Source organism: Podarcis bocagei (assembly GCF_964188305.1).
Source record: "Podarcis bocagei genome assembly, chromosome: 7".
Lineage (NCBI taxonomy): Eukaryota > Metazoa > Chordata > Lepidosauria > Squamata > Lacertidae > Podarcis > Podarcis bocagei.
This window is the reverse complement of record NC_138132.1, coordinates 3,705,505-3,773,815: the sequence shown is the minus strand read 5'-3', so window position 1 is coordinate 3,773,815 and position 68,311 is coordinate 3,705,505. Positions and strand designations below refer to the sequence as shown.

The 68,311-nt window shown below is 49.7% G+C and overlaps 1 protein-coding gene across 5 annotated transcripts; it reads right to left on the bottom strand.

The window, feature by feature from the left end:
* Positions 1-20,032: 20,032 nt before the first annotated feature.
* Positions 20,033-67,463, bottom strand: EML2 (EMAP like 2). Of its 5 annotated transcripts, none has more exons than XM_081200264.1 (22): positions 67,327-67,463; positions 59,327-59,509; positions 55,791-55,911; positions 53,897-54,010; positions 48,732-48,760; positions 47,641-47,770; positions 47,350-47,499; positions 47,048-47,117; positions 46,236-46,346; positions 44,243-44,338; positions 43,297-43,431; positions 39,148-39,247; positions 38,267-38,421; positions 35,415-35,540; positions 31,789-31,920; positions 31,222-31,289; positions 30,027-30,115; positions 27,488-27,585; positions 25,015-25,102; positions 24,707-24,802; positions 22,918-23,048; positions 20,033-21,380 (listed from the first exon to the last, which is right to left on the bottom strand). In XM_081200264.1, exons 1-22 carry the CDS (start codon positions 67,337-67,339, stop codon positions 21,255-21,257), a joined length of 2,361 nt encoding a protein of 786 aa, XP_081056390.1. In that variant the 5' UTR covers positions 67,340-67,463; the 3' UTR covers positions 20,033-21,254. The 5 variants fall into 5 exon arrangements, with proteins under 5 accessions (XP_081056390.1, XP_081056389.1, XP_081056391.1 ...); XM_081200263.1 differs by lacking the exon at positions 67,327-67,463 and adding an exon at positions 67,073-67,186; XM_081200265.1 differs by lacking the exon at positions 67,327-67,463 and adding an exon at positions 65,384-65,510.
* Between the last annotated feature and the right edge of the window lie 848 nt (positions 67,464-68,311).

The following is a 68,311-nucleotide window of genomic DNA, read 5'->3' as shown; positions in this document are numbered from 1 at the left end:
AGGTGACCTGTTAATGCTCACTTGATTGGATACCCTGGGGAGCCTGGCCAGTCTTTTGTAATGATAAATACTTAGTTCCTGAGCCAGGTCACAGCCTCACACCCTATTCATATCTTAAATGCGCCCTTAAGACAGGATTTGTGAAGGAAAAGACAATGGGGAGGCTTTTCTATTTTTCTTTGACTTTGCAGAGAAAACATTTGGTCAGTTTGGGAGCCATGGCTGTTTTCCTGTGCTGCTTCAGACATGTGGTTTATATATTTATGTACATGTTTGCTTGGTACATTTATGAACATTTATTACATATCTAAGAGATTAGGCATCATTCAACCGTCATAGGGATTTGTGTAGCCGGCCAGCCGAAGCTGTTTCCCGGGATTGTGGCTGCAGTTGCTGTAGTGGAAATGCGGAAGACAATTGTATTTTGAGGAGTTAGGTGGCATGTCCCTTTCCCTTTAACATCTCCAGTTTGAGGTCTGCTGGATTCCTGTGTTTCACACACCTGTTGGGAGTTTCCTGGGTTCTTCTGTATCCTGTATACCTGAAGGAGCATCTCCACCCCCATCGTTCAGCCCTGATACGGAACGGAAGGGGGGGGGCTCCTTTCCCCCTTCTTTCTAGGAACATCCGAGGCGATGACCTCGAGGGTGCCCACCACACACTCACCCTCAGCCCCCCTCACCGTTACATAAGCACCACACTTCTCCCAGACCCCAGTAGAACTCTCCTTTCCCTTTCTTCCCACGAGCGAAATAAGCTCATATATATATATCCCTATCTCTTGCTATGCCTATTCGCGCTCCATACTTAGAACGAGTAGACCGGGTGTTCCTATTTCCCCGCTTATTCCTATGGCCGCGCTTTAGCCAATCACAGCCATGCATTCGTCCTGCAGAAGCTAGCTCAGGGAGCTCCTGCACGCCTCATTTCACCCCTGACAAGCTGCTGACGGCCCCCCACGGCGAGAACAATGGATCCGAAACCAGGGACCTCGTAAAACTGTCAAAATCCTGTTACAATGTGTCCATTCTGTTTCCGCTTGTCAAAATCTTGTTACAATGTATCCATTCTGTTTCTGCTTTTGCCCTATAGTACAGAATGGGTTTTAAATCATTGAAATCTTTAGAAATTGATATAAAATCAACCGTAACTCCGATTTCTTCGCTCTCGGTGTCATCCAACTTAGTTCCCCGTGGACTCCATGATGCTATCCCTACTTCCATAATCCCCGAAGCGGCAGGTCACGTACGCAGGAACTTCTTAATCCTGTCAGATCGTTTCGCCAAACCTTTCCTCTAGGCAATATTAGGTGGCAGACGATGCATATCTCTGACCCATTGTCTTGCCACCACCGGTACTCAATAAATGTGTATCTATGTATATTTCCCGCTCCGCGTGTCCCCCCTCCCTCATCCGAAATGCTAATTAATGTAATCCCACCCTTTTCATAATGTATTCATGATGTGTAAAGTATATTCATGATGTAACTTGCGAAACCCAACCCTCCCATAATGTATTCGTGACGTTTCATGCACTGTATTCTGGGACACGGAGGGAACTTTTAAAAGTTCATGTCACCCCTTTCTCGGGGTTCAATGCCATTTTGAACCTGTTGCGCAATAAACTCGGATCTTCGTATTTTGCTCCTGTGTCCGGCTGAGCTCCTTTCTTCTCCGCAAGGACCCGCGGACTCTGTCCGACGAGCTGGGTGGCCATGTAGTCACGCACCCAGATTTTGCCGTAACAGCCCAGACACTGAGATCCAGTGCCAAGGGCCTTCTGGCAGTTCCCTCGCTGCGAGAAGCCAAGTTACAGGGAAGCAGGCAGAGGGCCTTCTCGGTAGTGGCACCCACCCTGTGGAACGCCCTCCCACCAGATGTCAAAGAGAACAACAACTACCAGACTTTTCAAAGACATCTGAAGGCAGCCCTGTTTAGGGAAGTTTTTAATGTTTAATGCTGCATTGTGTTTTTAATATTCAGTTGGGAGCTGCCCAGAGTGGCTGGGGAAACTCAGCCAGATGGGCAGGGTATAAATAATAAATTATTATTATTATTATTATTATTATTATTATTATTATTGCAAGTACTGGCTGGATGCCCAGCTGCAGGTAGTGGGAGACTCTCAGCCGCTCTGCATTAATTCCATCTCAGGGTCCTGGGCTAATCATGAGTGCACTGGATGACATCAAGGCAGCTATAAAAGCCACAGGTGGAAGAGCTTCTACCCAGGTCAAAGGACCTGATGCTGGGAGACTGATGGTGGGGGGTCTTTCTCCTGCTGGTCTACTTGGGGCTCTGGGCAGCGGAAGGGGAGACTGGGTAGCCCCTGTCGGGTATGTTTTATTTTATGCTTTGCATGCCTGCTGTTTATTTGTTAATAAAAACTGTTTTGGTTCCCCTTCCACCTCCTCATTCCTTTTGTCCTGATATCCTTGGAAAGAACTGCTGTATTTGGCAGCACAGTTGCCTGCCGGCAGCTTCCAGGAGCCACAGGTGAGAACTGAGTTCAGGGTGGGGGACGAAAGGTGTGCAAGTTGCCCCAGAAGGAGCACGACGTGGCCCCCACCATAAGTACTACCCCGCCCCTAACACCAGAGAGAGAGAGAGAGAGAGAGAGAGAGAGAATGAAAGAGAAAAGGAAAGAAAGAAAGGGAAAAGAAAGAAAGAAAGAGAGAGAGAGAGAGAGAGAGAGAGAGAAGGAAAGAAAGAAAGAGAGAGAGAAGGCAAGAGAGAGAGAGAGAGAGAGAGAGAGAGGGAAAGAAAGAAAGAGAAAAGGAAAGAAAGAAATAAAGAGAGAGAGAGAGAGAGAAAAGGAAAGAAAGAAAGAAAGAAAGAAAGAAAGAAAGAAAGAGAGAGAGAGAGAGAGAGAGAGAGAGAGAGAGAAGGAAAGAAAGAAAGAGAAAAGGAAAGAAATAAAGAGAGAGAGAGAAAAGGAAAGAAAGAAAGAAAGAAAGAGAGAGAGAGAGAGAGAAGGAAAGAAAGAAAGAGAAAGAGAAAAGGAAAGAAAGAAAGAGAGAGAGAGAAGGAAAGAAAGAAAGAGAAAGAGAAAAGGAAAGAAAGAAAGAGAGAGAGAGAGAAGGAAAGAAAGAAAGAGAAAGGGAAAAGAAAGAAAGAGAGAGAGAGAGAAGGAAAGAAAGAAAGAGAAAGAGAGAAAAGGAAAGAGAGAAAGAGAGAGAGAGAAGGAAAGAAAGAAAGAAAGAAAGAAAGAAAGAAAGAAAGAAAGAGAAAGAGAGAAAAGAGAGAGAGAGAGAGAGAGAGAGAGAGAGAGAGAGAGAGAGAGAGAGAGAGAAGGAAAGAAAGAAAGAGAAAGGGAAAAGAGAGAGAGAGAGAGAGAGAGAGAAGGAAAGAAAGAGAAAGAGAGAAAAGGAAAGAAAGAAAGAGAAAGAGAGAAAAGGAAAGAAAGAGAAAGAGAGAAAAGGAAAGAAAGGAAGGAAGGAAGGAAGGAAGGAAGGAAGGAAGGAAGGAAGGAAGGAAGGAAGGAAGGAAGGAAGGAAGGAAGGAAGGAAGGAAGGAAGGAAGGGCTGAGTTGTCCATAAGAGGCAAGAGGCGACTGGAGGGTTTCGCAAACCTGCCCCTGTGGCTTGTTTCGCACATGCAAAAGCCATTTGCTTGAACCCGCAGCCGCTAAGTGCGCAATGGGCTGTGGGATCAAACGGCGGGGGCAGCCCAGAACGATCCGTGGTGCAAAGAGCCTTCCTTTTCGCTTCCGATGATGTTTGCCCTGCAGATACAGCTTTGTTCTGCCAAGTCATTGCTCTGCACAGGATGAGGCCTGGCTTCCTTTTGCAACTGAGTTCTGCGTCCTCCAATCTGCTCCTCCTCGAAGGGGGCAGCCCCACCTCTGCTGGCCAGCTGCCCCCCTCGCCTCCTTCCCAAGACAAGGTCGTTTCCAAGACCCAGTTCCTTCCTCCTTTCCTATCCAGCAGCTGAATCAGCCAAGCTCTTCTTAACGCTCCTATGGAACCTCCAGCGTCAGGGGCAGTCTATCCAGATCCCTGCATACCAGTTGTTGGAAACCGGAGAAGGGGGTGGGTGGGTCTTGGCCTCGGATCCTGCAATGCTATTCTTACCTTCTAGTGGGTGTGAGCGTTGAGCCCAGGGCAGGTACCCTGTGATGGCAGAGGCAGCTGCCGGGAGCCGCAGGGTCTGGCAGAAGCCACCAAAGCCGTCTCAAAGCTGCGGCCCTAATCCTGTTTGGGTGCTGTGCCTGCTGGACGCTAATATTTTAATAGCACACGAGCGCTGTTGTTCTTGTGGGTTATTTAAAGATGTTATTATGATTCAACTCCCCCATGCCCTCTTAAGCACTTTGTGAGTCAGTGGCAAAAGGAAAAGGAAAAAAGTCAAATAGGGAGAAAACAAGCCGGCCACATATCTTAGAATCCAGTACAGTGGTACCTCGGATTACAGACGCTTCAGGTTACAGACTCCGCTAACCCAGATTTAGTACCTCGGGTTAAGAACTTTGCTTCAGGATGAGAACAGAAATCGTGCTCCGGCGGCACAGCAGCAGCAGGAGGCCCCATTAGCTAAAGTGGTGCTTCAGGTTAAGAGCAGTTTCAGGTTAAGAACGGACCTCCGGAACAAATTAAGTTCTTAACCTGAGGTACCACCTTATATCTGAAGGAGCGTCTCCACCCCCATCGTTCTGCCCGGACACTGAGGTCCAGCTCCGAGGGCCTTCTGGTAGTTCCCTCACTGCGAGAAGCCAAGTTACAGGGAACCAGTCAGAGGGCCTTCTTGGTGGTGGCGCCCGCCCTGTGGAACGCCCTCCCACCAGATGTCAAAGAGATAAACAACTACCTGACATTCAGAAGACATCTGAAGGCAGCCCTGTTTAGGGAAGCTTTTAATGTTTAATAGACTATTGTATTTTAATATTTTATTGGAAGCTGCCCAGAGTGGCTGGGGAAGCCCAGCCAGATGTAAAGGTAAAGGTAAAGGGACCCCTGACCATTAGGTCCAGTCGTGGCCGACTCTGGGGTTGCGGCGCTTATCTTGCTTTATTGGCCGAGGGAGCCAGCGTACAGCTTCCGGGTCATGTGGCCAGCATGACTAAGCCGCTTCTGGCGAACCAGAGCAGCACATGGAAAAGCCGTTGACCTTCCCGGTGGAGTGGTACCTATTTATCTACTTGCACTTTGACGTGCTTTCGAACTGCTAGGTTGGCAGGAGCAGGGACCGAGCAACGGGAGCTCACCCCGTCACGGGGATTTGAACCGCCGACCTTCTGATCGGCAAGTCCTAGGCTCGGTGGTTTAATCCACAGCGCCACCCACGTCCCTTCCAGCCAGATGGGCGGGGTATGAATATATTATTATTATTATTATTATTATTATTATTATTATTATTATTATCATCATCATCATAGGATTGCAGGGTTGGAAGAAACCACAAAGGATCGCCCAGCCCAACCCTCATCTCACTTCCGTTGTTTAAAATATTGCAGTTTTATTACACCGATACCTACAAATTTCCTACAAATAGTTCAAGGTGGTCTATAGGGTTCTCCCCACCACACCTTTTACCTTCACAACAACCCTGTGATGTAGATCAGCTTGGGAAGGGATGGCAGGCCCCAAATCAGGACAGGACAGGCTCTCTCCGCAGGCTGGGAGAGCAGCTTTTACCCTCCACTCACCAAGAGCCGCACAGACTGCAAAGAGGGGACCAGAGCGAAAGGTGGACCCAGGGGAAGCCTGCTTTTAACAAGAACAAGGGCTGATCTCCAGGAGGAACACCAGACCCCAGTGCAGGATTTAATGTGAACAGGGCCTCGCAAAGTCTCTGCCCCAGAGATCTTCCTATGCCAAATCCTTGAACCGTTAATCTGTGGAATTCCCTCCCCCAGTGATGCTCGCCGATCGAGGTAGCTTTAAAAGAGGATCGGACAGATTCATGGAAGAGAGGGCCGGGCAAGGTGGGCCCTTGGCCTGATCCAGAAGGCTCTTCTGAGGTTTTTAGGTTATCATAAAGTCATAGAATCCTAGAGTTGGGAGGCTCCCCCAAGGTCATCTAGTCCAACCCCCGCAACAACGCAGGATTCTTTTGTCCAACACAGCATTCGAACCCGTGACCCTGAGATTCAGAGCCTCCTGCTCTGCTGGCAGTTCTTACGAACTGAAGCACGTCACAGCTGTGACTTGGAAGCAAGGGTTGCAGCAACTTTGCTTAAGCAAAGTAGATCTGGATCCGGCCCGTGGGTCCGGACAGAACCCCGGCTTGCCGGGAAGCCCCGGTGTTATGTACTGAGTTGAATAGGATCCAGAATGCAGCAGTCTGATTGGTCCTAGAACAAGAGGATCCAGAATGCAGCAGTCTGATTGGTCCTAGAACAATAGGGTACAGAAGGCAGCAGTCTGATTGGTCCTAGAACAATAGGGTCCAGAATGCAGCAGTCTGATTGGTCCTAGAACAATAGGGTGCAGAAGGCAGCAGTCTGATTGGTCCTAGAACAATGGGATCCAGAATGCAGCAGTCTGATTGGTCCTAGAACAATAGGGTCCAGAAGGCAGCAGTCTGATTGGTCCTAGAACAATGGGATCCAGAATGCAGCAGTCTGATTGGTCCTAGAACAATAGGGTCCAGAAGGCAGCAGTCTGATTGGTCCTAGAACAATGGGATCCAGAATGCAGCAGTCTGATTGGTCCTAGAACAATAGGATCCAGAATGCAGCAGTCTGATTGGTCCTAGAACAACAGGATCCAGAATGCAGCAGTCTGATTGGTCCTAGAACAACAGGATCCAGAATGCAGCAGTCTGATTGGTCCTAGAATAGGATCCAGAAGGCAGCAGTCTGATTGGTCCACAGGAGCCACCCAATCCAGCTCCAGGTGGAAGTGAATCCGCAACCTGATTTGCCTACAGGTGAATCCCGGAATTAGCCAATCATGTGGGGGCCATTGCGTTAAATAATGTATATAAAGCAGACATTCTGGGGGAACTTCCATTCCTCCTCACCACTATGAGCTGAATAAAGAGCATGAAATCCACTCTCGACTCTGAGTATATTTCACCAGTGGCGTAGCATGGGGGGTGCAGGGGGGGCCGGCCGCACCGGATGCAACATCTGGGGGTTAGGGTTAGGGGGCGCAAATCCATGGGTTAGGGGGCGCAAATCCACGGGTTAGGGGGCGCAAATTACTTGCCTTGTCCCGGGTGCTGACAACCCACGCTACGCCACTGTATTTCACCCACACACACCGCCTTGAAGTGGCCCTGAAGAAAGGGAGAGCATAATAAGCAAGCAAGCAAAGAAAAAAGGAAAAACCGGGTCTGTAAAATTAGAAAAGAATGAGGCTTCTGAACATGCGCAGAGTGCGCAGCCTTCCTCAGGCCCCCGAGCCATTGCTGCTCGCCTTAGCTGGGGCTGGAGACTCCTCAGTCAGATGATGGGCAGTGCATTTGTGTGGGAGAGAGAAAGGGAGCCAGATCGGGAGCTAAGGGCTTCTGTTGCTTTGCTTTCTCCTTGCGGTCTCTTCTAGAAGGAAGCAACATGATATCAACACAGCCACATGGAACGGGGCCAGCATGACTTAAGGACGATGCGCTCGATAAGTAAGGGGGGGCACAAGAAGAGGGCAGGCGGGGAGCTGAAAGCTTCCTCAAAATCGAATTTGGCACCGTTGTAGCAGAAGACAACTGGGGACTGGAGGTGGGGTGAGGGAGGCGAGGGAAAACAGGGGTCTCATCCTTTGCCAACATTAGTGCCCTGCCAATATTTTGGACCACAACTCCTATAAATTGCTGGGCTGCCTGGGGGCTGCAGGGAGTTTAGTCCAGGACAGGGGTCAGCAAACCTTTTCAGCAGGGGGCCGGTCCACTGTCCCTCAGACCTTGTGGGGGCCGGACTATATTTTGAAAAAAATATATGAACGAATTCCTATGCCCCACAAATAACCCAGAGATGCATTTTAAATAAAAGCAGACATCCTACTCATGTAAAAACAAGCTGATTCCCAGACCGTCCACAGGCCGGATTTAGAAGGCGATTGGGCCGGATCCGGCCCCCGGGCCTTAGTTTGCCTACCCATGGTCCAGGACAACTGGAGGTTGGCAGAGCCTGGACTAGATGAGCAGCTTCTGAGAGGCTGCCGGGATGTTCAGATGTCCTGAGGCCCCCAAGGCAGGAAAAATTCAGGGGGTGCCTCCACGCTTTCCACTCAGCCACGTGGCTCATTGCACCCTGTGGGTAGTTCTCCGGCGATGAGACTTCTTCTGGTACCTACGGGACCCCCTCTCCTGGTATGCCCCGCGGAGGACCTTAAGGTCTACAAATGACAACACTTTGGAGGTCCCAAGTCGCAAGGTGGTTAGACTGGTCTCAACTAGGGCCAGGGCCTTTTCAGTGCTGGCCCCAACGTGGTGGAACGCTCTCTCACAAGAGACTAAGGCCCTGCAGGACTTGACATCTTTCCGCAGGGCCTGCAAGACAGAGCTGTTCCACCAGGCCTTTGGTTTGGACTCAGCCTGACCCTTATGCTTCCCTCCCCTTATGGTTTTGACTTTTAAAATGAAGCCGCATTTTAATTTGCATTTTAACCTTTATTTTAAATTGGTTTTTTCCCCCCTATTATGTTTTTACTGTAATTTTACTGGTGTTAGCCACCCTGATCCCAGCTCTGGCTGGGGAGGGCAGGGTATAAATAAAATTTATTATTATTTTTATTTTATTAAATGGACCACCTAGCGCACCACCCTGTTCTTGCAGAGGACAACCAGCTGCCCATATGGGAAACCTGCAAGCCCTCTTCTAGAATCGTAGAGTTGGAAGGGACCCCCAAAGGTCATCCAGTCCAGCCCCCTTTCAATGCAGGAATCTCAGCTGAAGCATCCATGACAGATGCCCATCCAAGCTCTGCTTAAGAACCTCCAAGAAAGGAGAGTTCACCACCTCTCAAGGTTCCCCTGTCAAACAGCTCTTATTGTCAGAAAGTTTTCCCATACGTTTAGTCGGAATCTCCTTTCTTGTGACTTGAAGCCACGGGTTCGAGTCCTGCCCTTGGGAGCAGCAGGAAACAAGCTTGCCCCATCTTCTGTGACATAGCCCTCACAGCCCTATCTCCTCTCAGTCTCCTCTGTTGGTTCCTAGCATCTGGTCCTGCTCTAAGGTCCACTGCCTCTGAATGTGGAGGGTCCGTTTTTAGCTGGTGGGGCTAAGTCCTACCAGCCTACCCAGCTGTAAAGAACAGATGGATCTGCCTTACGCAGAGCCAGACCATTGGCCAAGCGGTGTCTACTCTCAGCGCAGCTCCCCAAGGCCTGGATCAGAGATAAGCCGTTCCCACGACTATCACTAGAGGCCCTGTTAAATGGAGATGTCAGAAGCTGGCTATTTGCAAAGCGCGCTGTCGTCGCGGCTGAGCTTTGGCCCCAATAAAATGGCCTGCAATGCTCTTTAAAAGCCAAGTCAGCCAGTAGCCGTAAACGATGAATCTTCTAAGTTGTTGCTTTTCCTGCCTTTTAAGATGCATCTTTCTCTGCCCTGGTCCTACCGCCAATTACGGCGAGGGTGGGTGGGTGGGGAATCCAGATTCAGTGCCTCAAAAGAGGGGGTGTTAGCAGGGAAAGCCGCGGAGGAGAAGAGAGAGATTCGGAGGCGGAAGCACAAAAGGCCACAAAGCTCTCCCACGCCCGGATCCTAGAACCAACACATGCCTTCTCAGATAAATCTACGAAGGACTGAAGGCTCCATCTCCTTTAGAGGACCCCACCTCCTGGGTTTCTACACTGGAGCCGTTGATCTGGGGCTGCCTCCCAGTTGCCAGGGCGCAGAGCAGCAACTCATCCAGAGAGACAGCAGGCAGCTCCCTCTGTAGTTCAGCAGAGCTTTTGATTGGTTGGTTGGTTTCAGCGATAACTCACACAGCGTCAGCGCAGTTAACTCTTTATCCCAAGAAACAACACGAGGCCAGGCCTAGTGAGCACAGCAACTCTTCCCCATAGATCCTGCCCCAATGAAGCAGTTGTGGGGGGCTGAAAGTCCCCACGTTCCCACAGCTCCCTAAGTCTCCTCCTCCACTGGGTCCCTCCCTAGCAATCTGAGACTATGCCGACTGGCCTATCTCTACTCCACCCTCTTCATACCTCCAGTTACTGGGAGTTTAGTGGAAAGTATAGAGGGACGCGGGTGGCACTGTGGGTAAAACCTCAGCGCCTAGGACTTGCCAATCGTCAGGTCGGCGGTTCGAATCCCCGCGGCGGGGTGAGCTCCCGTTGCTCGGTCCCAGCACCTGCCAACCTAGCAGTTCGAAAGCACGTCAAAGTGCAAGTAGATAAATAGGTACCGCTTACTAGCAGGAAGGTAAACGGCGTTTCTGTGTGCTGCGCTGGCTCGCCAGATGCAGCTTGTCACGCTGGCCACGTGACCCGGAAGTGTCTGCGGACAGCGCTGGCCCCCGGCTTATAGAGTGAGATGAGCGCACAACCCTAGAGTCTGTCAAGACTGGCCCGTACGGGCAGGGGTACCTTTACCTTTAGGGAAAAGTATGGAAGTGAGAACTGGACCATAAAGAAGGCTGATTGCTGAAGAATGGGTGCTTTTGAATTCTGGTGCTGGAGGAGACTCTTGAGAGTCCCATGGACTGCAAGAAGATCCAACCTATCCATTCTGAAGGAAATCAGCCCTGAGTGCTCACTGGAAGGACAGATCCTGAAGCTGAGGCTCCAAGACTTTGGCCACCTCGTGAGAAGAGAAGACTCCCTGGAAAAGACCCTGATGTTGGGAAAGTGCCTGGTGTGCTCTGGTCCAGGGGGTCACGGAGAGTCAGACACGACTAAACGACTCAACAACAACAAGGGGAAAGGGGAGCCGGAGGGGGAGACTGCCTGGCTTCTTCCCCAGTCTGCCTTCACTCTGCCTCTTGGACCTTCTCCTCTCCAGCCTCCTCTCCTGCCTCTGGGTCTGGACTGCTCTCTGCCACAGACTCTTCCCGCTCACCAAACCCTGTTGCCCCTTCAGCTTCCAGCTCCCCCCAGTCTGCTCCTCCTTCTCCACCTGACCACGTTCAACCACCAATCCCCTGGCTCTGAGCTTTCTTCCCTTGGGGGGTCCCCAAGTGGTGACCCCCCCACTCCTGTACCCTGCCCGTCCATGACAGCACTTGCGTGTTAACAGCAGAATTGCCAATGGTGCTGGCAGACACCTTGACCTGCCTTCCAGGGCCCCGCAGGGTGGCACAAAGACCCCTGTATGTTCCCGTGCGCCAACCCCGGTGCCAGGCCGTGGTTACGTAACGGTGCTGAGCAGGGAGGTTGCAGGCAGAGAGGTGGGCAAACTGCAGTGCCAGGCGTTTGCACGCCAAAGCAAGGATTCATGGCAAGAGGGCAGGTGAGGAGAAGGGTGTTCCTGCTGCCTCGGCCAACTCAGCCTGAAGGAGCACCCAGTCAGTGCCAGCTGTGAGGGGTCATTTGCAAACAGGACAAGAGGCCTGGCAGAACAGTATCAACCTGGGAGCCGGAACACCTGAGAAATTAATTTCACATGACTTTGGCTGGTTCAAAAGGCTGCAAGGTGATGAGATATTATACAACGCTCAACAGACTTAGATACAATCAAACATGGACAAACAAAACCAATTTGTTTTTTTAAAAAAAGAGCGTCAGGAATCACGCTGACAGACAGCTTCCCATGCAGGTGTGCAGGTCTTGCAAAGCTTCCAGACAGGACTCGGGTCCAGAGGTTGTCAGGTCTTTCCTGGAGCAGGGCAGTGAGGCTGCTGTGGGGCAGCCCCCGAGAATGCCCTTCTAACTACAGGGAGGGGGGGGGAGTATATGATCCCCTGCTAAATTTGCCCGTTTGCCTTCTGACGAAGGAATGACCAGTCCATAATTGTAATGGTAAGTTTATTGTATCTGTGAGAGACAGAATAACAACAGGAAAACCCCCCAGAAACCCTGAAGACAAAAGTCAGAGATTGACGTGCATTATAATGAGTGAAATAAGTATTTGACCCCTTTGCAAAACATGACTTAGTACTTGGTGGCAAAACCCTTGTTGGCAATTACAGAGGTCAGACGTTTCTTGTAGGTGGCCACCAGGTTAGCACACATCTCAGGAGGTATTTTGTCCCACTCCTCTTTACAGATCCTCTCCAAGTCAGTAAGATTTTGAGGCTGATGTGTAGCTACTCGAACCTTCAGCTCCCTCCACAGATTTTTGATGCCACTCCTTTGTTCCCTTGGCCTTTGTGTGTTTTGGGTCATTGTCATGCTGGAATACCCATCCTTGACCCATTTTCGATGCCCTGGCTGAGGGAAGGAGGTGCTCACCCAAGATTTGACGATACATGGTCCCGTCCATCGTCCCTTCGATGCGGTGAAGGTGTCCTGTCCCCTTAGCAGAAAAAACACCCCAAAGCATAATATGTCCCCCTCCATGTTTGACGGTGGGGATGGTGTTCTTGGGGTCGTAGGCAGTATTCCTGCTCCTCCAAACACGGCGAGTTGAGTTGATGCCAAAGAGCTCAATTTTGGTCTCATCTGACCACAACACTTTCACCCTCTCAGTCCTTCACGGCGTAGAGTGTTACCAACTGTTTTCATGGTGACTATGGTCCCAGCTGCCCTGAGATCATTGACAAGTTCCCCCCGTGTAATTCTGGGCTGCTTAATCACCGTTCTCCTGATCAACTTCACGAGATGAGATCTTGCATGGAGCCCCAGACCAGTGGCGTAGCGTGGGTTGTCAGCACCCGGGGCAAGGCAAGTAATTTGCGCCCCCTAACCCGTGGATTTGCGCCCCCTAACCCTAACCCCCAGATGTTGCGCCCGGTGCGGCCGGCCCCCCCTGCACCCCCCACGCTACGCCACTGCCCCAGACTGAGGGAGGTTGACGGTTATTTTGTGTTTCTTCCATTTGCGAATTATTACACCAACTGTTGTCACCTTCTCACCAAGCTGCTTAGCAATAGTCTTGTAGCCCAGCCCAGCCTTGTGCAGGTCTACAATCTTGTCCCTGACATCCTTCGACAGATCTTTAGTCTTGGTCATGGTGGCTAATTTGGAATCTGCTGGATTGATTGCTTCTGTCAACAGGTGTCTTTTGTACAGGTACTGCAATGAGCTGGGATTACAGGTAAGATCTCTCCCTTACAGCAGGTGCTTCTAATCTCAGCTCGTTACATACAGTGAAGATTCCAGGTAGATCAAATACTTATTTCACTCATTATAATGCACAACAATCTCTGACTTTTGTCTTCTGGGTTTCTGGGGGTTTTCCTGTTATTGTTCTGTCTCTCGCAGCTGCAATAAACCTACCATTACAATTATGAACTGGTCATTTCTTTGTCAGAGGGCAAACGGGCAAATTTAGCAGGGGATCATATACTTTCCCCTTCACTGTATTTCAGTTCATAAAATGAATCCATGGCTTGATTGAAAAAGAAGAAGTCTCAAAGCGGTTTACAAAGAGAACGGTGCCATAAAAGCTCAAGTAAAGACAACTCTTTAAAACATTCGGAAGATAAAACCAGCAATAAACTAAAGACAGTTTAAAACACACATCCGCATTCTTGGTAACTAGGTAGGCCTGTCTAAACAAGTGTTTTCAGCAGGCTCCAAAAGGGGTACAGTGAAGGCACCTGCCTGGCGTCAAGAGGCAGGGAGTTCCAGAGGACAGGTGCCGCCACACTAAAAAATTGATTTCTTACACACGCAGAAGCAGTATTATGGGTCACCTGTAGCAGCGCTAACTCTATGCACATTTTCTGCCTGCGTATTTTATACGTTGGGCTGTGTCTCTGTTGATCTTACAGATCACTGAGGGAAGGAGCCCCCATACCTCATGCTCAAGATGTTAAGGGATGGAGAGGTCAGGGACAGCTGGCGTCATGCGCTTAGCCATGCGCCATGCGCCATCCCCTTTCCCCACTGAAACATTTCGGGATGGCTTCCCTCCTAGATCTTCCAACAGTCTTACATTTTTCTTCGCTGACGCTAAGCTGGGTGGCTTCCAAGGGAATGCTCAGCTACTTCAAGGCTTTTTGAACTCTAAATCCCATCCTTCAAAATATTTGCAGTTCCTGCCAGTTGTGTGTTGTCTCCACTGTAAAATAAAAAATTGTATCCCTCCCTTCCTACCACAAACCCAGAGGCGTCTCTCGCTCCTCCTGCTGAACACTTCATCCTCATAAAACAGCGGTGGGATGAGGTGGCTGAATGTGGCCCCAAACCTCTCAATCTGGCCCCTGGGATTCAACCCCCTCCCCAAACACACCATCGGATTTTCCCCAGCTGGAATGCAACCTTGCCATCGGTTATTGCCTCTTCCTTCTTTGCACAGAGGTTACTGAGGGCTGCAGAAAGCAGTCTACAGTACTATCCCTGAGAAACGTAGAAAATAACAGGATATATTTATCCGAGTCTTCAAACTTACACAACCCTTTAAAAATTAGATAAGGAACCAAATGGTATATAATACTGTTTTATAATTTATGATTGTTATTTATAATAATTTAGAATCTAAATGTATTTTCATGTAATATTTGATGCTTCCAGCTGATGAAGGTGAATACATCGAAACAGGGCCCTGTCCTGGTTTCTAACCCTGTTCTAATCTAAACAGATTGAGGTTGAATCCTGACAAGACAAAAGTACTGTTTTGGGGGGACAGGGAGCGGGTTGGTGTGGAGGACTCCCTGGTCCTGAATGGGGTAACTGTGTCCCTGAAGGACCAGGTGCGCAGCCTGGGAGTCATTTTGGACTCACAGCTGTCCATGGAGGCACAGGTTAATTCTGTGTCCAGGGCAGCTGTCTACCAGCTCCACCTGGTACGCAGGATGAGACCCTACCTGCCCACAGACTGTCTCGCCAGAGTGGTGCGTGCTCTGGTTATCTCCCGCTTGGACTACTGCAATGCGCTCTACGTGGGGCTACCTTTGAAGGTGACCCGGAAACTACAACTAATTCAGAACGCGGCAGCTAGACTGGTGACTGGGAGCGGCCGCTGAGACCATATAACACCTGTCCTGAAAGACCTACATTGGCTCCCAGGACGTTTCCAGACACAACTCCAAGCGTTGGTGCTGACCTTGAAAGCCCTAAACGGCCTTGGTCCAGTATATCTGAAGGAGCGTCTCCACCCCCATCGTTCTGCCCAGACACTGAGGTCCAGCGCCGAGGGCCTTCTGGCGGTTCCCTCATTGCGAGAAGTGAGGCTACAGGGAACCAGGCAGAGGGCCTTCTCGGTAGTGGCGCCCGCCCTGTGGAATGCCCTCCCACCAGATGTCAAAGAGATAAATAATTACCTGACATTCAGAAGACATCTTAAGGCAGCCCTGTTCAGGGAAGTTTTTAATATGTAACGCTGTACTGTTTTTAACACTGATTGGGAGCCGCCCAGAGTGGCTGGGGAAACTCAGCCAGATGGGCGGGGTATAAATAATAAATTATTATTATTATTATTATTATTATTATTATTATTATTATTATTATTATTATTATTATATAATCCATAACTGACTTCTGTCTCCTGCTCTATGATTGAAACTGAGTCTCCGTCTGCAAGCTGATCAGTTATAAGGATCAACATTATTGTTGAGTGAAAAAGAGAAAATCTTTGTAACATATTATTGTGTTATACATATCTTTATGAGTTTGAGTTTGTCATCCATATTTGAGTTTGTAATTCTTGTCAGAATACATACTTTTGAGTGGATTAGTTTTTGTTACTATTGACTATTGACTTGTGAGTAGAGACCACTCCCACTATTGAAACTTACATTGGCCAGAGTTCTTGGTGTGCTTTTTTTCTTGGCATATTTAATAACAAGAACTCCAACTTATTTAATGTACAGTATGAAGAGAGCATTTAGGTTCATTATTCTGCTCACTTTCACCTCTGGCCCTGCCCAGGATGGGTATGTTGTCCCCCAGACTGAAAAAAGTTCCCTATTTCTATCATAAAGCTCCCCGGAGATTGGAAATGGTCTTTGCCTTTATCATTATTGCTATTAGATGATGCCAATTTTGGCAAATCCAGAGGGTAACGTGCTTGAGGAAACCCATCAGCCGCTGTTACTTTTCATGTTGGCCATAACCATGCAAGGAGTTCCATGGAAACAGCCGTTAACTGGCAGGGAAATCTCCACCTTCCTTCCTTCCCAGAAGCTGGTGGTGGTGGAAATTAATCATAGAAGGTCCTTGTTGTTTAGTCGTTTAGTCGTGTCCGACTCTTCGTGACCCCATGGACCAGAGCACTCCAGGCACTCCTGTCTTTGTGCATGGAGTTTTCTTGGCAGGGATACTGGAGTGACTTGCCGGTTCCTGCTCCAGGTGGATCACGTTTGGTCAAAACTCTCCACTATGACCTGTCCATCTTGGGTGGCCCTGCACGGCAGAGCTCACAGCTTCTCTGAGTTATTCAAGCCCTTTCACCACGGCAAGGCAGTGATCCCTAGAAGGTCAGTTGAGGTTTACTGACCCTTCCCTATCCCTCCACCCCCACTCTAGACTTTTATGCACCTATTCTCTCCCCTCCCCCAATTGCTAGTGAACATAGTTAGCACTCCTGCCAACGAGAGCAAATTTTTTTTACCTAGGGCAACAGAGAAAGAGAATGATTTTCTCCTTTTAATAAACCGGCACAATGTACCCAGGCAACTGCAGCAGCGTAAATTGCCTGACATTTGTCAGCAAAGGTTTTATGCTGGATTCCACCTCACTGGGGGGGAGGGGCAGGAGATGAAGTGGGGCTGAGAATTTTCCTCCTCCTCCTCCTCTTCTTCTTCTTCAGCGATCCCTCGTAGCCAAGTAAGATTGTCTTCCATAAACATGGTTTTAACATTGAGTCCGTAAGTGACTGTGGAGGCCAATTCTGGATCCACATGTCCTTCCACAGGGGGGACATTGGTTTCCGGGCAGGAGTTGATCACGGTGTGGATTTGCCAAGCGTGCCTTCCTCTTAGCACGTTTCTCCCTTCCGTCCTGAGTTCAAGCGTCTACAAAGCCGAGGACACCTTTGGTAAAGGCTGTTCTCCAACTGGAGCGCTCGCAGGGTGCAGAATGGGCAAGGTGTCTGGCTAAGATTGTTTCTACGCAAGGGCCCTTAAGTGCTGTCAAAGGTTTGCTTTTCCATACCCAAGTGGAAGTCTTCAAGTTACAGGGAACCAGGCACTCGAGAAGTGGCGCCCTCCCTGTGGAACGCCCTCCCACCAGATGTCAAAGAGAACAACAACTACCAGACTTTTAGAAGACATCTGAAGGCAGCCCTGTTTAGGGAAGCTTTTTAATGTTTGATGCATTATGGTATTTTAATATGGAATATGTCCAGAGTGGCTGGGAAAGCCCAGCCAGATTGGCGGGGTATAAAGATTAAATTATAATTATAATTATAATTATTATTATTTTATTCCAAAAGGAACTACTCTATTCCCAGCTTAAGAATGGAAAGCACAATGCCGGTGGACAACAGAAGAGGTTTAAAGACGCTCTCAAGGCAAATCTAGGAAAAAATGTACAGTGGTACCTTGGGTTACAGACACTTCAGGTTATAGACGCTTGAGGCTACAGACTCTGCTAACCCAGAAATAGTACCTCGGGTTAAGAACTTTGCTTCAGGATGAGAACAGAAATCGCGCAGTAGCGGTGTGGCGGCAGCGGGAGGCACCATTACCTAAAGTGAAATATCAGGTTAAGAACAGTTTCAGGTTAAGAATGGACCTCCAGAACGAATTAAGTTCTTAACCTGAGGTACCACTGAGGTACCAACTGGGCAACGCTGGCCTGCGAGCGCTCCAGTTAGAGAATAGCCTTTACCAAAGGTGTCATGGACTTTGGTAGTCAGGAAAAGAGAAATGAACTAAGAGGAAGGCATGTTTGGCACATCTTCATTGTGATTAACTCCCACGCAGAAACCAATGTCCCCACTGTGGAAGGACGTGTGGATCCAGAACTGGTCTCCACAGTCACCTTACGGACACAGCACTAAGACTGCGTTCAATCTTACTCGGCCACGAGTGATCGCCGGGAGAGGAATTAAAACAGCAGCTCCACCTCTTCCTTGGGATGACCCCATGTCACCCAGAAATGTCCCTCTCAGAATAGCTCCCCTTCAGCAGACGCCCTTTCCTACGCTGAATTAGTAGCTTCCTCTGGGCAGCTACTGCCCCTTTAATAATGTTTCCTGTTCAGCACGGTGGTGGCAAATATCCTTTAATTTCCTGCCACTTAGTCAGCTCCTGTTCCCCACCAGAGCTTTAATTAATTTTTTCCTCTATTAAAATAAATCTGCAAAATAGCTTTGCTTCTCTTTCTGGTCTGTGCCAGTTTCTCTTCTAGACTTTGGACGGCTGTTTTATTGAACATCGGGATCAGTTCTCTGTGCTGAAAGGGAGAATAAGGACGACGCTTTTAATTCTGCATGTGAGGCTTCAAACCAGCTTAGATCTCGAACATCACATTTAACACCAAAATTCAAGCGCTTAGCATTTGCTGGAGGCAGGGGGATCCCTCTGAATATTTTGAAACTGGCAGTCCCGAAATCTCGTAAACCGTCGGCTCCAAGAATTGTACATTAACAGAATACTGTATGATAAAATCCTAAATATTATGATGTGTTGTCTGGCAAATATACCATCACGTAGCAAATACAGTGGTACCTCGGGTTAAGTACTTAATTCGTTCGGGAGGTCCGTACTTAACCTGAAACTGTTCTTAACCTGAAGCACCACTTTAGGTAATGGGGCCTCCTGCTGCTGCCGCGCCACCGGATCACGATTTCTGTTCTCATCCTGAAGCAAAGTTCTTAACCTGAAGCACTATTTCTGGGTTAGTGGGAAACCCAGTCAGAAGGGCGGGGTATAAATAATACAGTCATACCTCATGTTACGTCCGCTTCAAGTTACATTCTTTTAGGTTACGTCCCGCGGTGACCCAAAAGTACCGGAAAGGGTTACTTCCGGGTTTCGCCGCTCGCGCATGTGCAGAAGCGCAAAATGACATCATGCGCAGAACCCGCGAATTGCAACCCACAGGTGCGCAGATGCGCCACTGCGGGTTGCGCTCTTTTCATGTTGCAAATGGGTCTCTGGAATGGATCCTGTTCGCAACCAGAGGTACCACTGTACAGTATATTATTATTATTATTATTATTATTATTATTATTAATAATAATAATAATAATAATATATTCTGCTCGGATCCTGCTCACTGGTATCCCATAATGAGCATATGGTCGGCCACTGTGAGAACAGGATGCCGGACTAGAAGGGCCATTGGGCCTGATCCAGCGGGTGCTCCTCTGCTATTGAAAAGAGACCGGTAGTCACATTGCAACTCCAGGTGTGATTTCTTCAGCTGGAATTCCAGCTAGTTTCTGGTCTCATCTTTACAATCCCACACACACACAAAAAAAGTCCTGTGTCGCCTGATCGCCGAATTACATAATCCTAGATGAGCTTGCCCCCCCTTCCCTGCTCTCCCTTCCCCGCCCGCTTTCTTAAATCCTCTTTTTTTGAGAGAGAAGCAGAGATGAGAGAAACTAATCCAGTAGCAGCAGCAGCAGCTGCAGATGTTGATAATGATAAGGAGCTGGCGAGGCTTCACTGCACCCTGGGACTCATCAGTCAGCAACATAGAGGAGGGTGGAAGTTTGGCATTTCTATAGAAGGGCTTTCCAAAATCCTCTGGCCCCAACCCCAGGCTATGCTCAAGGGGCTTAGCTCTGGGACCGCTTCTGTTCCTCCGAGCAAAGAGGCCGCACGTTAAAAAGCCCCAGGCAGAGGGTGATGGAATCATGGAAGGTGCACCCCGAGGTCATCCATCCCAACCCACCCCCTGCAAGGCAGGAATATGCAGCTGTCCCATATGGCGATCCAACCTACGCCATGCTGTCACCAGCTGAGCTACCCCAGGCTCCTTTTGCTCCAGGCAGCATGACATTCATTGGGCAAACAAATTCGCCGCGAGCGCATTCGACCGTATACCTGACCTCGGAAAACGCTGCTTGTTTAGGCTCGCCCTGTGAGGTCTGTTTAAGGTTCAGGAGTTGCCCCTGACAATGACATTTACACACAGGAAGGCGTGTGTGTGTGTGTTTGTGTGCGCGTTGTTAGGTCTCTTTTTATTGTCGTATTCTTATTAAACAGCTTTCTAAGCTCTGCCACATTTTCTTTGGAAAATACAGAAGACAGACAGACAGACATGCTTTGCCCCTCCCCTTCCACCTTCTTGCTCCTCGTCGGGCCCTGAAATTGCCAAAAACGCGTGCCACCCCTCCCCATCCCCAAACCATCAATATGTCCAGTGCAAAATACCGCCAACCTGGGCTGAAAATGTGACTCTGTTGGGAGTTTTAAAAAAAGGAGACTATGTTGTCTCCATGCCCTCCGATTTAGCTCCCCAGGACGCCTCTCCTTTTCCTCTGATTCAGACAGCGACAAGGGATTCCTCTGCTCCCAATATTGCTATTCACCCATCTCCAACCTGACGCCCTCCGTCACTTAAGGAATATACAATTTCCCACCATCCCCCAGCCAGTTAGGGAAGCCTGGCCAAGTCTGATGTCGTGGCGTGAAAGGGCAGCCGTCTTAATTCATGGCTGCACGCATAAAGTGGGGGGCAAGGCCCATTTTGCATGAAAACCCAGGGCAGGTGAGAGAAAGCCCTTCTCCAAAGCACTGATTCGGGGAATGTGATGGAGGGATACAGGTGGCTTCAAAGGAAGATGAGCAAATTCATGGAGGAGGAGAAGGATGTCCGGAAAAGCAAAAAAAAGGACTCTTGGCTCCCTCACTCAATGCCTCTTTGCAAAGCTCTGGGTGGGATAGGGAATGGGGGAGATTGCGGGAGCAGGAATATAAAGCCTCGCCGGTCAAAGCAGGTCTCAAACTGCTTGACATCCATAGTCTGGGGAGGAGAGCGAAATCTGCGGGCGGCAGCTTCTCCCTCCGTGATTTCTTTAAGGAGGGGAGCAGGGGCTGCCTCACAATTTGGGAATAAGCCCCCCCACCCCCGCCAACACCGTCACATTCTCAGCCTGTGCAACCTTCAGCCTTTAAATATAGATATATAGAGATAGATCTGGATATATATTATCATTATTCATATAGAGATGTCTGTAAAATATAGCTCCGCCGTATCCTCTCTTTAAATCTTCCTCTTTCCACAATTCCCCCCCCCCACGACACATTGCTGTCACTCCCAACCTCAAAAAGTGTTTAATAGGATCCAACCCCACCCCCAACCCTACTCGTTGCCCCATTCCCTCCCCCTGGGAGGGGAAAAGCCCCGCTTGCCCCCCGCCCTGCCATTCCCCTAAACGAGTCGCCACTGGAGGACGCTGGTGTCGGTCCCACCGGTGGAGAGCAGCAGGCTGTCATCGTGGAGGAAGGCAATGTTGGTGACATGGCTGCTGTGGCCGTTGTACGTGTGGCTGGGGGCCTGGAGCAAGAGAGAGGAAAGGGGTCTCAGGAGAGGGCAGGAGAAACCCCACACACAAAGGCCGGCTGCCCCACTTGTCAAAAGCCTTCCCGAAATCAAGATACACTATGTCCACAGCGTTCCCCTGATCCACCAAGCTTGTAACTCCAAGGATGGCAAGTGGGGCTGGGGGGGAGATTCCAAGACAAACAAATACTGCAATTAATCCAGAATGCGGCAGCTAGACTGGTGACTGGGAGTAGCTGCCGGGACCACATAACACCGGTCCTGAGAGATCTGCATGGGCTCCCAGTACGTTTCCGAGCATAATTCATAGTGTTGGTGCTGACCTTGAAAGCCCTAAACGGCCTCAAAGGCCCAGTATACCTGAAGGAGCGTCTCCATACCCATCGTTCAGCCCGGACACTGAGATCCAGCTCCGAGGGCCTTCTGGCGGTTCCCTCCCTGCGAGAAGTGAGGTTACAGGGAACCAGGCAGGGGGCCTTCTCGGTGGTGGCGCCCGCCCTGTGGAACGCCCTCCCTTCAGATGTGAAGGAAATAAGCAGCTATCTTCTTTTTTAAAGACATCTGAAGGCAGCCCTATTTAGGGAAGTTTTTAATATTTAATGCTGTATTGTTTTTAACACTTGATTGGGAGCCACCCAGAGTGGCTGGGGAGACTCAGCCAGATGGGCGGGGTATAAATAATAAATTATTATTATTATTAAACATTTAAACATTTCAGTGTAATACAGTATAGTATCCTCTGCAGAATATGGATAGATGTCTTTTCAAAACGAGAGCAAGAGCATTGAGTGATACTGAGGACAATCTCATCCTATAAATGAGATCACCCAGCAAAAGCGAGCTCATACTTCCCCTTGAGTTTGCCTACATACTTAAGGTACATATAGGCTTGTTTATAATTGTATTTGGGGAATGATTCACGTTCTTAGGTAGCTGCACGCTTCTCTATTTGCGGTGTGTCCCGTGATAACATTATAAAGCAGTCGTGCTCTATGTTATAATTCAACGAGTTGTTTCTTTTTGTCCTCCAACATATTTCTTATATTTAAAAAATCGGTGTGCTGCGAGCAATTTTTTATTCTGAAGGTGTGGCCCAGAGAAATCTTTTTGAGAACCACTGGGCTAAGGATGGGGGGGCAACCCAGATATGCAGGCACTGCGGAAACCAGGGGGGAATGGGGTTGAGTGGCGGATGCCGCGAGCAACTGGGAAAGAGACGAGCCAAGAGAGGTTGTTGCGGAAGTCTCAGAACGCCCCTTGCCCACTTTCAGGTTAACGTATTTTTTGCTCTATAAGACTCACTTTTCCCCTCCTAAAAAGGGGAAATGTGTGTGCGTCTTATGGAGCGAATGCAGGCTGCGCAGCTATCCCAGAAGCCAGAGCAGCAAGAGGGATTGCTGCTTTCACTGCGCAGCGATCCCTCTTGCTGTTCTGGCTTCTGGGATTGGGTACTTAGAATGAGAGCAGAAGGAAAGGATCGGGGCAAGACGAGAGGGTAAGAGACCCTGGGGAGGTGGGGCGAGAGGCTCACCCGTGGCTGGCAGCAAGGGTAGGAGAACAAGTGCACTTTGCCAAAGTCGTCGGCAGATGCCAGGAGCTTCCCGTCGTGGGAGCGGCAGACGGCGTTGATGTCGGTGCCGTCCGCACCCTCCGGCCAGATCCCTAACAGGGCAGAGAAAAAGTCAGTGGCGGAAATAACAGTAATAATAATACAGTAGTGCCTTGGAAGTCCCCTTCATGGATCACAGCCTTGCCGTGATCCAGGGGCTTGAATAACTGAGAGAAGCTCAATGTGGTGCCTTCCATGGTTCCAGTTACAGATAGGTAGCCGTGTTGGTCTGCCATAGTCAAAATAAAAAAATTCCTTCCAGTAGCACCTTAATGACCAACTAAGTTAGTTCTTGGTATGAGCTTTCGTGTGCATGCACACTTCTTCAGATACACTTCTTCTGAAGAAGTGTGCATGCACACGAAAGCTCATACCAAGAACTAACTTAGTTGGTCTTTAAGGTGCTACTGGAAGGAATTTTTTTATTTTGACTATGGCAGACCAACACGGCTACCTATCTACTACTGAGTCACAAGGTGTTCGACAACCAAGGTACGACTGTAATAATTTTCTTATTTGTACGCCACCCATCTGACTGGGTTGCGCCAGCCAACATATATAGAAACAAAGCGAAACACCAAACATTAAAAAGCTTCCCTTTAAAGCCCTATACTGCCTAGGACCCTCGTACCTACGGGACCGCCTCTCCCGGTATGCCCCACGGAGGACCTTACGGTCTTCAAATAAAAACATCTTGGAGGTCCCAGGCCACAGGGAGGTTAGGCTGGCCTCAACCAGAGCCAGGGCTTTTTCGGCTCTGGCTCTGATCTGGTAGAACGCTCTGTCCCAAGAAACCAGGGCCTTGCGGGACTTGACATCTTTCCGCAGGGCCTGCAAGACAGAGCTGTTCCACCAGGCCTTTGGCCAAGGCACAGTCTGACCCCCTCCTTTCGTAATCCTAATAGAACTCTAGCCCAATGGTTGCCATCAATTTGATTTTGAATTGATTTTAGAATGAATTGATTTCAGAATGCTGTGTTACTTTTATTGCTGTTAGCCGCTCTGAGCCCGGCTTCGGCTGGGGAGGGTGGGATATAAATAAAATTTTATTATTATTATTATTATTATTATTATTATTATTATTATTATTATACAGGAGAAAGAAGTTGTAACATCCCGCCAACCCATCCCGTTTTCCCGTTTTGTGCATCGTAATCTGCAATGCCCAAACGAAAACCCTCTGTTGCTTGCTGGGCCAACCACTCGCATGGCCGAAAGGACTGGCAGGAGTTGCGCAGGCGATCTGTAAGGGACATTTGCCATATCCTATTCTGCCTGGTTTAGCAGTAACCAGGGGGTTTGCTTGCCGACATTTTCACTGTTTGAAAATAAAAGAAATCATTTATTAAGAAGAGGAAGTGGGGTAGCTCTGACCACCACCCCCGGCCAGCCAGACGGGTGGGGTATAAATAATTATTGTTGTTATTATTTCTTCCATTCGTGCTTCTGGGCGGAGCCAAGGGCATCATCCTGTCTGAGGGGGTTAAAGGTTAAAGTGTGTGCCTCGGTTTTGGGAGCCCCGCAGAGCCTTTCTGAAGGCAGCCCTGTTTAGGGAAGCTTTTAATGTTTGATGCATTACTGCATTTTAATATTTTGCTGGAAGCCGCCCAGAGTGGCTGGGGAAGCCCAGCCAGATGGGCAGGGTATAAAAAATAAATTATTATTATTATATTTCTTGCTCACACCACCCGCCCAGCCAGGAGGCACTCACCAAAGACCCCAAAGCCCAGGACGCAGGTGGCCGTGGCCCAGTCCATGTTGCGGACGGCCTCAGCGCTGGTGATCTGGCGGCAGGTGGAGGGGTCCCCTGTGGGGAGAGAGCAGGAGGAGGAAGGAGACACAGACAAGAAAATGTAAAGCACGTAATGCCATCAGAACCCGGGCTGTTCCTTCTGCAGAGATCGCAGATTGTGGAAACAGACTCTGAAGGAGAAGGTGGTCTGATAAGGAGGACTCCTCCTAGTCCCACTCCCAGCGCAAAGGTGGCGCTAAGAACAAGAACCCAAACTCTATACTCACAGTAAAGGATTTCGTAATCGCCAGAATTGGTGACCAAACAGCTGCTGTCAAAGGCCCAGTCCAGATGGGTGATGAAACTGGAGTGGCCCTATAGCAAAGGGGAGATTTTAGATTGATTGATTGATTGATTGATTGATTGACAGACAGACACACACAAACCTGCAAGGGGAACACTTCCTGGTACACACATAACCCCGAGGCTCTTCACGGGGTCCCTGCCAAGAAAGCATATTCACCCAGTGCTTTACCAGTCGCACTGGCTCCTGCTGGAGTATAGGGTCAGGTTCAAGATGCCCGTCTTGACCTTTAAAGCCCTTTGTGGCCTAGGGCCCTCATATTTACGGGACCGCCTCTCCTGGTCTGCCCCGCAGAGGACTTTAAGGTCCATGAATAATCACAGTTTAGAGGTCCCGGGCGCTAAGGAAGTCAGACTGGCAGGGCCAGGGCCTTTTCAGTGATGGCTCCGACCTGGTGGAATGCTCTGTCCCATGAGACCAGCACCCTGCAGGATTTAACCTCCTTCCGCTGGGCCTGTAAGACAGAGCTATTCCACCTGGCCTTTAATTTGAATTCAGCCTGATCTTTTATTTCCCTTCTCTTCCCTCCCCCTCTCCTTTTATGAAGACCCTGCTCTGAGACCCCACAGCTCATTCTCTCCTGGCCTCCTCGCTGGCCCAAGTAGGACCAATTCAGCCAGCTAGCCCTGGGGATTACCTAATTGATTTTTGAATTTTATTGTTATTCATGTTTTTATACTGTATTTTATGCTGCTTTTATAATTAAGTGTTTTAAATTTGTTGTTAGCCGCCCTGAGCCTGGTTTTTGAGCCAGGAAGGGCGGGGTATAAATAAAAATTTATTGTTATTATTATTATTGATGCTCTACAACCCCTTAGAAACCACAGAATTGTTGACTTGGAAGGGACCTCCAAGGATCATCTAGTCCAACCCCCCTGCAATGCGAGATTATGCAGTTGTCCCATAAAGGGATCAAACCTGCCACGTTGGCACTATCAGCCCCACGCTCTAGCCAACCGAGCCCAGAGCGCTTTATTTCCCTTCAAGGCAAATGACCCTGGCGCTCACGGCCACCGTGTGCCCTGCTAATCTCCTCGCTGCGCCCAATGAGGTGGACACTCTGCGCATGGCCAGAGGCTCCTGTTGTTCAGCATCTTCTGGGGCCAAGTCAAAAAAAGCCCAGGAAATCAGGCTGTTGTGGACCGCCGTACCTTCCCAGAGGAGCGAAGTACCACAAACCATTATCCATTTTTTAAAAGGATATTTTTATTTTTATTTTAAAGACATACCCGTCATTCATTTATGCACGGCTGGCTGGACCCCTAAATCTAACAAAGCAGCTCCCTCTGCTGGCCACTTGCAATATTACAGTGTTTCACTACCTTAATATGGCAGCCTTTGTCAAACTGGTACCCTTGATATGTTTTGAACTACAATTCCCATCAGCCCCCAAGCCAGCACCATCGCTGAGGCTGATGAGAGTTGCGGTCCAAAACATAATGGAGGTCACCAGGTTGCTGAAGACCGCCTTACAAGGATGCAACAGCAGGTGCCTGAAACAGAAGAGGCCCGGAAAGGCTGTAAATACTTCCTAGCTGAGCATCAGACCCAACTGCCCATGTTCAGCCATGTTGCCACAGGGACGTTTCTGCTTCTGAAACTAGATTTGGGTGTTTCTTTTGCGATGCGTAAGTTTTTGGCAGCTGCTTTGGAGAGTGTGGGCTAGAGAAAAGAGGGATGTAAATATTCTACCCTCTGGAGACGCAACTCTTTACCCTGTTTTCAGCACTTGAGGTATACAGTCATACCTCGGATTACAGACGCTTCAGGTTGCGTGTTTTTGGGATACAGTGGTACCTCAGGTTACATAAGCCTCAGGTTACATACGCTTCAGGTTACAGACTCAGCTAACCCAGAAATAGTACCTCAGGTTAAGAACTTTGCTTCAGGATGAGAACAGAAATCGTGCTCCGGCGGCGCAGCAGCAGCAGGAAGCCCCATTAGCTAAAGTGGTGCTTCAGGTTAAGAACAGTTTCAGGTTAAGAACGGACCTCCGGAACGAATTAAGTACTTAACCCGAGGTACCACTGTACAGATGCGCTGAAACCCGGATGTACTGGAATGGGTTACTTCTGGGTTACTTTTGTGCATGCGCAGATGCACTCAATCGTGCTATGCGCAGAAACACCAAATCGCAACCCGCGCGTGTGCAGACGCGGCACTGCGGGTTGCAAACATGCCTCCCACACGGATCACGTTCGCAACCCGAGTGTCCACTGTGTATCTTTAGCACCTGCCTTATATTGTGATTGTAAGTTGTTTTTAAACATGGAGTTTTGGATGTTGTAACCTTTGGGTGAAAGGAAGTCAAGGGAGGAAGGGAGGAAGGGAGGAAGGGAGGGAGGGAGGGAGGGAATCTTTCTCGGCAGAATGTCTTTGGTTGTGCCTCCACTCACCGAACACTTGCCGACGCGCCCGTACTTCCTGCCACCCTCAGAAACCAGGTAGATGTAGACAAAGTTGTCGTGGGAGCCCAGGGCCAGGTATTTGCCATCTGCAAAGCACAAAAGCAAGAGTCAGGGGACTGGAGGGGTGGGAAGACACTGGAAGGCAAAATGGGGGTCTTAATGCAGCTCAGAATTTTTAGTCTCCAGTGCACACTTAGTATCAGAGAGCGGTAGACTTGGAAGGGGGACCCCTGAGGTCATCCAGTCCAACCCCCTGCAATGCAGGAATCTCAGCTGCAGCATCCATAACTGATGGCCATCCAACCTCTATTTAAAAACCTCCAAGGAAGGAGAGTCCACCACCTTCCGAAGGAGTCAGTTCCAATAGGCTTAGGATTATTATTATTTTTGTAATAGTCAAGCATCGCTTTCCACTGAAAAGTTCCCAGAGAATATTCCCAACCCGGCAAAAAAATAATAATTAGAAAATTGCATAAGCGTTGTTAAAAACAAATTGAACAGTGCAACAACATATCTCTGGGATTCAGCATCCCTCCAAATCCCATTGTATTCTAAGTAGGGCTGCCACCGAAGACGGTTTGGAAACTTCATATTTTTTTTTGGATAAATTTTTATTGAGTTTTCACATTTTACATTGACATCACAAACACACAGAGACAAAGACAAACATGCATAATTTCAAAACCTTACTTTCTTAACCACATTCTCTGACTTCCCCGCACCACCCCTTCATACATCCTAATTCCAATAGTTGGCTCAGCAAGTTCTTACTCTCATCTTCAAAATATTATTATAGTCTTTTTTTTTTTAACTTAATTCTTCTTAATTAACCAATTTTAACTTATACATCAATTCTAATCTTAACATCCTTTTCTAAGGTCGACCTATGTTCCCTTCCACAAATTTCCCAATTTTAAATATTTGTTACTAAACACACTAAACTTAAACATCATAAAATTCTCCTCCTTTTGGATTCAGAAGCTCTCACCCCCCCCTCTTTCCCGGTTACGATCCCCCAAAACAAAAAGAAAAAAAAGAATGTCCACAATATCAGTTCTTAGCGGTTTGGAAACTCCAGCTGGTGCAGAATTCAGTGGCCCGGTTGCTCAAGATGGTTTGAGCATATTACACCGATCCTGGTCTGACTGCACTGGCTACCAATTAGCTTCTGGGCCCAATTCAAAGGGCTGGTTTTGGCCGATAAAGCCTTAAACGGCTCAGGACCGCAATACCTCAAGGACCACCTCTTTCCATATGAACTGGACCCTGAAATCATCTCCTGAGGCCCTTCTTCGTGTGCCGCCTCCTCGAGACGTCCGGAGGGTGGCAACATGAGAACAGGGCCTTCTCTGCAGTGGCTCCCCATCTGTGGAATGCTCCCCCCAGGGAAGGTCGCCTGGCACCTTCGTTATATACCTTTAAGCGCCAGGCAAAAACATTCCTTTTTAACCAGGCCTTTGGCTGATCTGATTGACATCCTATGCCCTTTTAAAATGTGTTTTTTGTTGGGGGGGGGGCTATTGTGTTGTTTTTATTAGGTATTTTGTGGTTTTATATCTTGATTTTATTCTGTGAACTACCCTGAGCCACCCGGGTATAGGGTGGAATAATAATAATAATAATAATAATAATAATAATAATAATAATAATAATAATAATAATAATTTGCTGGGAATCGCAGGAGGGAGAGAGAGCAATTGCATTCTTGTTTTTCTTGTGGCCTCCCATAGGCATTTGGCTGGTCACTGGGAGACAGGACACCCTCTCCCCCCGGCCAACTAGCCGAATCTTTGGTCTGACCCAAAGCTCTTTACGCTCCTTCCGTTAAGAACGAAGGAATGAACCTAGAGGACAAGCCCTCCTATCTTAACAGTGAATGCTCTGCTTGCCTTTCCCAGGCGAAAAAAGCTACAGTGGTGCCTCGCAAGACGAAAAGAATCCGTTCCGCGAGTCTCTTCGTCTTGCGGTTTTTTCGTCTTGCGAAGCAAGCCCATTAGTGGCTTAGCAGATTAGCGCTATTAGCGGCTTAGCGGATCAGCTGATAAGCGGCTTAGCGGATCAGCTGTTAAGCGGCTTAGCGGATCAGCTGATAAGCGGCTTAGCGGATCAGCTGTTAAGCGGCTTAGCGGATCAGCTGTTAAGCGGCTTAGTGGATCAGCTGTTAAGCGGCTTAGCAGCTTAGGATCAGCTGATAAGTGGCTTAGCAGCTTGGGGAAAAGGGGGGGGAGGGGGAAAAACCCGCAGGAACTCGCAAGACATTTTCGACTTGCGAAGCAAGCCCATAGGAAATTCGTTTTGCGAAGCACCTCCAAAATGGAAAACCCTTTTGTCTAGCGGGTTTTCCGTCTTGTGAGGCATTCGTCTTGCGGGGCACCACTGTACTTGTGGACATCACAATTCGACAACAGCAACAACAGAAGCTAAACGCAAAGACAAACCAACAGATCACGGTAGGATTCTGCCGCAACCTTCCTTCCAAACCCACCTCTTGGCTCCTCCCTCCGTACCCCCCCCCCACATTTCCTACCTGGGGAGAAGCTGACCACAGAAATGGGCTCCCCTCCATCCGTGTGAATGGTCACCAGATCTCGGGTCTCCGTGTCCAGCACCAGCCACCTGAATTGAAGCAGAGAAGGGAGGGGAAAGTTTTCCAGGAGGCCACGCGACAGTTTCTTTGGCTGTGTGGTGGCAGAACAGGAGTGGAGGAAGAGACTCCCCAGAGGGAAAAAAATAATCAGATCTGTTGGACTGATTTTGGGGAAGGGCCAGAGTTCAGAGGGGAAGCAGAAAGACCTAGGTTTAATCTCTCGCTTGGCACGTTCATGACGTATCTTCAATTTCTCTTTAGGGCTTTCGGCTGGTTAACATTCTACGGCCTTTTAAACGTACTTCGTTTTATTACGAATTTTGTGTTCTTGTTTTGTGCTTTTAATATTGCGAACCGCCCTGCGAACCTTGGGTGAAGAATGGTATGCAAATTCAAATCATCATTACCATCTCCAGGCAGGGCCCTTGTCCGAAACCCTGAGGAGATTAATTGGCTACCAATAAATAAATAAATAAATTATTATTATTATTATTATTATTATTATTATTAATTTATTTATTTATTTATACCCCGCCCATCTGGCTGGGTTTCCCCAGCCACTCTGGGCGGCTCCCAATCGAATGTTAAAAACAATACAGCATTAAATATTAAAAACTTCCCTAAACAGGGCTGCCTTCAGATGTCAGATAGTTGTTTATTTCTTTGACATCTGGTGGGAGGGCGTTCCACAGGGCGGGTGCCACCACCAAAAAGGCCCTCTGCCTGGCTCCCTGTAACTTCACTTTTCACATCTACTTGCACTTTGACGTGCTTTCGAACTGCTAGGTTGGCAGGAGCAGGGACTGAGCAACGGGAGCTCACCCCGTCGCGGGGATTCGAACTGCCAACCTTCTGATCGGCAAGCCCAAGAGGCTCAGTGGTTTAGACCACAGCGCTACCCGCGTCCAATACAGTGGTACCTCGGGTTAAGAACTTAATTCATTCTCGAGGTCCGTTCTTAAGCTGAAACTGTTCTTAACCTGAGGTACTACTTTAGCTAATTGGGCCTCCTGCTGCTGCCGTGCCGCTCATCCTGAAGCAAAGTTCTTAACCCAAGGTACTATTTCTGGGTTAGTGGAGTCTGTAACCTGAAGCATCTGTAACCTGAGGTACCACTGTAAATAATAATAATTACCTGCCAGTTACGGTGCCCACCACTAGAACAGAGCCGCTGGGATGGAATCCAGCAGAGCGAGCCGCGTCCTGCAGGAGACAGAGAAAGGAAGTGCAATTATGGGATGTGTAGCACTAAGCATGGGAACCATTTTATGTCACCAGGGAATTGGGGAGGGAACTGCATTGGCATCACCCAAGTGACCTCCCCGGGGCACAAGCCTGGAAAGTGTGTCTGGAGGTCCTGGGCTGTCCAGAGGACAAGACCCCCCCCCCATCCTCAGCCTCACCAAAGGAAAGCAGAGGAAGACATTTGGCACCAGCTTGGCTGCAGGAATTGCTGGAAGGAGGCGTACAAGGCACCATCCAACTGTCTTAGGGACGCCCCTCCAGATTTGTGTAAGGTTTCCTCCTGAGACGTTTTTTCTCCTGAAGATATCCCCCAAGGCAGTGGAGGTTTGGGGTCAGAGTTCTCCTAGAAGGGCTCCCTTCCCAGGTGAGCGAGCCCCACCTGCCCCTCACATAGAACCCCACACGGAATCCCCAACCCAGTCCTCCCCTCTGCCCCCCAACCGGCACAAGAACCCACCTCGATCCCCTTGCTCCACAGGGGCTGGTGGCTGGCCACGCTCCACAGGTGAACCTGCTTGTCTTGCCCGCAGGTCAGGAACTGGTCCAAAGCCGGGTGGGTGGCCAGGCCCCAGAGTTCTTCCGTGTGTCCCTGCGGAAAAGGGAGAGAGAGAGGAAGACTACGGTCACCCTGGTCTCCCACTGCAAGCAAAACTATCAAGGGTTGTCCGTTGAAGGAAGACTGCAGCATTTGGGACTTTTTTTAATAGTTTGGAGTAAGAGGCGACAAGGTGTAAGTTCGTACAATTATTCACGGCATGGCGAAAGTGGATCATCAAAAGTCTCATCACTCTAGAACAGGGATGTCCAACAGGTTGGTTGCGATCTACTGGTAGATCCCTGCGAGGATTTGGTAGATCGCGATCGATCTCTGGCTCCCTTTCTTTAGCGGCACTAAAACTGACTCCTGCCCTCCATTGTTGTGTGATCTCTGGAAGGGAAGACGGAGATTTCTCTGTGCTGCTGTTTTGATCCATAGTGATCTTTTTATGAGTGACTTTCCCCCTTTTCCCCTTGCCTTTAAAGGTAAAGGGACCCCTGACCATTAGGTCCTGTCGTGGCCGACTCTGGGGTTGCGGCGCTCATCTCGCTTTACTGGCCGAGGGAGCCAATGCACAGCTTCCGGGTCATGTGGCCAGCATGACAAAGCCGCTTCTGGCGAAACCAGAGCAGCGTACGGAAACGCCATTTACCTTCCCCCAGAGTGGTGCCTATTTATCTACCTGCACGCTGACGTGCTTTTGAACTGCTAGGTTGGCAGGAGCAGGGACCAAGCAAGGGGAGCTCACCCCGTCGCGGGGATTCGAACCACCTTCTGATCGGCAAGCCCTAGGCTCTGTGGTTTAGACCACAGCACCACCCGCAGCACCACCCGTCCCTTGGCTTTAACCCCCCAAAAAAACGGAAACTCCCCCCAAAAGCTTATTTTTAACCCCCCAAAAACAGGGCTCTTCTCCTTCCTAAAAAAAGGGTCAGCAACTTTGAGCTGAACCCCCCAAAATGGGGGTAGATTTATAATTCTGAAAGTACAGTGGTGCCCTGCAAGACGAACGCCTCGGAAGACGAAAAACTCGCTAGACGAAGGAGTTTTTCGTTTTCTTAGCCGCTTCGCAAGACGCATTTCCATATGGGCTTGCTTCGCAAAATGAAGCTTGCCCTGCAAGCTCCGGGGATAGCGGGGAAGCGCAGTGCGTCTTCCCCGCTGTCCCCGGACCTCTTTTGAAGCAAGGGGTGGCGGGGAGAAGATCGCTTCTCCCCGTTGCCAGCCCCGCAAGCTCCGGGGACAGAGGGGAAGGCGCAGCACCTTCCCCTCTCTCCCCGGACCCCTTTTGAACCAAGGGGCGGCAAGGGGGAGAAGCAATCTTCTCCTCTCCGCCCCTTGCTTCAAAAGAGGGGACAGAGCGGCACTTCCCCTCTGTCCCCGGACGGTCTCCATAGGAACGCATTGATTGATTTTCAATGGGAAACCGTGCTTCGCAAGACGAAAAACTCGCAAGAAGAAAAAACTTGCGGAACGGATTAATTTCGTCTTGCGAGGCACCACTGTAGATCACAGTCTTTTGAGAGTTGGCCACCCCTGCTGTAGAATTAGTTGGCGCTTGATGAAGCTGTTGGAGGATTCAGGGCAGGGAAAAGAAAGCCCTTTCCCACACAGCACATGGTTAGCTTATGGTATTAGGAGTTACCGCCCACACACTTTGGCTGCGCTTTCTGCTTGCATGGTGGCACCTCGGCAAAACCACTTCTCCCTGTTTATAGCGGAGTATTTCCCCGGAGGCAGACGACAAGAACAGGAGTCCTAGTCAAATTCCTCAGTCAAGAGCTTCTTTATTACTTGACTGGTTGCACAACCATTTATTACAAATATATACAAACCATTTACATGCCTTCTATATTTTGGACTCACAGCTCTCCATGGAGGCGCAGGTTAACTCTGTGTCCAGGGCAGCTGTCTACCAGCTCCATCTGGTACGCAGGATGAGACCCTCCCTGCCCGCAGACTGTCTTGCCAGAGTGGTGCATGCTCTGGTTATCTCCCGCTTGGACTACTGCAATACGCTCTATGTGGGGCTACTTTTGAAGGTGACCCAGAAACTGCAATTAATCCAGAATGCGGCAGATAGACTGGGGGCGGCCGCCAAGACCCCATAACACCGGTCCTGAAAGACCTACACTGGCTCCCAGTACGTTTCCGAGCACAATTCAAAGTGTTGGTGCTGACCTTGAAAGCCCTAAATGGCCTCAAAGGCCCAGTATACCTGAAGGAGCGTCTCCACCCCCATCGTTCAGCCTGGATGCTGAGGTCCAGCTCTGAGGGCCTTCTGGCGGTTCCCTCACTGCAAGAAGCCAAGTTACAGGGAACCAGGCAGAGGGCCTTCTTGGTGGTGGCACCCGCCCTGTAGAACGCCCTCCCACTAGATGTCAAAGAGATAAACAACTACCTGACATTCAGAAGACATCTGAAGGAAAATTCTGGAACCCTCTTTAAAACTTAAAGGAACTTTTATCTGTTTCTTGGAAAATGTTTTCCTATGGAACTCCCTGCCACAGGAGGCAGCGATGGCCACCAACTTAGATGGCTTTAAATGAAGATTAGATAAATTCATTCTGGGACGCAGGTGGCGCTGTGGGTTAAACCACAGAGCCTAGGACTTGCCGATCAGAAGGTCGGCGGTTTGAATCCCCACAACAGGGTGAGCTCCCGTTGCTCGGTCCCTGCTCCTGCCAACCTAGCAGTTCGAAAGCACGTCAAAGTGCAAGTAGATAAATAGGTACCACTCTGGCGGGAAGGTAAACGGCGTTTCCATGCGCTGCTCTGGTTCGCCAGAAGCGGCTTAGTCCTGCTGGCCACATGACCCGGAAGCTGTACAGCAACCCCAGAGTCGGCCACGACTGGACCTAATGATCAGGGGTCCCTTTACCTTTAGATAAATTCATGGAGGAGCTATTGATGGCTACAAGCTGTGATGAAGGCTCCACTCTGCCTCCACAAATGGAGGGAGCAACGCCAGTTGCTGGATAGCACAGCAGAGGAGACCTGCTCTCGCACTCGGGTCCCTTTGGGGCACCTGCTTGGCCCCTGTGAGAACAGGACGCTGGTTCAGAAGTGCCATTGGCCTGATCCGGCAAAGCCTTTTTGGGGCCCTTATCAGTCACCCCAGTGGTACGTCTGTGATCCCATTCGCCATACCTCTTCGAATCCAGGCATAAACCTGCGCAGTAGCTGCCCTCCTCCTTACCTGTATATCTGAAGGAGCGTCTCCACCCCCATCGTTCTGCCCGGACACTGAGGTCCAGCTCTGAGGGCCTTCTGGTGGTTCCCTCCCTGCGAGAAGCCAAGTTACAGGGAACCAGGCAGAGGGCCTTCTCGGTAGTGGCACCCACTCTGTGGAACGCCCTCCCATCAGATGTCAAAGAGATCAGCAACTACCAGACTTTTAGAAGACATCTAAAGGCAGCCCTGTTGAGGGAAGCTTTTAATCTTTAATGCTGTATTGTTTTTAACATTCGATGGGGAGCCGCCCAGAGTGGCTGGGAAGACTCAGCCAGCGGGCTATAAATATTATTATTATTATATTATATTACCTGCACTAGGAGGGAGAAGCCAGTCGCCAATGATCCGTGGAGCACTGAGTTGCGGGTGGTGCCCACAAACAGCGAGTCGCCCTTCCCCTCTGCAATGGTGCGCACTGGCCCAAATCCCTCAGGCACCTGCAGGGAGAGGAAAACAGAGAGCCCCTCAGGGAGAGCAGAAGATGCCCAGACAGGGCTAGCAGAGACGTCCGTCCGAAACAGTTTGCAAGTGGTGATTTGCTTTTTATGATGTGATGTTTTTATTAGCTTTTTAATTTCCTCGTGTATCACATTCCAATATTTATTAATTTCCGGACATGGTCACCACATATGGTATAAGGTTCCAATCATTCTATTACACCTCCAACACTTATTATCACCCGATTTTTTTCATTTTTGCCAACCTGTCTGGCGACATATACCATCTATGGTGCACCTTCATGAAATTTTCTTTCAATTGATAAGAAGCTGAAAATTTTATAATTTTTTGTCCAAAATTTAACTCGATCTTTGTATTCAATTTCATAACCTAAATCTTGTCCCCACCTTAACATGTTCTTACTTATGATTTCTTGGTCTATTTGTATATTATTTAATAATTTATACATTTTTGCAAGTATTTTTTGTTTGTAAGACTTCTTTATCTAAGTAAACAAAAAATACTTACAAATAGGTACCCGAAAAAAGCACCACTGAGGTTAAACATGAGCAAATGAGCTTATTGAATGAATGCATTATACTTTTTTTAAAAAAAGATTTCACCTGTAGGCAGATCTGACCACTGTGACAGTGGTCAGAGACAGTTCAGAGACAGTTCACTGCCAACTAGCAAGTGCTGGGGGGGGGGGTTAACAACAGAAGATGCCATCCTGCGCCATTTGTAAACCTCTCAAACCAGGCAGAGGACCTTCTCGGTGGTGGCCCCCGCCCTGTGGAACGCCCTCCCCTCAGATATCAAGGAAATAAACAACTCTCTGACTTTTAGAAGACATCTGAAGGCAGCCCTGTTTAGGGAAGTTTTTAATGTTTGATCTTTTATTGTGTTTCTAATATCTTGTCCTGGATCACTGCCTTGCCGTGGCGAAGGGGCTTGAATAACTGAGAGAAGCGATGAGCTATGCCCTGCAGGGCCACCCACGACGGACAAGTCATAGCCGAGAGTTTAGACTAAATGTGATCCACCTGGAGAAGGAACTGGCAAGCCACTCCAGTATTTTGCCAAGAAAACTCCATGGAGAAGCTTTGAGAAGAGAGTGTTTCCAAGGCATGCTCTGGTTCATGGGGTCACGGAGAGTCGAAGGCAACTAAGACGACTAAACAACAAACTATCCTGTTGGGAGCCACCCAGAGTGGCTGGGGAGATGGGTGGGGTATAAGTAATAAATTTGCAGCTGGCTGTTAGCTGCCAGAAGGTCAGGTGCTGAACTAGAAGACGTCTGTAACATGAACCAGCAAGGAAGGAAGTTATTGTGCCTCTGTTCCCCCTGATGGAGTTGTGCCAAGAAGCTAGAAGTCCCACCTCGCAGGCCTGGCGTGTGGTTTCTGCATCAGCAATGTCTAGGCAACATGATGGCATGTACATACGCAATAGACAATCTTTATATTGTATTATATTTATATTGTATTATATTATACAGTATTACTGTATTTTAATATTTAGTTGGAAGCCGCCCAGAGTGGCTGGGGAAGCCCAGCCAGATGGGCGGGGTATAAATAATAAATTATTATTATTATTATTATTATTATTATTATTATTATTATTATTATTATTATTATTATTATTATTATAGAATTCCTTCAAACCATAACAAGTACAAAGCGAAATCTTCAGTCTCAAAGTCTCTGGAAATCTCTAAATGAACCGAGGTACCAGACTTTGTATGATGATGAAAGACAAGCTGTGAAGCTTTGTCAACTGTTTCGTAGAATTCTTCATCAAATATTGAATGCTGCCACTACATTATTGCATGAGCACTGTTCCACAGCATTTGATATTTTCATTTACATACATTCATTTGAAATAAGGTGGGATCATGAAGCGATTCTATATCCACCCACCACGCTGACGAAGAATTCTACGTAACAATAGTCAATATCTGGAATCTCTGTTCAGTGTTGGACATCATATTTGCTGAATACACAAAGCTTCACAGCTTGTCTTTCATCGTACAAAGTCTGCTACCTCGCTTCATTTAAAGATTTTCAGAGACTTTGAGACTGAAGATTTCATTTTGTACTTGTTATGGTTTGAAGGAATATTGTGGTGCTGGAGGAGACTCTTGAGAGTCCCATGGCCTGCAAGAAGATCAAACCTCTCCATTCTGAAGGAAATCAGCCCTGAGTGCTCCCTGGAAGGACAGATCCTGAAGCTGAGGCTCCAAGACTTTGGCCACCTCAGGAGAAGAGAAGACTCCCTGGAAAAGACCCTGATGTTGGGAAAGATGGAGGGCACAAGGAGAAGGGGACGACAGAGGACGAGATGGTGGGACAGTGTTCTCGAAGCTACCAGCATGAGTTTGACCAAACTGCGGGAGGCAGTGGAAGATAGGAGGGCCTGGCGTGCTCTGGTCCAGGGGGTCACGAAGAGGCAGACACGACTAAACAACAACATAGTGTATGTACATGTTCGTGTTGCCTAGACATTGCTGATGTTCTCTTTGCAACAGAGGAGTTTGTTTGGTTACGTGTTGTTCCTGCGTGGCAGTGGGTTGGAACAGATGGCCTTTGTGGCCCCTTCCAACTCTACAGCTCTGTGATTCTATGACCCCTTGTTCCACAGCACCTTCGGCCATGTCTGGGTCCAAGCAAGGCATGAACTGCTGCCACCCTAAGGAGGCAGGACTCCACCCGGCCGGCCGCAATACCTCGTTCTCCTGCAGCTTCTGGTAATCCCGTCCCCAGAGCACGACTCTGCGGTCCCGGCCGCCTCCCGTGACGATGGTCCCGTTCCGCAGCACGCACAAGCCGAAGATGCCCCCTTCGTGGGCTCCCGGCACTGCATGGCAAATCCTGTTCCCCCCTGCCAGGCGAAGAACAACGCTGTTAGACGGGACAACCTTCCCCCCTGCCCAGGACAGAACCTGGAAAGAATTTCTATTCTGCAGTAGAAACCAGCTTCGCTAACATCATGCAAGAGGAATGTTAGGTAAAGGGACCCCTGACCATTAGGTCCAGTCGTGGCCGATTCTGGGGTTGCGGCGCTCATCTCGCTTTACTGGCAGAGGGAGCCGGCATACAGATTCCGGGTCATGTGGCCAGCATGGCCAAGCCGCTTCTGGCGAACCAGAGCAGCGCACGGAAACGCCATTTACCTTCTCGCCGGAGCGGTACCTATTTATCTACTTGCACTTTGACGTGCTTTCGAACTTCTAGGTTGGCAGGAGCAGGGACCGAGCAATGGGAGCTCACCCCGTTGCGGGGATTCGAAGCGCCGACCTTCTGATCGGCAAGCCCTGGGCTCTGTGGTTTAACCCACAGCGCCACCCGCGTCCTACCAGCAGAATATTACAGGCACTTAATAAAATGCTAACATGGTTATGTGACTGGTCGGTACGAGATAGGGAATGAACCGCGTGTGAGAAAAGGCGACTGAGGGATTCAGCAAGGGTAAAATAATTATTTGTCCCTGCAGCAACTCACAAATTTAGCTGTGTAGCTAGACTGATTCAGCCCAACCAGACAAGAGCTGCTATTTAGGAGCACCTCAACCCAAACCCATCTCTCCTCGCCCCATTCCCAAACTGACCTTTCCCCCAAATGTAGAGGTTCCCCCCGGAATCTCCGGTCACAGTGTCCCCGTTCTCTGTGAAAGCCACACACAGGACATATTTGGGCTTCTCGTGTTTCTGCGGAAGGAAAACAGGTGAGCCTCAAAAACAGGGAGGAGAGGGGGCAGGAAAACCACCCCAAATCCATCCTGAAGCTCCCACTTCACCCCACTTCTAAGGAGAGCTGGCCAGCAAGACAACAGCACCTTTCCCGCCCCAATCTGGCCACAGTGATCCATGCAACGGTCACCTCCAGGCCTGACTACTGTAATTCGCTCTAAGTGGGGCTGCCCTTGAAGCTGTCCCACAAACTCCAGCGGGTGCAGAATGCTGCAGCGAGGCTCCTCACGGGGTCCCTGCCATGGGAGCATATTCACCCAGTGATTTTCCAGCTGCACTGGCTCCCGGTGGAGTACAGGTTCAGTTTTAAGGTGCTGGTTTTGACCTTTAAAGCCCTTCACGGCCTAGGACCCTCGTACCTACGGGACTGCCTCTCCTGGTCTGCCCCACGGAGGACCTTAAGGTCCATAAATAGCAACACCCTAGAGGTCCCGGGCCCTAAGGAAGTCAGATTAGCCTCAACCAGAGCCAGGGCCTTTTCAACACTGGCTCCAGCCTGATGGAATGCTCTGTCTCATGAGACCAGGACTTGACATCTTTCCGCAGGGCCTGCAAGACAGAGTTGTTCCGCCTGGCCTTTGGCTTGGAGTCAATTTGATCCCCTCCCCCTTTCCTTTTTCCTTTCTCCTCCTGTGATGGAATTCCCATTTGGGGACTTCCCTGGCTTTTTTCCGGCCCACGTAGGACCAGTCTGGAAAGTTAGCCTTGGTGAAGACTTGATGCTTTCATCCCCAAAAAAGTTTTTGATTTGCGTTTCCATTGAAACGAGGCAGTATTTTAATGTTTTAATGTTGTATTTTAATCTTGTTTTTAAGTTGCATTTCAATCAATTTGTTTTTATACCTGGTGTTAGCCGCCCTGAGCCTGGTCTTGGCTGGGGAGGGCGGGGTATAAATAAATTTTTTTATTATTATTGAAACCTGGGCATGAAAGCTCACTGCGAAAGAAAATGTTGAGAGTCAACCCCTTTAGCAAACAGATCTGAACTGGTTCTCCAGGACCGTATTTGTGTGTGTGCACACACACACAGTAGTTAGTTCAACTGGTTTGGCTGGGTGGGGTTGGGAAAGGGCGCCCCCCCAGTCCCAAAGAGCAAATGAAGCAGAAATCCCCATCTTGTCTGCAGTTCGAGAGCTAGTGACTTGCTATGGACTGGGACCTGGGAGGGAAGAGAGTTCAAATCCTTGCTTGGCCCTGAAGCTCACTGGGGGACTTTGGGGGACGGCCACTGCCTCTCAGCCTAACCTGCCTTGCAAGGATGTTGTGGGGACTAAATGAGGAGGAATGGAACCATGAATGTCACCGCTCCTTGGGAGGAACAGGCTGGGTAGACATGCAATAAAGAGAACAAAGCAAATCAGCAATGGGGGCTGGGTCCAATTGGGTCATAAGTTGGTTGGTTCAGTGGCGTAGCGTGGGGGGTGCCAGGGGGGCCGGCCGCACCGGGCGCAACATGGGCGGGGGGCGCGCTCGCACTAGCAGCTCTCTGCCCCTACTAAAATCCACGGGTTAGGGAGCCTGCGCTCGCTCGGCTTGGCGAGGAGGTCGCGGAAGGGGGAGAGCGAAGCCTTCTGCTGCGGGCAAAAAAAGGAGAGGAAGCCGGGCGGGCGGGCGGGCGGGCGGGCTGGCGGGGGTCTGGCTGCGCCTGCTGCTGCCGTTGCCGCTGCCGAGCAGGGAGTCTGGTGAGGGGGCGGGAAGAGACTTTTCCACCTCGCCTGGTCAAAAAGGAGAGCAGAGTCTCCTCAGGGCGCCCTCAGGCAGGGCAGGGCAAGGCAAGCAGAGCGAGGAGGAGAGAGAGGGGAAGGGGGGGGGGAGCAGCCAGGAAACGCTGCGGTGTGGAGGAGGAATCAATTAAGGAGAGAAAGCGAAAAGCCTTGGAGAAGGGGAAAAAAAGAAAGAAAAGAGGCAGCTCCAGGAGAGCGCGGGGGAAAGAGAAGCCTCGCTGCTGCTGCTTGGGAGAGTAAATTACTGTACTTGCCTTGCCCTGGGTTAGGGGGCGCAAATTAATTGCCTTGCCCCGGGTTAGGGGGCGCAAATTACTTGCCTTGCCCCGGGTGCTGATAACCCACGCTACGCCGCTGGGTTGGTTAGGATACGTTTGTCTTGAGAGGCAATGGAGTGCGCCTCCAGGGGTGAAGTCAAACCGCAGCGTTAGCAGCGCCCAAATTGCCTCCGGGGGCGCAAGCCTGAGCAGCGCATATGGAGGTGCTGGGCTGCCCAGACAAGACCCCCTCTTGGCCTCGCAGTTAGTTATCACTGAAGCAATGCAGTGGTACCTTGGTTCTCAAACGCCGAAAACCTGGAAGTGTTCCGGTTTTCAAACGCTTTTCGGAAGCCGAACATCCGATGCGGCTGTCGGCTATTGTTTCCACGGCGCCTGCACCAATCAGAAGCTGCGCCTTGGTTTTCGAACATTTTGGAAGTCAAACAGACTTCCGCAATGCAGCGGCGTAGCGTGGGTTGTCAGCACCCGGGGCAAGGCAAGTAATTTGCGCCCCCTAACCCGTGGATTTGCGCCCCCTAACCCTACAAATCTATGCCTATGAATGATGGTCCCCCTCTCTCTCTCTTTCTCATATTCCAATTGATTCCCATTTCCGCCGATCGATCCCCGAAGCTCTCACCCAGCGAAATTCGTGCGTAATTACGCTTCGCCATCCCTAATCCTGCCGCTTCCACCAGGAAATCATGACGGTGCGTTTCTCCTCTCCAAACTTTCCCCAGCCCTTTGCCGGCCGGTGCAGCCCTTTTGGCTACAAGCTCCCCTCCTTCTCTGCCTGCTTCCGACCCCACCTCCCCGTCCAGCCTCCCTACCTCCTGAAAAAAGGCGCCGGCGCCGAGCAGGACACCCCCGCGGCCATCGGAGAGAGGCGGTGCCGAGGGAGGCAAGCCAATGGGCAAGGCGGGGGTAGGTGGCCACGGGGGCGGGCGCTGCCACAGTCCTCGGGTGGGCAAGGTAGGAGCAGGCAGAGGCTGGCCGGCCGCTCTGACAATAGGGGCGGGCCGAGGGCACGACGGGGCTGGGCCCTCTGGACTCGCGCCCCCCCAGATGTTGCGCCCGGTGCGGCCGGCACCCCTGGCACCCCCCACGCTACGCCACTGCCGCAATGGATTAAGTTTGGCACTTTTGTTTTTGCTATTTCTTTTGCATTTTTGTTTTTGAGGCTTTTTCGGTTAATTGGTTTTTTTGACTGTGTGGAACCCAGTTCAGCTATTGATTGATTGTGTGACTGTAGAAATGGATAAAAGCCTCCCGTCCAAACAGTGACTGTCATCAGTGCAGGTAAGGGGGGGAAATAATTTTAATTTTTATCATCTACAATACTGTCTTATTCATTTTATAGTACAGTACATTGACTATTGCTTTCATTTTATGGATTGATGGTCTCGTTAGATAGTAAAATCCATGTTAAATTGCTGTTTTAGGGGTTGTTTCTCAAAGTCCAGAACGGATTAGTCCGTTTTGCATTACTTTCTATGCGGAAACGCACCTTGGTTTTGGAATGCTTTGGTTTTGGAATGGACTTCCGGAACAGATTAAGTTTGAGAACCAAGGAACCACTGTATTACTGAAGCAATACGTGTGACGTGCATTTTTCAAATCTTTAGAATGCTCTGTAAAGCCTGTATTTTAACAGGTTTCGTTTCACGGAGTCGTACAAGGCTTCTCGTACAAGGCTTTACCCCGTCTGGAGAAAGGAGGCTGACCAAGAAAACAAGGGGAACAGCCCCCTTGCCCCCCCCCACATGGCCATGCAAAGTGCTTTGTGGAAGAGAGGGGAACCGGCCCGTGTACTTCTCAGGATACAGTTTGTAACCCACCGAACTGAAGAGGGATCCGGGCAAGATTTCTGGGCTGAATCCACCAGGAAGCCCTTGTGTGGAAGCCTGTTGATGTGACCAGGAGCTAGATGGGGGTGGGGTGGGGGAGCCCGCCAACCACCCCAATCCTGGCCTACCCACAATCCTCTGCAGCTTCTCCCTCTCCCTTCCGATCCTGCTCTCACCTCAAAAATGCCCTGCCTCTTGCTGAGGCTGCCTCCCTCCAGCGTCCAGAAGTGGATGTGAGATTTCCCGCAGGTAATGAGAAGCGTCGGCTCCGTAGGGTGGAAAGTTGCGGCCAGCACAGACTCATTGGAGCACTGTGGAGCAGGAAGGAGAAAGGGGTCAATACAGTGATGCAACAGGATGCAGGAGCCAGAGGCAGGGGCCGTGAGAGGCTGCAGCAGCGTGGGCGCAACCTGGTCTCCTTCACAATTCCAGTCCAGAATGTATAAACACCATTTCCGACTCCTCGAAAGATTCCATCAACGGAGTCTATGAAAATTTTTACACATCACTTGGGAAGACAGGTGAACTAATGCCAGTGTACTGGAAGAAGCAAAGATCACCAGTGTCAAAGCAACATTTCTTCAGCATCAACTTTGTTGGACTGGTCATGCTGTGCAGATGCCTGATGATCGTCTTCCAAAGCAACTACTCTATTCCGAACTTAAAAATGAAAAGCGTAATGCTGGTGGTCAACAAAGGAGGTTCAAAGACTCTCTCAAGGCAAATCTAAAAAAATGTAGTATAAACAACAATTGGGAAACACTGGCCTGTGAGCGCTCCAGTTGGAGAACAGCCTTTCCCAAAGGTGTCATGGGCTTTGAAGACACTCGAACTCAGGACGCAAGGGAGAAACATGCCAAGAGGAAGGCACGCTTGGCAAATCCACACCGGGATCAGCTCCCGCCTGGAAATCAATGTCCCCACTGTGGAAGGACGTGTGGATCCAGAATTGGCCTCCACAGTCACTTACAGACTCACTGTTAAAACTGTGTTTATGGAAGACAAACTTACGCGGCTACGAGGGATCACCAAAGAAGAAGAGTCCAGAATGTCTGGAGCGCCAACCGCAGGTTAGGAAAGGCTGGATTTTGGCCAAAGGAAAAGGGCAGAACACAAAGTTACCTTCACGTCTGCCAACTTCTGCTCCTTTTGCCAGTCCCACACAGAGAGTACGTGGTCATTGGAGTCATCGACAGCACATAAGAGTCCTCCGCCGTTCTGGTGAGAGAAAAGAGACATGGATAATAATAATAATAATTTATTATTTATACCCCACCTATCTGGCTGGATCCCCCCAGCCACTCTTGGCGGCTTCCAACAAAACACTAAAATACAATAACCTATTAAACATTAAAAGCTTCCCTAAACAGGTCTGCCTTCAGATGTCTTCTAAAAGTCTGGTAGTTATTTATCTCTTTGACATCTGGTGGGAGGGCGTTCCACAGGGCAGGCGCCACCACCGAGAAGGCCCTCTGCCTGGTTCCCTGTAACTTGGCTTCTCGCAGGGAGGGAACTGCCAGAAGACCCTCGGATCTGGACCTCAGTGTCCGGGCAGAACGATGGGGGTGGAGACGCTCCTTCAGGTATACTGGACCGAGGCCGTTTAGGGCTTTAAAGGTCAGCACCAACACTTTGAATTGTGCTCGGAAATGTCCTGGGAGCCAGTGTACTGGGATAGGGGCAGCAACCCTCACAACTGCCGTCCAATGCCCTGGATTCACCATGGCAAGGCATTTCTAGCAACAATACCTAATTAGAAATCTCATGGCAGCTCCCTCTTTAAAAAACAGACCAACCAGTGCTCTCTGAAAAAGCATGAATATGCTCTGCAAAACTAAGGTTTAGGCGGTCTTGATAGCAGAACTGACATCCCCCTGGCTACAGAATTTGGGTCTGGGCAGGGGGAGGGTGTGCCTTGGCAGAATATGAAGGCTGGGGCTCCTTGAATTTGCAAACTCCTCTTCCTTACACACACACACACACACACACACACACACACACACACACCAGATCACAACCTCACTAGCAGTCAACGGGCCGGCCGCAGCTCAGGGCTAGAGCATCTGCAAACAGATTCAATCCTAGTTGGGAGAAGTTCCTGCCTGGAATCCTGGCTATCTGCTGCCAGTCAGTGTAGGTAATTCTGAGCCTGATGCACCAATGGTCTGAGTAGGTTCCAATTGCTTTCTGTGGGGCGAGACAACATCAGGGGCCTTTTCTGCTGTGGCTCCCTGTTTGTGGAACTGCTCTCCCCAGGGAAGCCTTTGTTACATATCTTTAAAGGTAAAGGGACCCCTGACCATTAGGTCCAGTCGTGGCCGACTCTGGGGTTGCGGCGCTCATCTTGCTTTATTGGCCGAGGGAGCCGGCGTACAGCTTCCGAGTCATGTGGCCAGCATGGCTAAGCCGCTTCTGGCGAACCAGAGCAGCGCATGGAAACGCCGTTTACCTTCCCGCCGGAGCAGTACCTATTTATCTACTTGCACTTGGCGTGCTTTTAAACTGCTAGGTTGGCAGGAGCAGGGACTGAGCAACGGGAGCTCACCCCGTCGCAGGGATTCGAACCGCCGACCTTCTGATCGGCAAGCCCTAGGCTCTGTGGTTTAACCCACAGCGCCACCCACGTCCCTTTACATATCTTTAGGCGCCAGGCAAATGTGTCTGTGGGAGGGGATGTTATTGGTTTGTTTTTCTTTTTCCTATGTATTTTGTGTTCTTGTTTTGTATCTTGTTATGCTGTGAACTGCCCTGTGATCTCTGGAGGAAGGGCAGAATACAAATTTAATACATTGTCGGCCTGTCTGTCTGTCTCAGGAGACAATAGAGGATTGCGGTTTCAGGGATGAAGTCAAACCACGGGAGAGTTTCAGTGCCTGCTGTGGCTGTAGAGACCGATACGGGAGAGACATGTTTTGTTGCAGCTGGGGCAGAGGAAGGCGTCCTGTTGCGCTACTGCAGATGTACTGTGGCGTTTTTCTTTCTAAACTCATCCCCTTATCTATTATTATTACCATCATCATCGTTATCTACCTAACCCAAGCTTGTGGGGTGAACAATGGGCTCTGGGTACCCCCTTTTTGGCGGAAGGAAGGAAGAGAAGGGAAGCATCACTCACAGACTTTGAGAATCCAACGCAGCTCACAGCTCGGTCGAAGGGCCCAGGGCCCAGGACGTGGAGTGTATTCAGACTCACAGAGTCCCAGACCCGAACGTGGGGAGGCAGAGGCTGCCGGAAGGAAGAATACCGGTTCAGGATGCACAAAAGGAAGCAACTCTCCACACAACACAGAAACAACTTGTGGAACTTGGGGGTTCTGGAAAAGGCACTGGCCACAAGGTTTGTTTTTAAAAGCAGAACAGAGGAAGGCAGGGCTGCAGTCGCCTATTAGCTGCAACAGAAGATTGGTGCAACCACATTCAGGCGTGGCAGACACTTCTGGCTGCAAGATACTGGGGAGAAACAGCAGCAGCAGCAGCAGACCAGGATCTCCATGCCTTGGCTGGAACGGGGAAGGGATGCTAAAGTAAAGAGACATAAAGGGCAGCTCCTAAGTACAGTGGTACCTCGGGTTACATACGCTTCAGGTTACAGACTCTGCTGACCCAGAAATATTACCTCAGGTTAAGAACTTTGCTTCAGGATGAGAACAGAAATCGTGCTCCGGTGGTGCGGCGGCAGCAGGAGGCCCCATTAGCTAAAGAGGTGCCTCAGGTTAAGAACAGTTTCAGGTTAAGTACGGACCTCCAGAACAAATTAAGTACTTAACCTGAGGTACCACTGTACACAAGTGTTCAGCTGCCCCATTATTTTGAAAGGGGGGGGGATTTAAATGTATGCAATCTGTTCCCGTTTCTCCTTTCCTCCTCTCTCTTCCCGCCACCTCCCAATCTCTGGCACCTCCGCCTCTATAGCCAGCTGCCCCTCACCTTGCCATCTTTCGAAGTCCCGGCCACCTGCCCAGTTGCTATGGTGACCATGTCAGGATGCACAGCCAGGCTGAGAGAGACAGGAAAGGACAAAAGTTATACCCTCGTATGCAGAGAGCACTGGGTGCTCCGAAAGGCCAGCCAGCCATCCACTCCTTGCAATGACTCCTCCTATTTTTACAGGTGGCACCACCTGCAAACTGGCAATGCATCTTGCCACCCCCACCCTCGCTGCTCCTCTGCCGTTCCAGGTGAGAGGAAAGAAACAGCGCAGGAACCGCCTCACCCCCTGCCCTGCTCACCACTTGATGTCATCATTGTGGCCCAGGTAGTGGCGTTGGCGCTGTTCTTCCACGTTGTAGAGGACAGCCACGGCAGCCACGAAATACACGATCTCCCCCGTGGGCAGCAGGAAAAGGTTGGCGCGGCAGTCGCGGCCCCGATACCCATAGCTGGAGCGGATGCCGGCGGGTCAAGGACAAGAATAGAGAATGGGCTTTGCGGTCCTGGCCACCAGCTCTGGGATCCAGAACTCGCTTCAAGCACCCCCACTCCTCTCCCGCCCCCTAGGGAGACTATTTTGAATAGGATACACCCAGTCCAGCTTCAGCTTCTTATGGGGCAGGTCCAGCTTGGCATCAAGGCTGTAGGTGGCGACAACGGCATCGGGGACAAACATGGGGATGGGCCGCCCCCGCAGGAACATCTTCACGTAACCATCCTCTGCGTACGGATCGCCGGGAGAGAGAAAGCGTCACGATCACCCAGCACCCGTAACCGCGCTTGCAAGACCTCCAGCTGCCCAGAGGGATCGGGTCTGCCTCTACACAAGAGAGCGCCTTGATGTCCCCTAAAACCAGACGCTCTCCTCCGTCTCTCACCTCACCCGCCCGGAAGCAAAACTTGTAGAAAGCTACCGTATTTTTCGCTCTATAGGACGCAATTTTCCCCCTCCAAAAATGAAGGGGAAATGTGTGTGCGTCCTATGGGGCGAATGCAGGCTTTCGCTGAAGCCTGGAGAGTGAGAGGGGTCGGTGCGCACCGACCCCTCTCCCTCTCCAGGCTTCAGGCAGCTATCCGCAAGCCTTCTGAGCACAGTGGGTGTTCCCGCCGGGCTCCAAAGGCTTACGGATAGCAGCCTGCAGCCTGAAGCCCGGGGAGTGCAGCGCTGTGCTCCCCGGGCTTCAGGCAGCTATTCGCAAGCCTCCGGACTCCGAAGGCTTGCGGATAGCAGCCTGTTCTGGGGGCTGGGGTCGGGGGAAGCTCAGGCTTGGGGGGGGGGAATAAAGAATTTTTTTTATTTCCCCCCCCCTAAAAACTAGGTGCGCCCTATGGTCCGGTGCGCCCTATGGAGCGAAAAATACAGTAATCACTTGGGGCGAGCAAGATCCTCCCTCCTGGCGACCACGAAGGGACAATTTGCAGAAGGCAAGCTTATCAAACGAGTTTCCCTCTTTGACCGGTCTACTCCCCCCGCTATTCTAAGAACTCTTGCTGTGTTAAAAGGGCACACACACCCCGTCTCTCAAGACTTTTGCACAACCTGGAGCATGCAGGCGCACACCATTTGGCTACTCCGCGTGACCTCCAGGCCTCTAAAACCATGCCCAGCTCCCAGCCTCGGACTGGATTCCTGGGTGTTTCCCCCCAGCACAAACTGCAAAGTGTGGCAGCATCTACTCACCAGCGCTGAAGGTGGATTCTTTAGGTTTGCTGCGAAGGAAAGAGAGGAGACAGTTAGGAAGAAAGGGGAAGACTGGGGTGGGGGAGGAAAGGAAGGCGAATCTCTGCTGCAACAATCCGACTACAGAGTTATTCTCCCTCTCTCATCTTCAGCCATTGGCAGCAAAGAGCTTTCGGCTGACCCTCGCATCTCTTTCTGCCAAAATACACCTGCCGCTATCCTTGGATTCTGCGTGTGGTTCGCTCTTCCACCTCCCCTCTGCCGAGCTTGTACTCCCCTCGCGGCGGCGGCTGCACCCGCATCAAACAAATCCTCGCATCCCGGCAGGCAGAATGTTGCTGCTCATTCCGTGATGTCAAAGCAGATCAGTCTATAGCAGGAGAGGCATGACCAGAGGGGAAGCCAGTTGCAGCCCGATAGAGATGTTTGCTTCAGCAGGACAAGCCACGCCAAGCATTGCCAGTGCATCAGAGAAGAAGAGCAGGCCTCTGCAGTCATGCTGCTCACGGGCTTGTGAACGCATAGGGAGCGGGGGAGTTTGCAAAACCGTGTTACCCGCCAAGCAAGTGCCCAGACTCCAAAACTGCAGGTGGCAAAGTTTTATAGGCCGAACCGTATTCTCTGAAGACTCTTAATAGCTCTGGACAGGTAAAGGGATCCCTGACCATTAGGTACAGTCGTGGCTGACTCTGGGGTTGAGCATGGTGCTGATAACGGAAAGGTTGCAGGTTCGATTCCCAAACGGGGCAGCTGCATATTCCTGCATTGCAGGGGGTTGGACTGGACCTTTAAAGCCCTAAACGGACTCGGTCCAGTATACCTGAAGGAGCATCTCCCCCCCCCCCCATCGTTTCCGAGCACAATTCAAAGTGTTGGTGCTGACCTTGAAAGCCCTAAACGGCCTCAAAAGCCCAGTATACCCAAAGGAGCGTCTCCCCCCCCCATCGTTCTGCCTGGACACTGAGGTCCAGCTCCAAGGGCCTTCTGGCGGATCCCTCCCTGTGAGAAGCCAAGTTACAGGGAACCAGGCAGAGGGCCTTCTTGGTGGTGGCTCCTGCCCTGTGGAACGCCCTCCCACTAGATGTCAAAGAGATAAACAACTACCTGACATTCAGAAGACATCTGAAGGGAAGTTTTTAATGTGTGACATTTTAGTGTGATATTTGTTGGAAGTCGCCCAGAGTGGCTGGGGAAACCCAGCCAGATGGGTGGGGTACAAATAAATTATTATTATTATTATTATTATTATTATTATTATTATTATTATTATTATTATTACCCCCGGGGTCCCTTCCAACTCTACGATCCACCTCTCTTTCTTTCCAAGCCTTTTTTTTTTTGGTGCTCATAACGCCCACCAGTAAAACCTCTGCAAACTCCATACTAGCCAGTTGATTAAAGGTAAAGGGACCCCTGACCATTAGGTCCAGTCATGACCGACTCTGGGGTTGCGGCGCTCATCTCGCTTTACTGGCTGAGGGAGCCGGCGTACAGCTTCTGGGTCATGTGGCCAGCATGAATAAGCCGCTTCTGGAGAAACCAGAGCAGCGCACGGAAATGCCATTTACCTTTCCGCCGGAGCGGTACCTATTTATCTACTTGCACTTGACGTGCTTTTGAACTGCTAGGTTGGCAGGAGCAGGGACCGAGCAACGGGAGCTCACCCCATCGCGGGGATTCGAACCTAGGCTTTGTGGTTTAACCCACAGCGCCACCCGCGTCCCTCTACCCAGTTGATTAGCATCAATTAAACTTGCTCCCGCCTTCTAGTTTTCCAACCAATGAGTGCCAGGTTCGTTCTCAGCATCTCTGCAGAAGAGGCTGCCCTGGGGACCCCAGAACGCACTTTATCCCCGCTTGATTCTGTTCCGAGAAACATTTAAACCACCAGCCTCTCCCCCACCACTCAGCGACCAAGGAGTTAACTAACTCCCTTCCTCTCTCTCTTTTGGAGAAGGGCGGGGCGACCTCCCTGCCAGTCTTCCGAGCCTCTTTTATCTCCCTCTATCTAGAGTAACAGTTGGCAGGGCGTTCCCCACCCTTTTCCATGCCCTGCCCAGGGGATTCTGCTGCCACGCCTCCTCCCTGTTTGTTCTCTCTCTCTCTCTCTCTCTCTCTGGGGGGATCCTGCTAGGATCTTGCATCAGCCAAGGCAATGGCCTCCTCTCCCACTCCCTCCCTCCAGGGCACCACTGCAAGACCCCTTGTCTGCACCAAGGAACAGGCTATAGGACCGCCCAGGGTGCCTCCCTTGGGCTCTAGTTTCCTGAGGCTGTGGAGCAAGGAGGATTGGGGGCAGGAGAGGCCTCAGATTGAGCCCCCCCCTCCCCTTGGGGGAAACCGAACAGGTGGCCTTAGGCAAGTTCGAGGCAGTAAAATGGGGCTGCACGTGAAATAATAGCCCTGTATCATCCTAAAAAGCAGAGACATCACCTTGCCATCAAAGGCCCATATAGTTAAAGCTATGGTTTTCCCAGCAGAGAGAGCTGGACCATAAAGAAGGCTGATCGCCGAAGAATGGATGCTTTTGAATTCTGGTGCTGGAGGAGACTCTTGAGAGTCCCATGGACTGCAAGAAGATCAAACCTCTCCATTCTGAAGGAAATCAGCCCTGAGTGCTCACGGGAAGGACAGATCCTGATGCTGAGGCTCCAAGACTTTGGCCACCTCAGGAGAAGAGAAGACTCCCTGGAAAAGACCCTGATGTTGGGAAAGATGGAGGGCACAAGGAGAAAGGGATGACAGAGGACGAGATGGTTGGACAGTGTTCTCGAAGCTACCAGCATGAGTTTGACCAAAGTGCGGGAGGCAGTGGAAGACAGGAGGGCCTGGCGTGCTCTGGTCCAGGGGGTCACAAAGTGGCGGACACGACTAAATGACTAAACAACAACAACATCCAACTGGCTTGGAGCATCCCAACCTCTGCTTCAGGGGTCAGCAAACCTTTTCAGCAGGGGGCCGGTCCACTGTCCCTCAGACTTTGTGGGGGGCCGGATTATATTTTGGAGGAAAAAAATTAACGAATTCCTATGCCCCACAAATAACCCAGAGATGCATTTTAAATAAAAGCAGACATTCTACTCATGTAAAAACACACTGATTCCGGGCCGGATTTAGAAGGCAATTGGGCCGGATCCGACCCCCGGGCCTTAATTTGCCTACCCTTGCTCTGCTGCTTGTAGGCTGCACCCTCCAGGACTGGGCCAAACCATTTTGCAATGGCGGGGGCGGAAGGGGTGAAGAAAACCCAAAAGGTATTCTTCATATAGTACTTTTGAAAACAGCTGGTCACCTGCCATCCTGAGTGCTCCTCATCCTTTGATTCCTGAATTGCAGGGGGTTGGGCTGGATGACCCTTGAGGGTCCCTTCAACTCCAAAGTTCTGCTGTTTCATGTTTCCTTGCATATAAAGCCCGGGCAACGCCAGCAACCCAAGTCACCTGTTTTAAGGAACATCTGCACTCTGGGTAACTCCCTTCCCTGCCCCCCCCCCACTTCAACATAGACAAACTCATATCCAAACTTAGCAACCGTATCCGAGGTGCCCCACCCGGAAAGAAGATGGCAAAGCAGATCAGCCAAACGCATTGCTCACCCCACCCCCCGTTTAAAACGAAAAAGGCCTAAAGAAAAGGATGCAATTCCTTGAGATAGGCGGTCAGCGCTCAATGCACTCTGCACGTGCTCAGAGGCACTCTTCTTCTGCATGATCCACCTGGCGTTGAAAATAGGGGCTGGAGAAGAAATAAGGCCCAAAGCGGCCCCTCCATCAGCGCAAACGCCGCCTTACCTGGGGCTGAGGCTCCCTGCCGCCTTCTTCATGGTGAATGCCCCTCTGGCTTTGCTCTTAGGCTGGGGGAAAGGGGTTCCTGCTCTTTATATTTGATATTCCGGAGGCGGAGAGGGAGGCTTCTTCCGAGCAGCGATGGGAACTGCAAGGCAAATAACTGCAAGGCGCGTCCCCGGGGGATGCGGCGGAGCAATGGGGCCCGGGCGGGAAACTTTCCAACTTTCCCCTCCTTCCTGGCTTTCACTTTCCCTCCCCCGGGCCGGGGCCTTTTTTTAACCCTCTACGTGCTGGTGACCGGCGCTGGAGGCGGCGGCGGCGAGAAGGGCCGCGCTGTTGCGGACGCCTGGGAAAAAACCGGACGTTTTTCCCACGGAGCGCAAGCGAGAAGCAGCCGCCGTTTCGCCCCGGCTCAACTAGCGGGCCGAGAGCCGTTCCGCTCCGAGGGATGGCTTAAGATGCGTGATGGCCGTGCACGTGTGAATCCTGCTGTGCGCGTGTAGACGCGCTGGTAGGGCACCTGTGGCTTTAAGAGTGACAGGGAGGGGAGGAAACTCCCCACCCGGTATGGCAGGGACGGAGAAAAGTTGCTGCGCGGCTCAAGAAGGAGATATCCGGTTTTGGGAAGGGAGGCATCGCTTCCTCCCTGGTCGGGCTTTGAAATCCGATCTCGTAACTCTCCGCCTTTCTGCTGGCGCGTTTTGCTTCCGGTTTACGCTCCCGAGGGTGGTTTAGGTAGGCGAAGCAAGGCGCACTTTGCAAGACCTCAGCTGCTCCGCGAAGCCGATGCAACGGGTCTTGCAGAACCTGAGCTGCTAAAAGCGAAGGCGCGTCCCTAGCAAATAAACTCCGCGGCTTGGGCTAGCGCAAGTCAAATGAGCTTTGCTGAAGCAGAGCTGCGAGAGAGAAGCTTATTTTCCTGCCTAGAATAGCATTATGTTAAAGGTAAAGGGACCCCTGACCATTAGGTCCAGTCGTGGCCGAGTCTGGGGTTGCGGTGCTCATCTCGCTTTACTGGCCGAGGGAGCCGGCGTACAGCTTCCAGGTCATGCGGCCAGCATGACTAAGCCGCTTCTGGCGAACCAGAGAAGCGCACGGAAACACCGTTTACCTTCCCGCTGGAGCGGTACCTATTTATCTACTTGCACTTTGACGTGCTTTCGAACTGCTAGGTGGGCAGGAGCTGGGACCGAGCAATGGGAGCTCACCCCGTCATGGGGATTCGAACCGCCGACCTTCTGATCGGCAAGTCCTAGGCTCTGTGGTTTAACCCACAGCGCCACCCACGTCCCATAGCATTATGTTATGTCGGTGTAAATTGTCATAAAGATCATGCAGCCTCCATGGATGGATTTGCGGGTCTGGCTTTCACACGTACCCGTCGCGTTTCCCGCTGCAGGAGCTGCTGGAGGAAGTGGTGCGGCTCCTCTGGTCCTTGATGCCCTCTCGCTTGAGTGAGGCTGGGCGCTCTGGAGAAGCGCAGCTTCGCCCGCTGTGGGAGACAGAGCCTCAGCAATATAGCCAGACAAGGGCAAGGTGCAGGCAGGTGGGAGGGTGAGCCGGCCGAAGAGAAAGAGGGATGCAGGGAAGGAAAGCAGCGTGATGCGGGCCTAGCAGAAGCGAGCGAGGAGCGAGAGCCGGCTGCGTGGAAAGCTAAGCACTTTGCAAGACCGCCTCTGTTATGTACTGAGTTGAATAGGATCCAAAATGCAGTAGTCTGATTGGTCCTAGAACAATAGGATCCAGAATGCAGTAGTCTGATTGGTCCTAGAACAATAGGATCCAGAATGCAGCAGTCTGATTGGTCCTAGAACAATAGGATCCAGAATGCAGTAGTCTGATTGGTCCTAGAACAATAGGATCCAGAATGCAGCAGTCTGATTGGTCCTAGAACAATAGGATCCAGAATGCAGTAGTCTGATTGGTCTTAGAACAATAGGATCCAGAATGCAGCAGTCTGATTTGTCCTAGAACAATAGGATCCAGAATGCAGCAGTCTGATTGGTCCGCAGGAGCCACCCAATCCAGCTCCAGGTGGAAGTGAATCCACAACCTGATTGGCCTACAGGAGAATCCCGGAATTAGCCAATCACATGGAGCCCGTTGTGTAAATAATGTATACAAAGCAGACATTCTGGGGGAACTTCCATTCCTCCTCACCGCTATGAGCTGAATAAAGAGCATGAAATCCACTCTCGACTCTGAGTATATTTCAGCTTCTCTGCAAGATGGCTTTTCGAAAGACTTGAGGCCTTGTGCCAAAGAGACTCTCCTTGCAAGACCTGGGCTGCTGTGTCCTTGTAACCCCTATTCAAAGACAAGATGGATGCAGAACGGCAGTGGCTCACTGGCAGTGAATTTGCCCGCAAAGGCATATTGGACACATCTTTGGACTCTCTGTATTCAGAGAAACTGGAAGCCTGCCTTTAAGCAGCTGACTAACAGCTACTGGGAACAAGAAGGCGATGTATCTTGGGTCTGATTCAATACATGGCAGCCCCCCACAGGGTAGTCATTCAAGCAGATTCTTAAAGATAGCATTTTAATTTTTGTTCTTGCGCTGTTCTATATACACCTGCCAGTCTCCATTCAACCTTAATCATCTTTCAGCTCAGCAGATATTCTGAAAGCAACCCCTGCCCATCCCAATCAGGCCTTTCAAAAGAGGGGGAGAGGAAACTAAATTCTCATTCGTGCCAAATGAAAACAAAAGCATCTAAGCCTTCCCTCTCTGCAGAGAGAGAAAGGGAAACGAGGAAAGTTACAGCCAGTTTTGACAAGAAGCCAACCTGCCCAGTGGAAAAATTTATCCGCGTTCTGGGGCTTTGCAGCGCCTCATTCAAGCCTCTTCTAATCTCCCCTGGTTGTTGAATATCTCTTCAAATTGGAAAAAATGAGGGGTTTTCCCTTACTGCAGGTAAATATTTGTAGAACTATTTAAAAATTAAAGTGCTCCTAAAAACTGAGCTTTAGAAGAACCACCAATCACTTCAGAATTTGAAATTTGGATTTGTGTACATATCCTTTCCACCTCTCTTCTGTTCATCACCTACATTTTTTGGATCAAACTGGCCCTCAAGGTTGGCTTCTAGTCATGAACCATGCTAAGAAAAGTGCAGTTTAGACACAGCCAGCCAATACAAAACGTTTCAGAGTAATCCTGCAGCCTCCCCCAGTTAAATAATTGTGATAAGAAGAGATTTAGCAGCAGCAGGAGGAGGAGGAGAGAGGAATATGAGGCCATTGTTCAAGGCGCTCTTGGGACCCCTCACCTTTTCCCAGGAAGCAGCTCTCTCTTGGGGGACGAAGGGGAGGTCGAGTAGCCCCTCCTCTGGGGGATGATCCCATTGCTCAAGCCAGGCCTGGAAGGCAGACCCCTCAGCAGCTGGTAAACTGCAAGGGAGACAATGTGTTAATTCAAGACGGGGCCACAATCGCAGAATCACGGAATTGTAGGTTACACAATCACAGAGTGTAGGGTGCCCAGAGAGTCATGACCCAGAAACTCCAGCGGGTGCAGAATCATACAATCATAGAATCACAGAGTTGGAAGAGACCACAAGGGCCATCGAGTCCAACCCCCTGCCAAGCAGGAAACACCATCAGAGCACTCCTGACATATGGTTGTCAAGCCTCTGCTTAAAGACCTCCAAAGGAGGAGACTCCACCACACTCCTTGGCAGCAAATTCCACTGTCAAACAGCTCTTACTGTCAGGAAGTTCTTCCTAATGTTTAGGTGGAATCTTCTTTCTTGTAGTTTGGATCCATTGCTCCGTGTCCGCTTCTCTGGAGCAGCAGAAAACAACCTTTCTCCCTCCTCTATGTGACATCCTTTTATATATTTGAACATGGCTATCATATCACCCCTTGATGATATGCATATCACCCCTTGATGATATGCATATCACCCCTTGATGATATGCATATCACCCCTTGATGATATGCATATCACCCCTTGATGATATGATGAAGCCATGGCGAGACTCCTTACGGGGTCCTTGCCATGGGATCATATTCATCCAGTGCTTTACCAGCTGCACTGGCTCCCGGTGGAGTACAGGGTCAGGCTTAAGGTGCTGGTTTTAACCTTTGAAGCCCTATACGGCCTAGGATCCTCATACCTACGGGACTGCCTCTCCTGGTATGTCCCACGGAGGACCTTAAGGTCTGCAAATAATAACACCCTGAGGATCCCAGGCCCCAGGGAAATTAGACTGGCCTCGACCAGAGCCAGGGCCTTTTCGGCCATGGCCCCGGCCTGGTGGAACGCTGTCCCAAGAGACTAGGGCCCTGCGGGACTTGACATCTTTCTGCAGGGCCTGCAAGACAGAGCTGTTCCACCAGGCCTTTGGCCAAGGCACAATCTGACCCCTTCCTTTGGTAATCCTCACAGAACTCTAGCCCAATGGTTGCCATTAATTTGATTTTGAATTGATTTTAGAATGAATTGATTTTAGAATGCTGTGTTATGTTTATTGTTGTTAGCCGCTCTGAGCCCGTCTTCGGCTGGGGAGGGTGGGATAGAAAATTATTATTATTATTATTATTATTATTATTATTATTATTATTATTATTATCATCATCATCTAGTCCAACCCCCTGCAATGTGCTTTCAAACTGCTAGGTTGGCAGGAGCAGGGACCGACAATGGGAGCTCACCCCGTCACGGGGATTCGAACCACCGACCTTCTGATTGGCAAGTCCTAGGCTCTGTGGTTTAACCCACAGCGCCACCCTCGTCCCTTGTGTTGAATTATACAGAGCGTTAATTCTTAACGGTCATTGCACCCACTGCAGATACAAAAGTATATTTTTGTATTGTCAGATACAAAAGTGTCCGTATCAGCAAATTAACTTCTTTTTGCAGCCAATAACCAAAGTTTGCTCACAGAAATGAAGGGGAAAAAACCTTGCTTGTCGTAAATATCCAACTTACTATCGACAGAGATTCCGAAATATATACTGCCCACAATAAATGATGGACGTGTATAATAGCGAACCTGACAACGCCTAAATTTAGGTGAACCAGAGCGTAGCACCAGACGCTGCTGTTTTCTGAAGGAAGGTTGGGGGGGCAAGGCCTTTGTAGTTGTGGCAGCCAGACTCTCGAACTCGCTTCCCCCGGGGACCCACCCAGCTCCTTTCCTGTCAGTGGGAGACGGTCTTGTTTTGACAGGCCTTCACAATGGGATTCTTCATTCGCCATATTCGATAGATTTATCTCCCATGTTAGCTGCCTTCAGTCTCTTATGTATTTACAAAAATAAAAATAAATCATAAACAGTGAATTAAATTACTTTTTATTTAGTTTATTGGAGGGGGCAGTATTTGGTTTACTGCTCCTCCCCCCAAAACGAATTATTCTATTGCAGTACAGTGGTACCTTGGTTGTCAAACGCCTTGGCTCCTGAACAAATCAGCTCCCAAATGCCGCAAACCCGGAAGTAACGTTTTTCCGAACGTTTTTCGGAACGAACGTCCGGCACGGCTTTTGCTTGAGTGCAGGAAGCGCCTGCAGCCAGTTGGAAGCCATGCCTTGGTTTTCAAACAGTTTCAGGAGTTGAACAGACTTCCAGAACGGATTAAGTTTGACAACCAAGGTACTACTGCACTGTTGCTTGCTGATTTCTAGGCCTATTTGGGCTGAAAAACAGCACGTTCAGTTTTAATAAGCAACAAGAAGAGGGTTTTTTTTAAAAAAAGAATTAATATTATGTCCCAGTTTGGTTAAGTGCTCTACCTCTCTTTCAAATCAGAACCAGTGAAGGCGGTGAAGGTCCGGTGTAAGTGCCTGGAGGCGGTTGGAGGATGGATGGCGGCTAACAGATTGAGGTTGAATCCTGACAAGACAGAAGTACTGTTCTTGAGGGACAGGGGGCAGGTGGGTGTGGAGGACTCCCTGGTCCTGAATGTGGTAACTGAGCCCCTGAAGGACCAGGTGCGCAGCCTGGGAGTCATTTTGGACTCACAGCTGTCCATGGAGGTGCAGGTCAATTCTGTGTCCAGGGCGGCTGTCTACCAGCTCCATCTGGTACACAGGATGAGACCTTCCCTGCCCGCAGACTGTCTCGCCAAAGTGGTGCATGCTCTAGTTATCTCCCGCTTGGACTACTGCAATGCGCTCTACGTGGGGCTACCTTTGAAGGTGACCCGGAAACTACAACTAATCCAGAATGCGGCAGCTAGACTGGGGACTGGGGGCGGCCGCCGAGACCACATAACACCGGTCCTGAGAGATCTGCATTGGCTCCCAGTACGTTTCCGAGCACAATTCAAAGTGTTGGTGCTGACCTTTAAAGCCCTAAACGGCCTCGGTCCTGTATAACTGAAGGAGCGTCTCCACCCCCATCGTTCTGCCCAGACACTGAGGTCCAGCGCCGAGGGCCTTCTGGCGGTTCCCTCACTGCGAGGAATGAGGTTACAGGGAACCAGGCAGAGGGCCTTCTCGGTGGTGGCGCCCACCCTGTAGAACGCCCTCCCATCAGATGACAAGGCAATAAACAACTATTTTACTTTTAAAAGACAATTGAAGGCGGCCCTGTTTAGCGAAGTTTCTAATGTCTGATGCTGTATTGTTTTTAATATTCGGTTGGAAGCCGCCCAGAGTGGCTGGGGAAACCCAGCCAGATGGGCGGGGTATAAATAATAAATTATTATTATTATTGTTATGATGATGATGAGGATGTCAAGGACCCAGACAACTCTGGCTAAAGGGCATAGCTGGCCATAGCGGACAAGGGAGTTCAGGACAGATGGACGGACGGACAGACACCCGCACCCAGCACCTCCCCACCAACACCCTGATACCTTTGCTGGGTCCCTTTTTCTGCAGGCTGAGCCCATTCTCCTCGCAGGTGCTGAGACGCCGCAGGACATCAGCCAGAGCGGCCTTCAGCACCTGGATCTCATCTTCCTGCAGCTGCAACCGCTGCTCCAGGTAGGAGATGCGGTCGTCCACCTCCATCCCGCTGATGGCTGACAAGTTATCATCTGGGAAACAGAAGGGGTCAAGTCAGGAAGATGAGGCGAGCCATTTCCTAAGACAACAGGCGCTACATGACATTTGTCAAAACAAAACAATAAGGTGGGTTTGGCTAGGAAACCCAAGCTTTTCACTCACAGTTGTTGGGCGTGTTTCAATCATGGCAAGAGATTTTATTTCAGATTTCTGACATCCAATCTCAGCATTCTGCAACACTGCACCACACTCGCCCTCCAATACCGAATACTTTGCCTTGGGTGTGTTGCTTTTAATATACAGTGGTACCTTGGTTCTCAAACTTAGTCCGTTCCCGAAGTCCATTCCAAAACCAAAGCGTTCCAAAACCAAGGCATGCTTTCCCATAGGAAGTAATGCAAAATGGATTAATCCGTTCCAGACTTTTAAAAACAACCCCTAAAGCAGCAAGTTAACATGAATTTTACTATCTAACGAGACCATTGATGCGTAAAATGAAAGCAGTAAACAATGTACTGCAGTCACACAATCAATCAATCAATCAATCACTCAGTAGCTGAACTGGGTTCCTCACAGTCACAAAAGAAAGAGAGCCGCAAAAATACAAACACAAAATAAATAGCAAAAGCAGACAGACCTCATTGTAACACTCAAATCAGAAGCCTAACACTCAAAGCGGAGCACATTTTGCTTCTGAAAAAGGTTCGCAAACCAGAACACTTACTTCCGGGTTTGCAGTCTTTGAGTTCCAAGTTGTTTGAGTACCAAGGCGTTAGAGAACCAAGGTACCACTGTAAACAGGTTTCTAGACCCCAGGGCTGGAGAGGGGCACTTGAAAAATGCACAGGCAGTGTCCGGGGGGGGGGGGGGGGATGCAATGTTAAGGTAGAAACAAAGCTCTGCTAATTATTTTTTGCGTGCATCCACATAGGCACATTAGTAAAGGTAAAGGGACCCCTGACCATTAGGTCCAGTCGTGACCGACTCTGGGGTTGTGGCGCTCATCTTGCTTTATTGGCTGAGGGAGCCGGCGTACAGCTTCCAGGTCATGTGACCAGCATGACCAAGCCACCTCTGGCGAACCAGAGCAGCGCAGGGAAACGCCGTTTACCTTCCTGCCAGAGCGGTACCTATTTATCTACTTGCACTTTGACATGCTTTCGAACTGCTAGGTTGGCAGGAACAGGGACAGAGCAACAGGAGCTCACCCCGTCGCAGGGATTCGAACCGCTGACCTTCCGATCAGCAAGTCCTAGGCTCTGTGGTTTAACCCACAGCACCACCCGCGTCCCATTATAGGCACATTAACCTGTGCCAATTGGAGAGGAATGTTTTATATAAAACATGCCAAAATTAGTGAAAGGCGGAATTTGTGAGCGTATGAGCTGATTTTAAGTAGGCTCATCTACTTGCATGTTCTTCTGTATGAAAGGCAGAGCCTGTCAAGAGTCTGTAAGAGGAGATGCTGTTTGACAAGTAAATTACAACAGGTCTTGAGGATGAGATGATGGAGCCAACAGTTTTATGGCCTTTTAATATCGCTACGCAGCTGATATCAATATCAATCTATTTGAAATACCCCTTGATTTTTTTAAAAAATGCACATTTACAAATATATCTCAAAGATTCAATCCCCCAAAATAGAAATTACTGGATAATATGACCACAGCAGCAGGCATTATATATGTGAATTATCAGAAGCAAAAGGAAACTCATCAATTTAGGAAATGGTTTATGAGACCATTGAACAGAATAAGTTGTGCTGTGTCAGTGAAATGAGGGGAATATCAAACTAATAGATTAGGACAAGAATGGGAGCTCTTTAGAGAATATAAAGTGAAGCGAAAGAGGAACACACAATTGTGGTATGTTTTTCATTCCTCTTTCTGCCTCTGAAGACGGTTTGGAAACTTCGGTTGGTGCAGAATTCAGAGCAAGACGTTTTGAGCATATTACTCTGATCCTGGGTGCCAGTTAGTTTCCTGTCCCAAATCAACATACAGTGGTCCCTTGGTTCTCAAATGCCTTGGTACGCAAACAACTTGGAACCCAAACACTGCAAACCCGGAAGTAAGTGTTCCGGTTTGTGAACTTTTTTCGGAAGCCAAACATGCTCTGTTTTGGGTGTTACACTTCCGATTTGAGTGTTACTATGAGGTCTGTCTGTTTTTGCTATTTATTTTGCGTTTTTGTTTTTGCGGCTTTTTGTGTGACTGTGTGGGACCCAGTTCAGCTACTGATTGATTGATTGATTGATTGATTGTGTGACTGCAGTACATTGTTTATTGCTTTCATTTTATGGATCAATGGTCTTGTTAGATAGTAAAATTCATGTTAAATTGCTTGTTTTAGGGGTTGCTTTTAAAAGTCTCGAACCGATCATTTTGCATTACTTTCTATGGGAAAGGCACACCTTGGTTTTGGAACGGACTTCTAGAATGGATTAAGTTTGAGAACCAGTAGCACTGTACTGTTTCTGACCTATAAAACCTTAAATGATGGACTACATAGAATTGGCAGAAATGACTGGCAGAATTCGTGACCAGGGAGAAGAATCGGTGGAGGAAGACTGGAAGAAATTTAAGGATTATTTGCAGAAGCACTGTAAAATTAAGGAATGTTAAAATGATGTCTGATGGAAAATAAGTGGTATTGGTAAAAAGATTTTTAAGAAAATGTAAATAGGGATTGATAATTGGAAAATTGATAATTTTAATAGGTTAATATCTTGAGTGAGGATAAATGCTAGAGGGTAAGGATTTGCTGAAATCAATATCTGAACTGGAATACAAAATGGGAGGTGCGAGGAGGTCAAGAAACTAGTGAATGGAGTATAAGATTTGAAAACACTAATCTATTTTCTGTTTTGTCTCTTGGCTTTTCTTTTGTTCTTATTCTTTCTTTTTTCTTCCCTTTCTTTGTTAACTTTGTCTTCTATTGGGTATTTTTTATGTGTTTTGTTTTTGTATTTTTATATTTTTGTAGTTTTTCTTATGTTTAAATTTTGGAATTTTTTTTATTGTTTGTGAAACCTTAATAAACATTATTATAAAAAATAAAATAAAACCTTAAATGGCTCAGGACCACAATATTTCAAGGACGTCTCTGCCCATATGAACCAACCCAGACCCTGTGGTCACCATATGAGGCCCTTATTTCTGTGCCTCCTCCTCAAGAGGTCCAGAGGGTGGCCACACGAGAACGGAGCCTTCTCTGATGTGGCTCCTCATTTGTCAAATGCTTTCCCCAGGAAGGCTCGCCTGGCGTCTTCACTACATATCTTTAGGCACCAGGCAAACATATTCCTCTTCTCCCAGGCCTTTTGCTAATTAAACAATCTATTGCCTTTTAGGAACAGTTGGGATATTTTTTTAAAGTATATCTCTGGTTTGAATGTATCTATGCTGGGTTTATTGTCTGCTTACTTGTTTGGTTGGAAATCACTTTGGGTTGCCCTGGGCAAGAGAACAGATTTAATAAATTATAATAATAATATCATATTAGAATTACTTCACTAGCCTAATTTTATGCGAATGTGATTATCAGTCATGAGCTTATGGTGTTATTATTAAATTACCAATATGGAAAACATAATTTTATATTGCAATGAGATTTTATATGTAGCTATGTTACATTTGTAATGAATCTGTATATTTGTTAAATAAGTAGATAATAAATTAAATAAATTATTGAGGAAAAAATTAATATATATATATATATATATATATATATATATATATATATATATATATAACATTACCAAAATATATACTGTACAAATAAACTGTTGAAACAGTGGTCCTGTCCTAGTCAAATCTGAGCCTCTATCCACATGAATTCGGCATTCAAGAAGTGCGTAAATTTTTTCAAGGGATGCATAAATTTTATGAAATAAATGAATGAATTTGGGTGATGGCAGTGTCACAGACATTGTGAAAAGAACAAAATCATGACATCCAGGAAGGCTGCAGGCAGTGCATAGTGTACTGATTATTATTTGTTACATTTTTTAGTTGATTTTCTTGCAAATGCAGCCCAAAGCGACTCACAATAATAAACAAGTAAATAAGATGCACTTAAAACCTATGTAAAACGAAGCACAGAAATATCTAAGCAGCGTTCATATTTTTTTTAAAGGAGGATTAAAACATCCCACCCACTAAAGGAAGCCACAGATAATGAAAAAGACAAATGCATTTAATTATAATTTTATATATGATATAACCCCTGGGCTGAAGCCTGGAGGACTGAGATAAAAGCATTGAAATAGATGTTTGAGGAGCTCATGAATTTTGTGGATCAAAGCAGCGATCAGTAAGGTCCAGTTTCTTGCAGACACTGCCCACTAGTGGCAAATTAGTGATACTTCCAGCTGCTTTTAGTAAATTGGTTTGTCTCTGCCACACCTGTCCCCCAGGTACATGGGCATCAGATTATATCGTTCGCATATTTGGAAAGGGATTAGGATTTTCTTGGGGCAAGGGCGTAAACCACACACCAAAAGCAACTGGTGTCAGTTAACGCGGAATAAATACCACCGCTATGCCCCATAGTTGAAATAGGCAGGTTTCAAGTATGCATTGAAAACACGAGGGATAACACCACTATTTGAAATAACGCTTTTGCCACCCTGGTGCCATACCCAAGACTCTTGTAATAATTAATCTGGAATAACTACCACCCCAAAATTCTGTAATCATGGTCAATAATGTGTATTAAAATCCCCAGTTCACTTATCTACTGGAAGAGTGGGGAGGGGAGAATACTTATTTTTACCAGTCTTCAATCAGTTGACCAATGCTATCTCTGAATCCTAGCCACACTTACTTCGAAGTAAGCCCCTCTGAAATATGCATAGGATCCTCCAAGGATGCTGTGCCTTCGAAGGCTAAGGTGTATTATGGGCTAGCTAATGGTTCTCTTAAATGGCTGTGAATACATTGATCTGGCCTCTCTGAAGCTAAAAAATGTTTCAAGGGCTGTTCAAGACAGAGGGTCCTGTTTACGGTTTTGTTTTTCCGCCCTGGTTTTCTCTTGCCCTCTTCCTGACCAGCAGGTGCCCTGTGCTGTCTGTCTCAGGAGCCACCCAGGTATTCTGCCAGGAGAGCTTCCTTTCTGAACCTGACCAGGGCAAGGATTAGGATCTGGGGCCTGCTGGTCGCAGAAATTCCCCTGTGCAAATAAACAGCGCATTTCCCCTCCTGCTAACTTCTCAAAACAGGGATCCTTGGATAGCCAGAAGCCTGATACTCTGACATAAAAGCCTTGGGAGTCCTTCATTGTTGGTGTGCATGATAAACCTGGGCATGCACTCTGTACATTCTCAGAGGCATGCATTCTCCTTTATTTAAATCCCACGCCTTTGATAGCAGCTAAAAAGAAGTCCCAGGGCTGGGGAATTAAGCTTTGCTCTCCTGTGGTCAGTAATCAGGGTGTGATGGTGGTGTCTGCCTCTGGGGGGGGACTGAGTTTTCAGTGAAGTCGGCTGATTTCCCCCGCTTTTCTTCCAGGCTCGGAGGTTGATGGTGGATGGTATGTTTTGAGAGAGCGCTTTGCGCAGGCACGTCAGTTCCCTTTTCCCACCTTCCTTGCCAAGCTTTTCCTTCTGGCACCTCTTAGAAATGGCACTGGAACAGCTCCCCCCACCCCAGCCTTTCCCTAACAGCATTGCCATCCTTCCTCCGACCTTACACGACGAAGACATGGCTCAGGCGCCTCGACATTTGGCGTGTGCGTTGCGCGCACTCACACATGCACAACCCGCGTGTGTTGCTTCTTCCCCCCGCGTTCTTCGAATTCCCACCGCTCCCTCTCCGGAGGGGCTGCGGCTGCATGCAGAACTGGGCTGGGCGCAGGCAAAGTGGGGCAAAGGCGAAGCGAGGGGCGCAGGGCCAGCAGCCACCCACCTGTCATGCTGGGGTTTGCCCTGGGCCCGGTGCCCTCGCCGCCACGCTGCCCCTGCCTGCCCTTTTCACGACCTCTGCCGCAGTGCCAGGGGCTCGCTCCCTGCCCTACCCGGGTGCTTGCCTCCTCTCGGGTTCTCCTCCTCTGCAATCGTATTTCTTGGCTCGCTTCTCTCTCCTCCCTCTTTGCAGCATCTCCCAGGCGCCGTCCAATCGCGAGCGACGGGCGGGCGCTGCATCCAGGCAGAGTACCAGGCGAGAGAGGCGAGAGAGATGGACGGACGGGGAGTCTGTTCCCCAGGACGCGGCTGATGGTGTCCAGCGACCTTGGACAGGGCAGGAGGGCGCTGGTCAGTCAGAAGTGAGGTGGAAACAGACGGAGCCCCAGCCCCTTGGATTCAGAAGCAGAGGGGCGCAAGAGAATTTTTTTGGGTGGGGGGAGTGTTCCTGCCATGGGGAAGATGTGCAAAATAAGGCTGCGCCAAAAAGAGAGAAACGGGTATGCCTGGCAGATTGGAGGGATGGCTTCCAATACCTGCTCAGCTCTGACCTTGGCGCGCTCACAATTTCTTAGCCCGACCTACCCAGCAAGGTTGTTGTGGGAATAAATTGGAATAGCCGTGGACGTAGGCATCGCTCTTGAGAACCGTGGAGATACAAAAAAATTAAATAAAGTAAAACGCAGCCCTGTGAATGAGACCCAGAACCTGTTCGGAATGCCAGGGCTCAGCTCTTGTCATGTATTCTCATAAAACACTGCCTCTGAACATATGAAGAGTGCAAGCTGGAAAACCGAGACAGGGCTTAGTCTCATAACCTGTTGCATGCTGGGGCTCAGCCCTGGAACGAGCATAGTTTTACTCGCACAAAGAGTATCTGGAGCATGTGCAGAGTTCCCTCATGGAACCCTTGGCATGGATTAGTTTGTCCTTCGCAGTTCCCTCTTTATTCACCATCGGAGTGGTCAATTTGTGGCAGAAGGCAGGCTGGCTGGCTAGCTGGACCCCACCCCGCGCCCCCGCCCAATCTTTCCGTGCGCGCTTATTATAGGCGACGCGAGTGGTTTAATTCCGAAATTAGTTGTTTCGGGTGCAGAACGGGAGGTGGCAGTTATTCCAGAGTTAAAATTATTCCTGAGTAGTTAAAGCGCCCACCTGACCCAGCCGCCCACGGATGGAGGTGGATGATGGGCTTGGTTGCGAATTTCCCAGTTTGCATCGGGCGGGCGAGCGCGGGTGGAGGGCGGCCAGCTAAGCTGCGCGATGACCCATTTGGGCGCGGGGTGTGGCATCGTGGCAGGGCCGGGCGAGCGCGCGGGGGGCTTGCTCAGAAAAGAGGGCAGCAGGTCAGCCGAGCGGCCCCCCTTGCGCTCCCCACCCTTCCCTGCCCCAATGCCCCCTTGGCGCCGCGCCAGCCCTGCGCGACCCTCCCTGGGCATGGAAAGGCACCCGCCCCACGCCCATCCCTTGGACTTCTTGCAGAGCATCCCAGAGGGCACCTCCCTTGCTCTCGGCGTGCGCGCGCGCATGCAAGCGATGAAGCCAGGTCTACAGCATCTTGCAAAGCGGCGGGCATTTCCCCCCACCCTAGCCAGGCGATGGATGGATGGATGGATGGAGCGGCGCTGGGGCGCCTCCGAAAAAGCCCCGGCGGTGGTCCAGCGGGGCGCGCGGGGACGCTGCAGGGACTCACCATTGCAGAACTGCAGCAGCAAGGAGGTGTCGTACAGGATCCCACAGCTGGGCATCCTCTCGGCCATGCCCGCCCCCTGCGCCCCTACCGCCCCCCACCCACAAGGACCGACTCCCCACCCACCCCGTCCCCCCACCTCCCTCCCTCCTGCCTGCCCTCCTTCGCTCACACCTTGGCTCCTTCTGCCTCTCCACCCGCCTCTCCCTCCCGCCTGGTCCCCTGCATGCCTGCCTCCCGTTACCATAGCAACCCACCTCTTTCCTGCATCCTCTTGGCTAAGCACCCCAGTGGCTCCGCTAAGGGGCCCCACGCTGGGCTGCCCCCTCTTCAAGTCCCCACTTTAAACAAATCAAATTACACACACATTACACACCCGCGCGCGCACACACACTCGACCCTACCTTCGGCTCAACATGGAGCCCCACCCACAACCCCCCCAGCCCCACCCACACAGCTCGTCCTTGCTAAATCTGCTAAATCTCTCTCTCTCTATCCCTCTTTCTATTTTCTTCAGATCTTCACCCGTTTTTTGCTTTTTTTGTAGGCGGGGATGGAGTTGGTGTTTGCTAGGGATGCTTGGTTTTCAAATAATATCCGGAAGATCGGGGGAGGGAGGGGAAGGGGTTGTATCCGACCAAGTTGTGCTCAGAGTAGACCCGTTGCAACTAATGAGCCTAGATTAGTCCGCCCCCATTAATTTCAACGGGTCTACTCTGAGTAGGACTGACGTTGGCTGCAACTCAAGTTCTGTAAACGTTCCCACCTCAGTCTCATCCACTGCTACCTTATGGTCTTTCCTGTTTTCTGAATGCAGGCAATTCAAAACTAAATCATAGGAATACCCTCCCCCCAATATCATAGAGTCATAAAATTTCAGAGTTGGAAGGGGCCACCAAGGGTCATCTAGTCCAACCCCTTGCAATGAAGGAATGTCAGCTAAAGCATCCATGATAACCTCTGCTTTAAAACCCCCAAGGAAGGAGAGCCCACCACCTTCCATCCCACCGTCGGAACAGCTCTTACTGTCAGAAAGTCCCCCGTCCCCCCGATTTTTAATATATTTGGTCTTTGGAACTCACTGCTGCAGAATACGGCTGCATCTCTTGGTATCAGATGCTTGCTGCTGCATCTGCTTGCAATAGTGAATTGGCAGGGACAAGGGAGCCAGCAAGACAGACTTAATGTGCCTCACAAGCTGCTTGTGCGGATAAAAGACAATAAACCTCTGTAGGCTACCTT

Coding starts and splice junctions, on each gene's coding strand:
- EML2 (XM_081200263.1), bottom strand. CDS start 67,139: ATGGCCGAGAGGATGCCCAGCTGTGGGATCCTGTACGACACCTCCTTG. Junction 35,541..38,266: donor AGAAGCTGCAGGAGAACGAG/GTATTGCGGCCG, acceptor CTCTCCCTGCAG/GTGCCTGAGGGATTTGGGCC. Junction 25,103..27,487: donor GGCGCGTCGGCAAGTGTTCG/GTGAGTGGAGGC, acceptor CCTTTGCTATAG/GGCCACTCCAGTTTCATCAC.